Raw genomic sequence first — 72,089 nt, 5'->3', positions numbered from 1 at the left:
TTTTCCACTCTCTAAGCAACCCTATCCATATCCTGATAACTTGTCCAACTGTCAGAATTCTCTGTGCATCTTGTCATTTATCTCCATGCGTTAGCGCCACTTTCTTATTCCTTTTTGGCTTGCCTAGATCATAGATCTTTAGTCATATTTCGAGTAATCAAAGTAATCTCCGCATAAGGTTGAACACTGGGGTGACAGGGTTGACGTTGCAAATCAACCTTGGATCTTACTGTGTCCCCCTTTATCAATATAGTCTTGATAATCTAGTTTAATTCAAACCTGTACTTTTCTCCGCTGATTTTCTTTCCTCTTTCACAACTTCATTTTACCCAAATCAAACCTTTTTCTATCTTGCACATCTCATACAGTTTCGTAGCTAGAGACATCCTTTCACCTGTGTTTGATCTCTGTGATATACATCTGTCTCCCAGCCCAAAAACCGCATTGAAAATCCATGTATTTTACCCGTTTTTCATAAAATTTGTTTGTGTCATTTTAAAAGGGAATGGAAAACAAATGCAAATTTCTAACGTGTGAAGTCGGCTGCAGCATGTTCTAGCTTTCCACTTGTTTTAGAATTGTATGCCTTTTTTTGATCCATTGCCTTGTGATTGCTAGTGTTTATGCCGTACTGCCTTTGTGAGAAATCATATGTGCCTCATACATTTAACTGCACATTAATTATTTATTTGTCAATTTCCGAGTATCATTTTATGCCATTGCAAAGGGTTTAAAATCTGGGCGCATACGTGCGTCTTGGTCCGGACCAAGATGCACATATGCGCCCAGATTGAATATTACTAAGGGCATAATTGGAGCCCAGCCGTCATCCAATGGACTGACCGCTCATCACCACCCTACCCCACTTGGGGCATCTATTCCATACCACCTGCCTTGATAAAGACCCACGCGATCAAAACACGTGTCGGCTGACGACAATTGGGACTATTAGTCCACATGAAATACTGGATAAATAAATAAATAATTGCAGTAAAGACAGACTTTTCTACTTTTTAACAAAAAAGTGTGGTAAAACCACTGTTTTGAGAAAACAAATTAAATGTAAAGTATCCAGCATAAACCCCAAACGTCCAACAAAGGAGGTTCACCTCAACCCCATCCTGTGACCTAGTGAAAAAATCTAATTAGGACACCTCATTAATCGTCAGAGTTTAGCAAGGATGGTTCCATATCTATGGCCCAATAAAGAATACTTATACTGTTGCACCATGTCTTGTGTCTTTCTAACACCACCATGTCCCACCATGGGAGAGTTATGGCACCAAAACAGACTTTTTCCTCAATGACTCATTCGGGAGGAACAACTTTCCCTCATGGTAAGGCAGGTCGACTCTGGCCTTTCCCTTCTGTACCCACTCTGTTCACTCGTCCCTTTGGAAATTCTGTCGTACTTCCTCAAGCACCACCTGTGTTACCACCCCCACAATCTTCTCCACAGTAATTATACTTATTTCCATCTGAAACTGCCCTCCCTGGTTCTGCTGCCTGGACAGTGCATCTGCCTTACCATTGCTCCAACCCGGCCTGTATGTTACCACAAAATTAAACTCTTCAATGTATTGGGCCCATCTCAATTGCTGAGTACTCAAGGTCCTGGCTGATCTTAAATATTGTAAATTCTTATGATCAGTGATGACTAATACTGGATGTCGGACACCCATGAGGTAAAGACGCTGTTCCAGTAAAGCCTCCTTAATGGCCAGAAGTTCCTTATCCATTATGGTATAATTGATATGATATGATAGGTTATTTATAACGCACTTAATACCCAGAGGTTTCTAAACACGGACCCGGGGATCGAACCTGTGTGGCTCCGTTTCGGCTTGCTTCCAAGGCTAGCACATTGCCGATGAGCTATCCTCCCGAGACAAGTGTTCACATGTTGTCAATTTGCAAGAGAAATAGGACACTGGATATAGAATATCCTGCCTCTCTGCCTGTGACAAAATTGCCCCATGGCCAGATTAGAGGCCTCCGTCTCCACCTGAAACTATTTCTCCAGATTGGGGTGACAAAGAATCGGGGACTCCATGAATACAGCTTTTAATCTTTCACTGGCGTATTTTGCTAAAACTTGTTGATCCCACTGAAACTTGGTGGCCTTCCTTAGCAATCGAGTAATGGGTGTGATAATCACAGAAAAACGGTGGATACATCTTCGATAGAAATTGGCAAAACGTACAAACGATTGGATCTCATTCACACACAGGGTTGCTGGCCACTTGGTCACTGCTTTTACTTTCCCGTCATCCATAATTACTGCCCCATTTGGGGTGGGACTAAGCCTGATTTGCATATGGTCTTTCCCCTTCTGTAATGGCTTGGCAGGTGAAGAACGATGGTCTGGGGGGTTGTCCAGAGCAATGCCAGCGGTTAAGATTCATTCTAAACCTTCCAGCCATCACCTCTTTGTTTTTGCTTTGTCACCCCGAGTGGGACGGGTATGCCCAGATGTGGGTCCCGTGCCTGCTGGGCCTAGAGACCCAAGCTACTCCTCACTGATGAGGCCCAACAAAGCCGAAACATGTTTGGCGATGCTTGTGGTCTCGTGCAGAAGGTATGTGACCTAGCAGTTCGGACCGGACTGCCCCCTTTGGGGTGGGACCAAGCCTGATTTGCATATGGTCTTTCCCCTTCTGTAATGGCTTGGAAGGCGAAGAACGATGGTCTGGAGGGTTGCCCGGAGCAATGCCAGGGGTTAAGATTCATTCTAAGCCTTTCAGCCATCACCTCTTTGTTTTTGCTTTGTCACCCCAACTGGGACGAGTATGCCCAGACGTAGGTCCCGTGCCTGCTGGGCCTAGAGACCCAAGCTACTCCTCACTGATGAGGCCCAACAAGGCTGAAACATGTTTGGGGATGCTTGTGGCCTCGTGCAGAAGGGATGTGACCCCCTTTGGGGTGGGACCAAGCCTGATTTGCATGTGGTCTTTCCCCTTCTGTAATGGCTTGGCAGGCGAAGAACGATGGTCTGGAGGGTTGCCCAGAGCAATGCCAGTGGTTAAGATTAATTCTTCCAGCCATCACCTCTTTGTTTTTGCTGAAGGTGCTGTGTAACACACATTGAAGAATATGGTTCCATGGAGTAGGTGAGGCACCAGTGCCCAAGATCACATAAAATGTAGAAATTCACATATCAAAACACATGTAAGAGTGGGAAAAAAGGCTCACACTATTACCAGCTTAAAAAAACAGGAATCCAGCAAAGCTGCTGAGGGACTCAGTAGGTAAGAGAAATCAACCATTTATGAGAATTCTCCTTAACACTCACCCTCCCAGACTAAGGGACAGGAGGATTTAATCCACTCCCGGATGAATCTCGACCTCTATTTGGTTAAAAACATCCTAGAGATACCATAAGCATTTGGGTGGTGACATCCTGCTCTGTGGGCAGATTGACCTTCTTAGAAGTTTTCCCCTTTCATTTGCATTAACCATCTCAAGGGTTGGTGGTCAGTTTGAATCACAAAAGTAGATCCATACAAGTATGGTCTAAACTTCTTTAAATTCCACACAGTGGCAAAGCATTCACGCTCTATGGTTGCCCACCTTGTCTCTGGTTCCTTCAGTTTCCTACTGGTCAAGCAAATGGGGTGTTCCCTACCTTTCTCATCTAGTTGACTAAGGACTGCACCTATACCTATATCGGAGACATCTGTCTGCACTTGGTGGTAATCAGGATTTCTAAGGACTGGAGCTTGACAAAGGGCTTTCTTCAGGGTTTCAAAGGCTTGAGTGCACTCCTCATTCCATCTAGCCTTTTTAGGGAATTTCGGAGAGGAGACTACATTCAAGGGAGAAGCTATGGTCCCATAGTTCTCTATGAAATTCCTGTAGTAACCAGTGAGACCTAGAAAAGCGCTCACTTGGGTTTGAGTAGTAGGGGTTGCCCAGTTTTGCACTACTTGTACTTTGCTGGGAAATTGCCTTATCTCACTTCCTCCTACCTCATGACCAAGGTAAACCACTTAACTCTGACCAATTTGACATTTGCTTGCCTTTATGGTCAGATGGGCCTGCTCAAGAGCCTGCAAAACATATCCTAGGTGGTCAATATGTGCATTCCATGTAGGGCTAAACACTGCAATGTCATCCAAGTATGCCATGCATAAGTCCACCATCCCACTCAGAACTTGATTAAGCATCCTTTGAAGTGTAGAAAGTGCATTCTTTAGTCCAAAAGGCATAACCTCAAACTGGTAGAGGCCTGCTGGGGTAGAAAATGCAGTTTTCTCCTTGGCATGGTCTGTCAGTGCTATTTGCTAATAGCCTGAGGTTAGGTCAAATGAACTGAGGTACTGACTGAAACAAGTCTATCCACCAGTTCATCTGGCAAAGGATGGGCATCTGTCTTAGTGACTGCATTTAGAGCTCTATAGTCCACACTCAATCTCAACTCCTTGGATCTTTCCTTTGGTATTAGAACAACTGGACTAGACCAGGGACTTGTAGATGGCTCTATAACCCCAAGATCAAGCATCTTGTTGACCTCTCCTTTGATGTGGGATCTCACATGTCCTGACATTCTGTAACCCCTGCTTTTCACAGGTAAACAGTCACCAGTGGGAATATCATGCTGGCCCCAAGGGGTCAAGCCGGGTGATAGTGAAAACAGGGAGGCAAACTGATTCAACAGAACTTTGCACTCTTCCTGTTGTTCAGAAGTCAGCTGAGAAGAGAGATTAACTCCTTCTATCTGTTCATCTAACGGTTGGCCTCTGAGGAGGTCAGGTAGAGGTTCACTCTCCTCTTCCTCTTGAGCTGAAGCTAGAAGCAAAGCTCCTACTTCTGGTCTCGAGACATAAGCCTTTAAACAGTTGGTGTGAAAGACTCTGGGAGCCTCCTTAGGTCTGCCTAAGTCCACCAGAGAGTTCACCTCTTAAAGTTTGCCCACAACCTTGAAGGGTACTATCCATTTGTCCTGCAAGGCCCTCTGCCTTGTTGGCACCATAACTAATACAAGCTGGTCTTGAGAGAACTCAACCATGTTGGCCTTCTGGTCATGCCAATGTTTGACCAGAGCCTGACCTGTTTTTAAGTTATCACTTGCTTCTGCCATCATGTGTGGCATTTTCCTCCGGAGACCTATCACATAGTCAGTCACTCTGACTGGCTTGGGGAAAGGAGCACTCTCCAACCCTTCCTTGATCAGGGCCAATGGACCTCTGACTGGATGGCCATAGAGAAGTTCAAAGGGACTGTAACCCACTCCCTGAGGGACTTCTCTATATGCAAAGAGAAGGCATGGCAGTAGAAGGTCCCACTTTTTCTTAAGGGGTTCCTCTAAAGCACCTATCATGCTCTTCATAGTATGATTAAACCTCTCCAGCAGTCCATTTGTCTGTGGATGGTAAGCTGTAGAGAACTTGTAAGTGACACCACAGTTTTTCCACATGGCTTGCATGTAGTGGGACATAAAATTTGATCCCCTGTCAGATATCACTTCCTTAGGAAACCCTACTCTGGTAAAAATACCAACTAGAGCCTTAGCCACAGCCTGAGTCGTAACAGTTCTCATAGGTATGGCTTCTGGGTATCTTGTAGCATGGTCTACTACAACCAGGATAAACCTGTTCCCTGAAGATGTGGCAGGGTCAAGGGGACCAACAATGTCAATGCCCACCCTCTCAAAAGGAACTCCACCACGGGGAGAGGTACCAGGGGTGTCACATTCTAGGCTCCACTCTTTCCAGGCGTTTGTCAAGTGTGGCAGCTCCTACAGAATTTGTCAACTTTTGAACCCATTTTAGGCCAGTAGAAGTATAGAGAGAGCCTTTCCTTGGTCTTCTTGAAACTCAAGTGACCAGCCAAAGGTATCTCGTGGACTAACTGTAGGATCTGGAGTCTGTCGGCAAGGGGCACTACAAGTCGTTTACAGTCCCCAGGGGTAGACTCAGTTGGTTCATTGTAGAAGAGGCCATATTGCCAGCTTAACCTGTGCTTCCCAACTTCTTGCCCATCAAGTAGGTTAGCAGCCTGTTGTCGAAGACCTTCAAGAGTGGGACACTCTATCTGTCCTTTGCTAATATCTGCCCTGTTGGGTCCACCTTCTGCCAGTAAAGACTGCAGCTCAGGATGGTCAACAGGGTCAAGATCTTCAACTAAGACAGTGTCTTCTTCCAGATCTGACTCTTCAGATACTGGCTCAACCACACAAGGTTGCACCTCACACTCTGCCTATGCAGGTGGGGGGAAAACAGGTGTGATCTTGGAAAATCTCGGTGACGTCGCTGTTGGTTGCACAGGGGTGCTGAATGTCTTTTTCCTGGAGGTTTTGGGTTTCCCCTTTGCCTCATTCTTTCTGGAAATAGCAGTGAGCAACTCATGTGGAGTGGGAGTAATAGCTTCCTCTATCATCTCTTCTCGAGAGCCTCTCAAGTTTCACTCCCTTGCAGACCTAGTGAGCTCCTGTCTCCTCTTAGTGGGAGGCCTCTGGGTGCTTGACACAACTCCAAGAGTTTTCAGGTCATTACCAAACAGGACTCTCCCAGGTACTTCACTCTGCACACTAACAGGTATATTGACAATCATATCATTACACTGGATGAGAGCTGGTAACTGGGGAAGCATTTGCACAGGGCCTCCAGCTAACTTGGTGAGGTGTTTGGCTGCCTTAGCAACATCCTCCACCTTGAAAAACGATTCATCCACCAGAGTTATGCTGGATCCACTGTATCTGATGGCAGGAGTCTCCTGACCATATACAAGAACACTGTCTTTATAATACTCTTCAGTATTATCTGGGATGGAATTATAGACATCTAAATTCTGTTGTTACCACAAGCCCAGGGACACTAAAGAAACACTAGCTGAGACTCTCATGGGTTCTTCAGCCAGTAGGTGAAAGTTTCCACTTGCCATAGGGACTTCTTCCTCTGGGGAGAAGGCTAAGGAGACAGTGTGGACCCCTGAAGGTTTACCCTTGCATATGGTCAGTTGACCCACAAACATAACATTTCCCAAATGTCTTAATGAATGGGGATTTGTTCTGACCTCCATCTGAATTGGGTCCAGATGGTGCACTAGTCTGATTTGGTTTGCCTTGTGTTTTACCCTTATGTTGTTGTTTGTGTTGTTGTTTGTGGCCCTCATTTGGATTGGAGGTATTAGACTTCTCTTTGTTGTCTTTCTTTGGTTGTTACCCCTCATCCTTTTTCTGAGTAGCCCCAGAATCCTTGTGAGTAGCCAAGTTGGCAACCCACAAGTCAGCAGCCTTAGCTGGTTTCTTTGGATCTATCGCCTTAGAATCAGACAGTGCTGTCTGAGCTCAGGAGAGCAGACATCAAAAATAGATTCCAACATTACAGGATTTCTCATTCCTTCATAAGTGTTTACTCTGTAACCCTTCATCCAACAATCTACGTTTATCAAACATTCACATACCCAGGCAGCCCAAGGGGGTACCACCATGCTTTTTGAGGGTCCTAAACCTCTTAAGGTACTGGGAAGGGGTCTTCCCAAATCTAGCAATTGAAGCAAGCTTCACACACTCACAATCCATCCTAGCCACCTCCCACAACTCCATCACAACATCAGATGCAACAGTGGGTAGCCTAGAGAAGAGCCAGGGAAGCAATTGATTCCCTGTGAGACGTTGTTATACTCAAACATTGCCAACCAATCAAAAATATCAAGCTAACCCTCATACACACCTACAATTTCTTTAGGCATACAGGGTCGCTTAGGACTGGAAGACCTAGAGGACTCTGGGAGAGAAGCATTTTCAAGAGACAATCCTTTCATTTCTAGTTCATGATTCAACTCCATTTCTCTGAGTTTCAGTTCATTTTGAGTATTTAAACATTTGAATTCCAGTTCAAGCCTCATTTTCTCTAGAGCAATGAATTCAGGACTTAGTGTAGGACCTGTGGGGGGTCCCAGTGGACAAGGGTTGAGGTTGCTGGGCAGGTAAGGGAGCAGAGAGACCTACATTAGGAGATACATCTACTTCTTCCAATTCACCAGTAACAGATATATTAGCATCCTCAATACTTTCCACATTTGCTAAGGAGCCAGGCATTTCAGACCCATTCTCTAGACCTGGACTCTTTAATAATTTTTCAATCAATTTAGACTTTTTGCCTTTGGCAGAGCGTTTCCTTTCTTTACACATGTTTCTTAAATAATCAGCAGTGTAACTCAGGAGAGTCTCCTGAATGTGGCTTTCCATATCAGACATGATTAATACTGCTTTTTAGTGATTTTAGCCTTGTGGTTAGTTGATCGAAGGAAAGAGCAGCACTCTAAGGGCCTCATCACGACTTTGGCCGTAACCCTTAAATCCGGCGGTAGCGCTATTACCGCCGGATTTAAGGGTTCGCCAAATCAGGACTTCGGTGGATTTCCCCCCAGCCCTTAGCTGGGGGGAAATCCGCCGAAGATTCGGCTATTACCGCCGGCGGGAAATCCGCTGGCGGTAAGAGCGCAAATTTTCCCCATTGAGCCCAATGGGGAATGGGGCATTCCCGAATGGGCTCAATGGGGAATGGGGACTCCCAAGTCCGCCAAAGTCGTGATCCCACGCTATTAGCGCCGGGGGCTATGGCGGTCGCGCTAATAGCCCCCGCGCTAATAGCGTTACCGTTACCGCCCAAGTCGTGATGAGGCCCTAAGTGTAATTAGTGTACTTTGATCCTCACCGCTGTACACCAGTGTTAGGCAGAATTATATGTAGTACCCTTTGTGAACACCACACACAATTAAGACTACAAGTGACAGTACAATGTCACCTTTGGTACAAGCCTGTATTACACAGTTAAAGTGGTAGCAGTACCAGAGCAGCCAGACTTATCTCAGGAGTCAGTGGGCCTCATTACGACCCAGGCGTTAAGGGTTAACGCCGTCGTTTACCCTTAACGCCTATTCTGATTTTAACGGCTGCTTTTAGCAGCCGTTAAAATCCATGGCGCTAAACTGCCATGATGCTAATTACGCCACCGTAATTTACAGTGGCGTAATTAGCGCCTTCCCCACTCCCATTATGCCCTATGGGGCAAAAATGGGAATGGGGAAGGGAAAATGGGAAATGGGGATTTACCGCCCCACTCACCTTGGAATGGGGCGGTAAATCCGCCATCCACCATGGTGTAAACATAGTTTACACCATGGTAGTAAAGTTGGCGCAATTAGCTCCTGGGTTGTAATGACCCCCAGTGAGCAGTATCAAATAGCTCCACAAAGGACAGCAATTACTTTGATTCAGGCAAACACTGACTCAATGTTTTCAAGTAAAAGAATATACATTTATTTCACTTTTCAGTTGTATAACATTGCACTATTATAAGCAGTCTAAAAATCACTCTCTTTATACACCACACCACTTCCCTTAAATTTCAGACAAGTTAAGCTCACACAATGAAGTGGGAAAAAAATGTCACTCCAGCAATTTAAAAGGGAGGGAAAGACAGAAGTTAACAAAAATTAATCCACACCAACAGGTAAGTACTCAGGGCAAGCGAACAAGAGAGACTACAATGATAAAATCAGATAGAAAAGGCTTAGGGCCAAAGTGAATGGTTCAAAAGTCTTTTGCTCAAGATAATACAGTACAGTGTAGTTCGCGGTAAAGTTCGTGGCACGGTTTCCGGACGAGGTTGGCTGATAGAAAATTTAGTTCAAAGAGAAGAGAAGGACAAGCCCTCGGATTGGAGAAAGATTTCAAACACTTTCACCGTGGCTGAACGAAAAGAACAACCGGATTTGCACAGTACCTTAAAACTGAAAGGGAGCTGTAGAGGAGGCAGACGTTCCTGGTAGTTCCTGCAGACTCACAGTTCCTGAAGCGACTGTCGGACCGATAAGAAGTATGAAGAATGGAGGGTCCTGCACTACCCAGGGAAGAAACCAGCAGCAGAGCAAACCAACAAATAAAAGGTGCGCTCCTTAAAACCCAAGCAGGGTCCAACCTTCCTGGCTATCCGGCCAACTGTAGCTCTGTACAGTGAATTCAACCAGAGGAGGAGTCCTGGCTTGTAGTTTGGGTGAACTGGTTGGTCCCACCAGCTCAAGGGAAGAAGTTTCCTGGAGGATCTTCTCTGTCGTCGGATTCTGGAGATTCGGACCTGCAGCAGGGCTTCACCGGGTGGTTCAGTCATTGTAGGGGTCCTCTTCTGCCAGTTCCTTGTTGGTTCTTTCTTCCAGTGAAACTCTGCTCTTCCAGTCCCAGAGACCTGCTTTTTATGCAGTTTTCCCCCATTCATACAGCCTGGCTACCAATCACCCAGCCAATGAAACAGGAGTGCAACTTGGGTTAACAAGGGAACCCATGGCAGGAGTCCTAAAACCCCTCCCTCACATCCTGCCTACCCAGACTCTCAGGCTCCTAAAGGAGGGCTTCTCTGTGGAGGGCCACGAAAAGGCGATGAACAAAGGGACCAAAACCTGGTTTGGCGCACAGAGTAAAACACGAGAAAGACTTTAACAAAAAGAAATGGCAAATAAACCCGTCCGGAAACAAAATAAAATGTATTTGGTCAAGCGGGTTTATGTTCGAGGCTAATATAATAGCCTAAAACATTACAACGTTTATATAAGATAATCGCGGTAGAAAAGTTAGGGTAGACACCAGTGCCACCAGCCAAGTCTTAATGTAAAGGGAACAAAACAATGCTCCAAGAGGCACAGACAAAAAGGGATACGAATTAACCCTTTACAATACTACATGGAAGATGGGGTGTACTGGGTCTGTGGTAAAGGGGACTAAATAAACTTAATAGCAACTTTATCTTTTCTGGGGGTCAGTAGTCAGTCCCAGAAAATGGAGTTGGTGGGTAGTCTAAAAGACAACCCTGTGTCACTGCACTGAAGGTGCTGTGTAACACACATGGAAGAATATGGTGCCATGGAGTAGGTGAGGCTCCAGTGCCCACACTCTTACCAGGTCAAGATATAAAATCCTAGGAATCCAGCAAAGCCGCTGAAGGTAAGGGAAATCAACCATTTATGAGAATTCTCCCTAACACCACTCATCACCCTCCTTCACCTTGATGAGATGCTATGCTCCCATCAATCCAACTTTGTATAAATCTTAGCCATCTTGACCTGTTCTGATAATACAAAAATGAAAGGTAATGGAAACCAGTTCTTAATAGTTACCCTATTTAGTGCTCTGTAGTCAATCCAAGTCCTTTATGTGCCCTCCTTCTTCAGCACAAATAACAAAGGAGATGAAACAGGCAATTTGGAAGCTCTTATAAACCCACAGGCCAACATCTCATCTAGGTATACCCACAAATGTTGTGTCTCTTTTTCAAATAAGGCATATACCCAACTGAAAGGTAACCTCGCCTGCGGCTCCAACTCAATCACACAGTCGAGTGGCCTATGAGGCGGTAACTGAGATGTCCCCCCTTTGTCAAACACACTAGAACATTCTTGATACATTACAGGCAGGGAGGTAGCTACTGCCCCAATCTGAGCCTGCTGATAAACTCATTCAACCAAAAAGGCAGTTGGACCCCTATTCCCATCAAATGAGAGGCACACTGCTCATTCTCAAAAGTCAAGTTTCTTCCTCGGCAGTCTATTCGAGGAATATGCACCACTAACCAGTGCATTCCCAAAATCAGCGTGAATTGGGGAGCTACAACCAAATCAAATGTGATTACCTCTTTGTGACCCTCACCACACCACATCAACGCCTCTTGAGTCTGAGCGGTAATGGGACCTGATGTCAAGTACGAACCATCCAATGCCTGCACCAGTTCACTCTTCTTCTTGATTCTCGTGGGAATTCCTAACTTGGTGGCCAAAGCAATATCCATGAAGTTTCCTGTGGTAACAGAATCCACCCTCGCTGATACCATTTCCTTACTATTTTCAAAAATCAAGGACACCAATAGCTATGTGTGAGGGGCCATAATATGCATAGCACTATCCACTGCTGAAGGGATCTCTGCCTCCTGCTGGCTCAGTATAGTTGTTCCCCCACTTACGGAGCCCCTTCTTTTTCTGCCTCCACCTTTCTTTTTCCCCCACTTCGAGTGGGAGTATTGGGGCAGTTCCGATTGTAATGCCCCGAATGTCCACAAAATGAGCACAAGTTGGTAGACTTCCTTTTCTTCTTTTCCTCCACTGTCAAAGGTCCCAGACACTCCCAAACTGCATGGGCTCTCCCTCCTCCCCACCTGAACGTCCTCCGCATTCCCTGCTCCTATCTAAGCGTACAAAAGGTGCTCCATCTTCCCTCCTTTTCTCAGCTCTACGCTGCCCCAATCTATGGTCCAATGTCAGGGCTAAATCAATTTAGGCACTACATGACACTGGCTGGGGCTCCACATGAGCTATTGCATCATTAACTTATCATTCAATCCTTGTTAAAATAACACTGCTTGCTTGGGTTCCGGCCACGCCATTTCCACTACCAAATGATTTATGTAAATTGTGTCACATAAATTATTAAATCCTTAGTACCCTGTCTCAATGCAAGTAACTCTTTATCCTGAGCAAGGCCACATTTCGCCGGTCAAACAATCGTGCAAATTCTACTGAAAACCCTGCCCAATCTTATAAGATTGGCTCATCCTTTGGTAGAAGCGGAATTGCCCATGCTGCAGCGTCCCCGATCAAATGAGAATTAACAAAGGCTGTCCCAGTCTGAGGGGACTCAAATGCAGTAGGTTTGCATAGAAAATGTAGCTTGCATTGTGTCAAAAAAGTAGAAAACATTCTTGGATCCCTGCAAACCTCTCAGGGGCTGCCAATGGAACACCCAAATGTTTTTGCACCACCATGGTAATGGACTGACTAGATGACCCTGCAGGTGACGCAGCCGCCGCCTCCCCATGCAGCGGCATTCCTTGAGCAATTAACCCACTAACTTGAATCTTCAACGTATTAGTCTCCTATCGAGACTGAATCAATTCTTCTTGAATATCCTGTAAGGCTTTTAGCACCTCAGTTAAATGGGGAGGGGACTCCATCTGGCTTAGGTGGCTTAATCATCCCATTTTGGTGGTTGGTGATTATGTCACACCCCTGCAGTATCACACAACTCCTTCCTAGCTACGGAAGCCAGATAAAGTTGACCCCTCCCACCTTGGTCGGCACAGGCTCCTGATTTAGATATATAGAGGCAACTCGAGACCGCCAATGGGGGTTAGGGAGGGGTTGTGGATAGGTAGGGTGTGTTTAGGGAAACTGGAAAGAGGTTTAGGAAACTTGAAATTGGATAGGACTGGGGAACACAGGAGAAAACAACGTAACCTGACATGCAGCATATACTTGTCTTAAACCTAGAGTCCCTGAGTAGTCAGTACCCTTCTTGATTAGAATACTGACTCCTTCTCATGCATTCACATACATCCACTGAGTAAGCAACAGGCATCAGCACAGGAAGCATAAATGGAAGCCATGGATAACTGTGACAAACGTACACATGTCGACCAGGATGCAAGCAACAATATAACTCTGCAACTTGTAATGCCCCAAAGCTGTGACTCAACCTCTCTTAATGTGTCATCAAATACTGATTGAATCAGACGTTCATAACATAAGGACTTGGCACAAACATGAAATGTACAAAGAGAGCAGCCACAAACAAACATAGCGTTACATCACGTCACGTCATGAAACTGGTTGATGCCCCAACACTCTGAGCGTTCGCGTTCTGCGAAAAGCGGTATGCCTAACATTAGTTTGTGAGGCTAGCTGAAACACACACATGCGTTTTGAATGGCATGTCGATAACGCTTGACTGCTGCAAGGGTAAGTTCCTTAATGATTCCCAGCGGTGTGTACCACACCCCCAACAAAAAAGGACAACAGAACTAAATCACATTTGTTTTCAAAGCACTTAACTGAGGCCGGGGGGGCTCGCCGACTCCTCCCCAGGCAAAGGTTCTCCTGCATTGAACGGACTCCTGCCATACTCCTGCTCTGTCCCAGCGTGGAACGGAATGCTGCTTTGGAACGCGTTTCACCATCCGGCCTGACTTCTGTAAGTTTCAACACCTGGCCTGTGTCCTGCTTCACACACGTCCACCATCTGCACACCTGCACTCTCCGGCCTGTGCCTGCCATGCCAACAATCACCAACAGGCAGCATAGGCAGGGGAATGTCTTAAATAGCCCCGGGGACACACCTGTCTCACTCCAGACCAACTGCCACCCCAGAGGATCATGGGGATTGTTGTCTTTTGCCTGATTTCACCTGAAACACCTTCTTACAACTGCCTTTCAGGCCCAACAGCCCCTTTTTCCTCACACTGCCACGCATTATGTCATATTCATTACCTCTTCCAATAAGTTATTTCCTTCATCTAGTGGGAACCCTGTCCTACTCTCCATTAAATTGGTGCCATTTCTCGTACTCCTGTACAGACTGTCAACATGAGTTTGTATAGTTCCTTCCTCTTCTTTTTCTGTAAGTGTATTATATTTAATAATGTCATCAACTTCCTTCCAGCACAACTCCCTGCTTCTTTCCTCATTTCACTGTCTCTCTCTCTCTCCCTCTCTTCCACCTTTTTCCTTTCTCTTTTCCTTTCTTCTCCTCATCTTTCTCCCTCTCTCTTGCTGCCTCTTGTTTCTTTTCCATATCCCTTTCTTCTTTGTTCCTTTTTTCTTCATCCTACTCTTTTCTTCGTCTGTCTCTTCCTCACTCCTCCTCCCCTCTTTTCTCTTCTTCTGTACAACACAACAAACTCCAGCGTGGTTCAGTGTGTTCAGTGACAGACGCTGTACATTAGAATGCATTCGCCTTTTATACATTTTGTGGGCACTATGTCCAGCCCCACTTCGGGTTAATGTTCCACTTTATACATCACCAATTCTAGGGTTCGTTGCCGAATCCCAAATAACCGCATCTAACTGGTTTGTTTTTATTACTTGTAACAATAAGCGTATGAATTAACTGTGTATTCTTTAGTTTTGCATTGCAGGTCTTCTTAAACATAAATATAATATAGTAAAACAGATGTTCTTTGTTCAATATGTAAATACATTATCATGATATATACTCTGGATTGGTTTCATTGCGTGAGTAATCCTTTTGCACATAGGTCAACGTAGGACGAGGTCTCAGTTCATGATCTCAACAAGTAGCCTGCAGGCATATTACACATTAGCGATGTACAGAGGTCAAGACGGCCATGTTGTATTTTGCAATGACATCGTCCACCATTTTAGCTCACAGGGTGACTTTTCCACTCAAATCCTAAAATGGCGGTTTGACCTAAATGGCGACCTACGTGGATTAAAGGTCAGGACCTTGCAACGCAAATTTCTCTCGCAAGCGACTTTCGAGCAGCTTGGCGTAGGCCAATATTAAATATATTTTCCACAATAGGAGGCACGATATACTTTCTATTCCGACAAACCCTCCTTTTGGCCTATGCCAAGTGCTAAAACTACTTTGGGTCTCTTTGCGAATAATTCCATGCATCGGAATCCATGTACCCTAAATCACTATCTGTAATATCTATTGCCATTAAGTCTTTTACTAATATATCTTTTAACACATATTCTTTGGAAGTCTTATTTGAGGCATACACCTTATGTCCTATCGAATCTATTGCTTGTGCGCAACATCCCCCTAGCATCAAACAGATTCCAGGCAGACACTGAATACAGCAACAAAGGAACAACAGAATTCCTAAAATAGTTAATAAGACCGAAAGTACCTTCCAACCCCAAGATCGCAAGAAGTCCCAGAACCTATCGCCGAGATCCCAATTTTCCTCGGGAACATGTACTTCGGAACTAAGGACGTGCAGATTCTGTATTGCCTTGAAGATAGTTGGGAAGGAATCCGGTACGAAAACACAGCAAGCGGACCCCACTAATTTGCATACTCCACCGCGCTCAGCTAAAATGACATCTAATGCCATACGATTTTGGAGTGCTACTAATCTTATTGCGTTCTGCTCTAATGTCATATTGTAGAGTATATCCGTAGTCCGGTTGATGGTTCTCTCCAGTACTCTCGCTAGTCTCCTGATATCCTCTGAATTCGCTATCTGCCCCCAAAATGGCACAATTAATTTCGCTATATCTCCCAAGACTTGTGCTGGGGTGTCACCATTCTCGTCCCGTCGTGGACGAGATTTTGAAATTTCTATAGTACTTGCTATGAACACCCCAGGTAACAGGATCCCTAAATAACAGGTTCCCTGCCAATCCCTGGGCAACCATGGAAATTCTACATTACCACAAACAAAATAGACAGGTTCGCCTACATACAAAGTCTGTCTTCCCCAGTCAAATTTGCAACGTTGGCACAACCTTTAAAAACTCCCATTGACCGAGTGCCATTCCTCTCTATGCAGAAAGAAACTGAATCGGGGCTATGGTTAACAGTGTAAGAAGGAGGCATGGCATCCTTATTGCCTATCAGAGCCATTTTAAAGGAAATCAAAGATTGAAAGGGACGAGACAGTCTATCAGAAGGCCTAATAGAAGCAACATTTGGCTTACTCCTATTTGCAAAAAGGGAGCATCCCAGGGGAGTCAAAACACGTTTCTCAAAACTATTCAAATTGGTGCCATCAAAGTTCCCTGAGATGCTATCATTCCATCGGCCAAAGAACAGTGCTCTAAGAGAAGCATAGCAAGCAGTTGTCAACGGTAAAGGATGAATATCCAACCTAGCCCCTTATCCCCGTGTTGCGGTAAATGTGGACAGACCCAGCAATTGGACCTATTAAAAATGGCATGTGTAGCGTTCATGATAAGTAACAGTGTATTATTATGATACCTTTGTCTGTGCTGGGAATCTCTAGGGGACAAAGTATGCAAATGCACAAAAGGTGTATGGACAGTGGGTACATTTTTAGTCAGTAGTAAAAACACTAAAGGATGATCTTCTTCTAAATACCAGAGGCCTACAACAGTGCCTATTATAAAACCAAATATTATTACAAAAATACAGCAATACGTTTTCGGGGCCCAGGCATTTTGCCCATTGTCCCGGTGGGTCACCCCCTTATTTACAAGTCCAATACGAGCGGCGGCGGCAGTAGCAGGCATTGCAGTCTTCAAACGGAAACCCCAATGTTCGTTGCTGGCGACCCCCCCGGTCGCGCGATTTCTGTGTCCTTCCAAAACCCTAGCCAACAGAATCCCCTTTCTCAAATTTGGGCAAAAGCAACCCCTCGATGACTCTTTTCCTTCCTTGAATGCACAGCCGAACCATGCCGTATGTCTATCAGATGCACAGCAGAACCGTGCCGTATGTTTATTTTCTCGGACGCAAGTGATATCTGGCTGTTCCTGGTACTGATTGATCCGGAAACAATGTGTTGTCACTTCCCATTGGAAGCAACGTATCAGGGACAGATGAAGAGGCTGAATTTGAAACAGCCGTTTCCGGGTGCAAAATTTGTGGAGAGTGTGGAAACAAAATGGCAGCTTCCCCAAGCCTCTCGGGCTTAGAGATATTCTCCGACACACTCTCAGTGCTGCTTACTGCTTTGGGATCATAAGTTGCAGTATCAGCGAGGGGGTCTGCTTCTTCTGTAACGTGTGGCACAAGGTGAGGAAGTTTATTGATGTGTGACGCGTGGATCCAATTCTTTCAGCCAGCTACCCGCAACCTCTGTTTGGGTGAACAACAGGACCTGGAATGGCCCACGCCAGCGAGGCGCGAGGCAGGAGGTGCGCTCAAATGATTTAATGAGCACCCAGCTCCCCGGTCGTATGCCGTGGCCTGGGCCTTCGTACCGCACAGGTAAGGCCTCTCGTACCTGGTGATAAATCAAATACAGTTTTTAAGCAATTGGCTACAATAATCTGAAAGTAGTACATTTTCAATATTCCTCAAATTTCGACATTTTGGCAAATTCCAGATATTGGCAGGTCTCCCCATTACCACCTCAAATGGAGAGAGCCCAGTCTTAGTTTGAGGGGTTGTACGCATAGCTAGTAACACGATTGGTAAGGCGTCCGGCCAATTTAGTTTGGTGCCGGCACTCATCTTAGCGAGCTTGTTCTTGATGATACCGTTGTGTCTTTCTACTAGTCCGGCGCTCTGAGGATGTCTGGCCGAATGGAACCGTTTGTCAATTCATAACACTGTACATATCTGGAGGATTACAGCGGCGACAAAGTGTGGACCATTGTCCGACCAGATAACTCTCGGCAAACCGAACCGTGGAAAGTACTCCTTTAACATGGTTTTCGCAGTGGTCATGGATGTAGCATCTTTAACAGGGAAAGCCTCAACCCACTTACTAAAGACACAAATGACTACCGATACATATTTTAAATTGTTGCATCGCTCTATTTCAATGAAATCAAAGTGAATTACTTCAAATTGGACAGATGGTGGCCCAAAACTTCCCCTCGGGGTTGCTGTCCCCTTTTTTTTTTATTTTTTTATAAAAAAAAAAAAAAAAAAAAAAAAAAGGGGACAGCAACCCCGAGGGGAAGTTTTGGGCCACCATCTGTCCAATTTGAAGTAATTCACTTTGATTTCATTGCTGTCCCCTTTCCCACATTATGTTGTAAGCAAATCATACAATTCTGGACGTAGTGCTGAGAAATGTATGAAATTTTGTCATTTACCCAAACTTTTTGTAACATTTTTGTCATCTGTTGGGCACACACATGAGTAGGACCGTGTGCCATTGCAACCATCATCATCACGTAAGCATTGGGAAGTAACCATTTTCCATCCACCCTGTCCACCCAACACCCATCATCATCAAGTTTTCCCAAGCCCTCAGCTCACCTCTTAGCTTCTTCTACTGTGTCATCGGTTTGGATATCCCGTACAGACCCCACACCCTCATCCATGACATTAGCATTTTCAGTCTCCCTGGAAACATATATCTCCGTAAAGAGATCAGTGGCAGTTTGTCTAGCTATTTGATCAGTGAAAGCATTCCCTTTTCCAATTTTATCTGCAATCTTGCGATGTGCTGCACATTTTACAACTGTTAACTGAGTAGTGAGCGCAAGTGCTGAGAGTAGTTGCACTATTAGGGTGCCATGTTGGATCTTGGTGCCATGCGAGGTTAGGAATCCTCTTTCTGACCAAAGTCTCCCAAAGTTGTGAACCACCCCAAAGGCATACTGACTATCAGTATATATATTTACTACAAGCCCTTCGGAAAGTTCACAAGCTCGGGTTAATGCTATAATCTCTGCGGCCTGCGCAGATTTATGCATAATTCTCTTAGTTTCTACAACCGTGCTCAAGGTAGTGATTGCATAAGCGGCTGTGGATGTACCATCCGGAAGTTTAAAGTAGGAGCCGTCACAAACCAGCTCTCCTTGCGGATTATCCAAAGGCGAATCTTTCAAATCAATCCTGCCCTTTGTTTCTTGTTCGGTCATATACAAACAATCATGTGAGTCTTGATCGCCGCAAGTAATACCTTGCGGGAAAGATAGGAGTTCAGCCGGATTAAGAACACAACACCTCTTAATTTGAATGTGAGGGGCAAACAAGATCAATTCATATCTTGTCAACCGTGCGGAAGTGAGGTGTTGCGTTTGAGTTCGGTTCAATAGAACATCTACAGAGTGAGGCACCATCAGGGTCAAATCATGGCCGAGGACCATTCCCTCACTCTGCTTTACAGACGCAGCAGCAGCAGCGACAGTGCGCAAACATCTTGGCAAAGCGCATGCTACAGGATCAAGGGCGGAGGAATAGTAACCGCACAGCCTATTCTTCCCTCCATGCTCCTGCGTTAATACAGCCAAAGCACATCCATCATATTCATGCACAAACAATACGAAGGCCTTTTCATAGTTTGGTGTGCCCAAAACTGTTGCAGAGCATAATGCATTCTTAAGCAAGTCAAACGATTGCTGGTGTTCCGAGGTCCATGGCAACGGTGAAGAAATGCCCTTCTTCGTCAAGGCCAACATCGGTTTTATCATTAGTGAAAAATTTGGGATCCACAATCTACAGTAAGAAGCCATACCTATCAAGGCCCTAACTTTCTTCTGCGTATTTGGGACAGACATGCCAGAAATGTGTTTTATTCTTTCAGGTGTCAATCTTCCCTCCTTTGACAGGAGATAGCCTAAATAGGCGACCTCCTGACAACAATATTGAAATTTCTTAAGCAAAGCTTTGTGACTCTGCTTAGCTAGATGAATAAGTAGTAACACAGTGCCCTCCTTACAGGCACTCTCAGAGTCAGCAGCCAGAAGCAAATCGTCAACGTACTGAAGCAAAGTACAGGTAGAGGGCAATTCAAGGGTATCAAGTTGTTCTTTCAAAGCCCTACTATAAATACTAGGACTCTCTGTGTACCCTTGAGGTGCACGAGTAAATGTAAACGAGCATCCCCCTAAGGTGAACGCGAACAAATATCTACTATCCTTGTGTGTAGGAATACTAAAGAGCGCATTCTTTAGGTCCACAACGCTAAAGTAAGTAGCTGTAGCTGGAATCATGGTTAGGATTGTCGTCACATCAGGCACAATTGGAAATTGTGGTGCCACAACTTTATTAATGGCACGTAAATCAATTATAAAACGGAATGGAATTACATTATCGCCTTTCTTGTACATGGGTAAAATCGGACTATTACACAAACTTCCTGAAATTTCTTCAATCACACCGCGGTGCACAAAATCAGAAACAATACATTTCACAGCTTGCTCGCCCACAACCGAAATCTTATGCTGGGGAATGCGTGGCAGCTCAATTCCATGTTTCAAAACTATCTTAACAGGCTCAATCTGCAAAACACTGACATCATTGTCGTCAACAGCCCACAAGTTCTCTGGTACATCAATGAATTCTGGAGGCAAAGGTCTAGTCAGAAATTGCGAGGCAGAGGATTGCTGTGGTGAAATCGTCAAGCGCACTCCATCGGAAGAACAATAAATCACTGCATTCATTTCTTTTAACAAATTCAACCCCAGCAAGTTTTCCCCGCAATCCGAGGTCAATAGAAAAGAACACTGGTCCGTACTGGGACCCAAAGAAATAGGTACCGGCATAGAGACAGGACAAACAACTGGTGTACCGGAAAACCCTACAGAAACATTGGTTTGCCCTGACAGTGGAATGTTTGGAACCCGCGAACGATCAATGGAACACTTCTGTGCTCCAGTGTCTATCAAGAACTGATGTTTTCTATTTCCCACCATCATTTCAACGTAGGGACCTTTCTGATTGACGGGAATAGGTGTAGGTTCTAAACCCTGCTTCGGGCAATCCTAACGAAACAGAATATTATCAAAAGGAAGCTCTTCAGATAAATATGCAGCGGAAGGATGATCGAATATGTTCCTAGTGTCTGCACTCGGAGTCTGATTGTCCTGTGAAAAAGGCTGTTGGGGGTCCTGTGTAAACTGACCTCTACCAGGGCCCCCTACGCCCGGGCGACCTCTGGATCGCCTACCCATATTACCAAATGTATTATTCGACCTCTGTTGAAGGACGGGGCATTGTGCTCACCAATGACCCTCTCGACGACAATAAGCACATTGATTAATACTCACAGGACCCAAGGGCACATTTCCCTGCGGGACATACTGACCTCTACCCTGAGAGTTACCCCCTCGGGGGCCTCTAACAATTTGCTGCAATAGCACCTTTGTTTTTAAATCACCTTTCCGTTTTTCAATCCTATCTTTTTCATTATTGACACGATTCCCATAGTACTGAGCCATGTGCAGAACTTCTGATTGCGATTTCGCCTGCCAAGCGCTCTCAGAGGACATAATCTGTGACTGGATGTCAAGCAGCAATCCACGTACAAATTTGTCCACAAATAATATTTTCCCAGACTAAGTTTTGTCCACTGAAATCTGAAAATACCTGTTCGAACCGATTACAAAACTCGGTAGCACCCTCAGACTTTCCTTGGACACAGGCCGTAAGCTTGTCCCAAATAATTCTTTTTTCGGGAATTATGTTTTTTAATTTAGCAATAATTCTATCAGGCAGAGTTAATATCACCTGTTGTGGTCTTTCGCCAGCTGGCTCTCCCCATTGAGCCTAGTTAAATTCGCCCATGTATCTCCCAACCCGGGTACATCATCAATAGTTCTAACTTGTTTCAATAAACATAGGGCAGGAGTACTGGAAACAATAAATCAATGTCACCTAAGGTGAACACTGAGGATTGCAAAACAGATTCCATCTCTTTATAGAACCCTGTCGGATTTTTCCTAGTATCAGGAATTGACTGTTTAATGGTGTTCACTTCCTGTCGTGAAAACGTGACGTGAACAAACTGTGATACATAATGTTTAGGAATGTCCACAGCGACTATACCCCATGCAGCATCGGCTGCAACCTCAACCTTCGGGACAAAAGTCGGAGGAACCGCTCTCATAGGCAACTGAGATGCAGGCAACTCCGAACGCTTACTAAGTAACAGAGCCAAGTCGAGCGCTAAAGCAGTTGAAGAAATGTCAAGTGAAAAAGCTCTTTTATAAATATTCAATAACTCTGTGGGACAACTAATCTTCCTCTTTACACATTCATCCTGCAGGTACTCTACCATTACCTGTATCACTTTCCTCTGCATTTCCAACGTATATTGACTATATGTGTCATATACCTCAACTGGAGTTATCGATATGTCTGAAATCCATCTAATCGCATCTTTCTTAGAAATTCGCATTTCCTCCGATATCGGTTTACGACACGGAAGGTACCGTTTCTGTACATACATACTTTCCTCTTCATCATCCTCATTCTGTATCCTTTCTAACTCCTTTCTATACTCAAATAACCTCTCGACATGCTCATTTACCTTCTCCACAGTGTCTCTGGAAAGTGCTAAAGTATTTAGATCCCTTAACCCTTGCGGAACATCCGCATTATTCAATCTTCCCCACATTATACATAACTGAATCCCCAAACCTTCAATAAAAACATTTTTCTCAGGAAAATTATCCGTATAAAAAAGTGTGGAAAAAACACTAGCTTGATCATCCTTCTCCATACAATGTTTAGCCCATGCAATTAACTCACGTTTCTTCTCGGTGGTACAGTACTGCGAGTGACAACCTTCGAACCTGCACCATGATCGATTACAAGCAGCCCAAGACCACTTGGAAGAGAGGGAGCAGGCAAATTTGATGGAGGAGCTATAACTGGTGCGATACAAAGAGGGGGAGGAGCAGGTGGAGGGACAAAAGCCGACGAGTAGGAACAACAGGTTGAGCAGGAAGAGCAGGAATAACAACAGGAAAGCAGCGGGAAGAGGAACATACAGAGGTGGCGCAGAGGCACCAGGCCTTCGTTCATTTAATATTTTCTCAAAAAACTCATCAGAATCATGAAGATCTTTGGAAGGGTAGATTTTCTGAATACCAAGTGAGAAAGCCCTTTCCATATTTTTAGCCGATTCAGACTGTTTATCCTGGTCATATAATAAAGCTTTTTCTGCATCGTTTTATGACGGCGCGCATGTTTCTCTCTACTCTTAAGCTGTTGTAACACTTCTTTTTTCCAATTCTGCAAAACATCAAATGCTGCAGGTCTAGCCTTTTTCTTTAACAATACTGACTCCAAATATTCAATGCGAGGGATCTCAAAACTACCATTGATTGGCCACTAAAGTTCGGAGGCATGTCTGGTTTGTATGTGCCAAATATCATTAAATACTATACTTCCAATGCCATGCTTACAGTACATAGTTAATGCCGGTGACTCCTCCTGTGGTGCGGGACGGCTACATTCCAAAGATTGTCTATCACTGCGGAATAATGCCCTAAAGCAGGTTAACAATTTCCCAGGCATATCTCAAATTCTTGGTGTTACCTGGTCAATAATTGTGTCTGCAGATACAATCCGCCAAAATTCAAACCAGTGAGAGACGCTGTACATTAGAATGCATTCGCCTTTTATACATTTCGTGGGCACTATGTCCAGGCCCACTTCGGGTTAATGTTCCACTTTATACATCACCAATTCTAGGGTTTGTTGCCGAATCCCAAATAACCGCATCTAACTGGTTTGTTTTTATTACATGTAACAATAAGCGTATGCATTAACTGTGTATTCTAAAGTTTCGCATTGCAGGTCTTCTTAAACATAAATACAACGTAGTAAAACAGATGTTCTTTGTTCAATATGTAAATACATTATCATAATATAAACTCGTGCATTGGTTTCATTGCGCAAGTAATCCTTTTGCACATAGGTCAACGTAGGACGAGGTCTCAGTTCATGACCTCAACAAGTAGCCTGCAGACAGATTACACATTAGCGATGTACAGAGGTCAAGACGGCCATGTTCTATTTTGCAATGACATCGTCCACCATTTTAGCTCACAGGGTGACTTTTCCACTCAAATCCTAAAATGGCGGTTTGACCTAAAATGGCGACCTACATGGATTAAAGGTCAGGACCTTGCAACGCAGATTTCTCTCGCAAGCGACTTTCGAGCAGCTTGGTGTAGGCCAGTATTAAATATATTTTCCACAATAGGAGGCACGATATACTTTCTATTCCGACACTTCTTTATCCTGTCTTTCTCTAACTTCCCTTGCTTTTTCTGTAGAATCATGCATGACCTTTCCATCCAGTTTAAACTTTGTATGCCATCCTATCCATTCAGTTAGTTCAATTCCTGTCTCTACCCTGTCATCTTGCCTGCCTCTCTCTCTCTCTCTGAACATCTTCCGCAGCTTCCGTTAACTTTGCTTGCAAGGCGGAGCACTCATCCTATTCTAGGTGTGTGGACACTGGTCATTGTTTACTTATTTTCTCTCCACTTATAATGTCTTCACTACTGGTTTTAATGCTTGTAATGGGTATAATCCCTGTGCAGTCGAGGATGGATCACTGCTCTGTGGAGGAGGAGGAAGAGGAAGAGCTGTGGGCATCATACACCCTTTGTCATGCTCGTAAACATCCATTCCCTCGTATTTTACATAACTTGATTATACCTAATCTATTCCATAACTGTTTTACTTTATAAGGGCCATGTAAATACGTGCACATGTGTTGCAATACCATCTTTGAGTGAGTGCTTTCTTGTGGCCAGGGCATTAACATCTTGCCCGCCGTATCATTAACCCATTGCATGTAGTACTGGACAATTTTGTCCTTTTACCGGGGCAATGACTTCGATAAGTGAATGATTGAAGTGCCCTCATGATAATAGTTGAAAACACAACTTACCAATAATCACCAAGCTCCACTTCAATTTTCTCTCAATGTTTTCCCCCTTTACGCAACCCTCCCCAACAATTTTTCCCCACAAGTGAAAACCCCATTGTCTCTCTCTGAGACCACAATTTCTGCATCACTCAATCCTTCTGAACGGCACCACAAATGCCACTTGACCTCCAAGAAGCCCCACCTTGCTGCTCCCAACCCAGACCACCCTTCTTGGACCACACCGCCACTTCATATCTTCCAAAAATATATGATAAAACACTTGTAAACACCTAAGCTATCTTGCAACGTAAGGCTGGCGCCAGCAATCATTACACTAATAAAATACAGCTATCTTCTCAATCTCTATGAGGGATCTGACTCTTTTATTACTGCTCCATAACTAGACTAAACACAGGTTCATTTTCAACCCTTGTCGAAAGATATCTGTTTTTCTTAATCACTTATTATTCACAAACCTATAATATACAAACAAAACCTCCTCCTAAGTTTTGTCATATCTATGTCATGCTTACATTCACGGATCGGCTTCAGGAGGCGAGGCTCCTCCATCAGACTGCTGTCCTCCACACCCTACGGGACGGCCTGCAGGGACCGAACAGGACTTCTCTTCAAAGGCTTCAAGTCCAGAAGAGGTTCCCTCCATCCTGAGTACGTACATATCAACACCGACGGCAGTCTAATTCCAGTACTCAAGCATGTTAAAACTCTCGGTGTCCATCTAGATGCCAATCTCACTATGTGTAAACACATATCTGCCCTGTCATCCTCCACGGCTTACACAGCCAAACTCATTGCTCTGAGCCGCCAATTCCTTACACCCGCCAATTGCATAACACTAGCCAGAGCCTTGATCTTAACCAAGCTCGATTACTGCAACATACTATTTTTAGGAACTTCCAATGCCAAAACAAGCAAACTACAACTACTACAGAACAAAGCACTCCGAGCAGCTTTAGGCATAAAGAAATCCGACCACATTTCCAACATTAGGCGAGATAACCACTGGCTACCCATCAAAGCCTGGATCATTTTTAAAGCCTTATGTGTGGTATACAAATGTCTCACCAACAATGCCACTTAAATAATGCCATAAACAAAAAAAATCAATCAAACACTCAGATCGAATAACAAGGCACTACTAGAAATCCCACACCACAAAACCACCAAGGTTTGAGGGAGCTGTTTCAGATTCCTGGCCCCCACCCTATGGAACTCACTACCACTCAGAATCAAAAATGAGGAAACTATCATTAGCTTAAAAAAATCCCTGAAAACATGGCTTTGCAACAACTATTGATTAGCTAGGCTCTCCGTCCAGCACAATCCTAGACAGATTCACCCATAGGCTATCAAATGTATATAACGGTTTGTTTTATTATGCATTACTGTAACATTGTACAAGACACTTTATAAGCTGTTTGTAACCTCGCTGTAATACCCTAGGGTCTGGGTGAGTAACAAATGAAATAAATAAATAAATAAATAAATAAATAAATAAATAAATAAGGTGCCTGTCAACCCCTCTCTGCTGCATGTGTTCCCTCTCTCCAGAGGACGCCTCTGCAGTCCTCAGCGGCATGGCGGGGACTCCTCGACAGTCCAATGACACTTAGGTAACCCTCTTCTTCTACCATATGTTAAGGTGGTCTCAAAATCCCAAATAGAGACAGAGGAATCTGAGTCAGTCAAAACCAGACTCAATGAAGTGCTAGACAAAGTGCATGACAAAATCCAGCTATATTACCATCAAATCAAACCCGGGAGAGCATACAAGAATTCAAACTGCGTTACTCTCAACATGTTAATCAAGACCAATTATTTAAGTACTACAAATGTGTCATCAATTATGTCATACCATAATATCAGCCTAAAAAAAACTTATGCGGAATGGGGATAGGTTAGTGGGTTTGGCTACATATAGATTCCATAAGGGTCAAACATTTCATTGAGTTACACGTATCAGATGGCTCCACCTGGACACACCCTTAAAATGATAAAGGTTCAAATATATCATCTTCATGACAAGTGATTGGCATACTACTTGATGGGCGGCATGTCACCAAGGATTTTGATAGATTGTTCCATGGACTGCTCTTCTACCAATTGAAAGTTACTATCCCTCATTCTCAGGCCATGACACTAATCAATCCCTTTGTACTTGGCCTTGTGTGGCACCCTGCCTCTCTGTGTTCATTTAGGGAGTACTGCAGGTGTCCTATTTATTTATTTATTTATTTATTTATTTATTTATTTATTTATTTATGTGTTCATTTGTAAAGCGCACCTAACCCAAGGGTATCTGGGCGCATATGTCCTCTTCTAATGAATAGTCAGTGTTCTCCAATTATGGGTCACGTGCAATGGAAACATTTATGAAATTGAATTGCCTTCGATCTATTACGATTTCAGCTAATAATAGCATGTGTGCTATGTTCTCTTCTGCCACTGGGGATACTCTTGAGTTATTCTTCATGGAGTCTTTTGGCTTCCTGTTTTGTTGTACCTGGCTAACAAAGGCTGGTTGTGTTCTTATACAACTCTAATTGCTCTGGGAGTATACTGCTTGCATCTTGGGAATTGCTATATTGTGCCTTTGTTCCTTACTTCCAATCCTCCCTTATTTCACTCTAACCTTTTATCATTATGGTATTTATTAAGCAAGGACCTTGCTTCGAGAAGCAATGGTGCACTTTACAGAGGTACACACTAATACAGATACATAACAGAGCGCTCTACAGTGGTGTACAACATTAGAAGTAACAGAACAGAGATACTGTGTAGGTAAGATACAGAATGGCACAGAGGAGGGCTACAGCTGTACCAGGTGGTGGGGATGAAGGGGGGTGGCATCATCTAGCGAGCAAGGTGGCGCGAGGGGCGACATGATGGCCTAGGTGTTGTGGAGGAAAGAGTTCTTGAAGAGGTGGGTCTTGAGTTTGTTTCTGAATTGTAGGAGAGTGGGGGTGAGCCTGATGCCGAAGGAAGGTGGTTCCATTGTATTGGCACATAGGCAGAAAAGGCTTGTTTTGTGATCCTTTTCTTTTTGCAGTGGCGGATTTCAAGCCTAAACATGTCCTGGCTTCTGGTGGAGCGCTGTCTGCCAGAGATGCTGAGTTTATCCGCGAGGTAGCTGGGTGACGGTGACTTGAGGGTGACTGCCTTATAGATGATGTAACAAGACTTGAAGGTGATTCATTTGTGCAGTGGGAGCCAGTGAAGGTCGATGAGGGCCGGGGCAATGTGGACGAATCTGCGTATACTCTTGATGAGGCATGTGTCCATGTGCAGGACAATTCACAGAGGCAGACGGGAGGATGACGGGAGGCCTTCGAGGAGTGCATTGCACCCATCCAGGTGGGATAGGACCAGTGCATGAACGGTGTATCTAAAGATGTCCGGAGGGAGGAAGGTCTTGATTTTTCCCAGGAGGAAGAGCTGATACCAAGCTGTCTGATTTTTCTTAGCTATGTGTGTCTTGAAGGAGATGTGTTTGCCTATGTGGAACCTGAGGGACTTGGCGCAGAAGGTGAGCTCAGGTGTGAAGCCCTCAGAGTTCATGGTTGATTGCCAGGTCTGTTTGTCTAGGTATTCAGTGTTGTTGGTGAGGAGTAGGAATTAGGTCTTAGAGGGGTTGCGCTTCAAGTATAAACTGGACGTCCAAGACTGGATCAACAACGGGCAGGTTTTGAGACTGTGGATGCCCATGATGGAGTCGATCTTGAGGTATAGCTGTATGTCATTAATGTATTAGTGGATGTGGATGTTGTGTGTGGCTAGGAGGGCTCCTAGCGGTACATGTATAGACTGAAGATTGCTGGTGAGAGGAAGGAATCTTGCAGTACTCCACAGGTGAAGGGTAACATTGGTGATCTAGAGGAGTCCATCTGTACAAACTGCTTGCAGTTGGCGAGGTAGGACTTGAACCAGCGTAGGACAAGGTTGATGATCCCAATGTGCTGATTTAGAGTGTCCATAAGTGCTTGGTGGTTTACTGTGTCAAAAGCGGCGAGAAGTTTAGTAGAACCATGAGGCGGGGTGGCCATTGTCAAGGATGTTGAGGGCATCGTCAACCAACTGTATGGTTACTGTCTCCATGCTGCATCTGGGTTGAAATCCAGATTGATATGTTTGGAGGAGATTGTTGATGTCAATCTGTTGCTGCGGTTGTACGGCTACGGCTTTCTCGATGATATTACCTAGGAAGAGTGATGGGGCCATAGTCACCAAGGCTGTTGGGATCCAGAGTGAGTTTCTTTAGTAGAAGTGTCCTGTTTTTAGGGTTGATGTGAAGGTGCCTTGTGTTCCAGAGTGGTTGATGATCTCCAGGTAGGGAAGGAGAGCTTCCGTGGGGAGGGTCTTGAGTATGGATGCTGAGAGGGTGTCATTTGTATACAATGTGGCTATGAGAAAGGCCAGTGTTTCTACCAGGTCCTCTGTAGAGAGTGTCTTGAATGTTGTCCTTGGTGTGGAGATTTCATGGGGAGGGATGTCAGATGGGTCTGTAAATGCAGACCTGGCATCTATGTGCTGGCAAATCTTGCTGATTTTGTCGATTAAGAAGGTGTTGATGACAGTGGATTTTTCATTGGAGTGTGGTATAGCAGGGCTGGGTAGCAGGTTGATGCAGTGCTTGACTGCTTTGAAGAGGACTCTGATTTTGTTGGTGGCTTCTGCTCTGGTATTCTGCTAGTAGGAGGCCTTAGCTGTGTTTATCAGTTGTCGGCGGGTTGCTCAGAGTTCCTTGAGGAGTGTCATGTTGGATGTGGTCCTGGAAAGGAGCCAGGTCCTCACTAGTTGCCAGCCATTGTCTGAGTTCTGCAAGGATATGTATTTTTGTGGCTTCAGTTTTCCCAAGGTCTTAAGGCCTGTGCTCATTCAGAGGCATGCTGCGGCTTCCATTTTTAAGAAGATGGCTGCCCAATTACACTCTTGTTTCTGTATTAGTGAGCTATATTTGAGTGTTCTTTATGTTGCATTCTCCTTATACATTGGTCATGTTAGTGTTCTTCATATCTGTGGATGCTATGCTAGTATTCTTCATGTTTAAATGCATATGTAACCTATTGTACGTGTTCTTCATATGGAGAGCATGCTTTCTTTGTGTATAATGCTTGTGCTTCTACTGTTACAAAGCTAATTTGAATGCTTATGTCAACTCCAGCTCTCATTGTCCCCAAGCCTTGCTGTACATGCAGGGCTAAGGGTGGAACGGTTGTCTCAGTGGGTAACGTCTCTCACCTTTGGGGTATTGGTGTGGGGGAGGGGCGGAAGCCATGGTCTCCCAACATGGGATTGCCTAGTGCACTGGCATTACTCTAGTCCCTGTGTGTGTGCTGATTTGGGGTGGGGGGTCGGGTCTGTATGGGTGCATGTTTGTGTGTGCTGAGTTGGGGGGTGGGGGTTTGGGTTTGCATGTTTGAGAGTGTGCTGATTTGGGGGGTGGGGTTTGGAGTTGGGGGGGTACGGGGTTCGGGTCTGTATGGGTGCATGTTTGAGAGTGTGCTGAGTTGGGGGGTGGGGGTTCGGGTCTGGTTGGGTGCGTTTGTGTGTGTGCTGATTTGGGGGGTGGGGGTTTGGAGTTGGGGGGGGTGGGGGGTTCGGGTCTGTATGGGTGCATGTTTGTGTGTGTGCTGAATTGGGGGGTGGGGGTTTGGAGTTGTGGGGGTTCGGGTCTGTATGGGTGCATGTTTGTGTGTGTGCTGAGTTGGGGGTGGGGAGGTTCCGGTCAGTGTGTGTGCTGATTTGGGGTGGGGGGTCGGGTCTGTATGGGTGCATTTTTGTGTGTGTGCTGAGTTGGGGGGTGGGGGTTTGGGTTTGCATGTTTGAGAGTGTGCTGATTTGGGGGGTGGGGGTTTGGAGTTGGGGGGTGGGGGGTTCGGGTCTGTATGGGTGCATGTTTGAGAGTGTGCTGAGTTGGGGGGTGGGGGTTCGGGTCTGGTTGGGTGCGTGTGTGTGTGTGCTGATTTGGGGGGTGGGGGTTTGGACATGGGGGGGTGGGGGGTTCGGGTCTGTATGGGTGCATGTTTGAGAGTGTGCTGAGTTGGGGGGTGGGGGTTCGGGTCTGGTTGGGTGCTTGTGTGTGTGTGTGCTGATTTGGGGGGTGGGGGTTTGGAGTTGGGGGGGGTGGGGGGTTCGGGTCTGTATGGGTGCATGTTTGAGAGTGTGCTGAGTTGGGGGGTGGGGGTTCGGGTCTGGTTGGGTGCGTGTGTGTGTGTGCTGATTTGGGGGGTGGGGGTTTGGAGTTGGGGGGGTGGGGGGTTCGGGTCTGTATGGGTGCATGTTTGTGTGTGTGCTGAGTTGGGGGGTGGGGGTTTGGAGTTGTGGGGGTTCGGGTCTGTATGGGTGCATGTTTGTGTGTGTGCTGAGTTGGGGGTGGGGGGTTCGGGTCTGTGTGTGTGCTGATTTGGGGTGGGGGGTCGGGTCTGTATGGGTGCATGTTTGTGTGTGTGCTGAGTTGGGGGGTGGGGGTTTGGGTTTGCATGTTTGAGAGTGTGCTGATTTGGGGGTGGGGGTTTGGAGTTGGGGGGTGTGGGGGGTTCGGGTCTGTATGGGTGCATGTTTGAGAGTGTGCTGAGCTGGGGGGTGGGGGTTCGGGTCTGGTTGGGTGCGTGTGTGTGTGTGCTGATTTGGGGGGTGGGGGTTTGGAGTTGGGGGGGTGGGGGGTTCGGGTCTGTATGGGTGCATGTTTGAGAGTGTGCTGAGTTGGGGGGTGGGGGTTCGGGTCTGGTTGGGTGCTTGTGTATGTGTGTGCTGATTAGGGGGTGGGGGTTTGGATTTGGGGGGCGTGGGGGGTTCGGGTCTGTATGGGTGCATGTTTGTGTGTGTGTGCTGAGTTGGGGGGTGAGGTGGGCCAGGGTGAATAACATCAGAGACAACTGGCAGCCTTGCCTGGTGCCCTGTAGGATCACACAGGCAAGTGAAATGTGTTTGCCAGTGCGAACCCTGGCCACTGGCCTGATGTATAGCAACTGCACCCAGTGTGTAAATCCCGGGCCAAACCCAAATCGGCATCACCATGTAGCTCTGTTCCCATTTAGTGATGCTCTTTGGCATTCGCTGCAGTCCCCTAAAGATCATACTCCTAGGTCCAGAATTGTCCCTGGACATGGTATGATAGTAACAAATGTTTGCCCCCAACCCCCACTTACTATCCCCTCTCCCTCTCCAGCACTATCTGAAATGTCGTCAGGCCTAGTACGATAAAAGCTTGTTTTGTTCCTCTCCATCCTTTCTCCTCCCCTCTCCCTCACCTTGTGTAATTCTCCGGCTCTACCAGAAATAAACTATCATAGCATATCATTAGAGATGTTGGGCCAGAGTGTCAAGGGTCAGCAGTGGGTGTGGTTATTTGTACATTCCTAAAGCTTTCAAAATCGGCTGCAGCCTTTTCTAGTAAGGTCCTGGATGATGTCTGCTCCTGTAATTTTGCAACTAAACCTCGATCAAGCGTTTGAGACCCATTGAGTGTGGGTAATTGTTACCTTTCTACAACCCCATCAAGCATTGTTCAGGGGGATAGGAGCACAAGCAGAAACTATTTCTCTGGCGCTCCTGCCAGTTTTACCCTGCCCAGGAAGAAACTGAGATCAGTTTCTTTGTATGTTCACTAAAGTAATTGGTCATCCTGTGATAATTCCTTTCAAAAGCTCATAATTTGGCAACAGCTTGTGCTTTGAAATGTTATTTTTTAAAAAAAAGTATGTCCTCAATTTCCACCTTAATCTCAAACATAGCAGGTCGATATGCTATGCAGCCCGCTATTCCTCAAAGTATCCATGAATAAGTGCATGAAAAGGTATGCTGGTAAGGCTATGTTCTTTATCTGATCTTGTTCTTTTGTCGCTTCTAGGATTCTCCAAAAAGTATATAATTTGTATATACTCTAGACTTGGACCGTCGTAGTGGGAGCATAACAGTGGATTTCGTATCTTTATCCAAAGATGTCCCTGCCAATGTTTAGTGCAGTAAAAAAAAGAAAGATTGACCAGGAGCACCGTCAATTTAAGGATGAGTGGACTGAGAAGTTTTTTTTCATCGACTCCAAACCTGATGTGTACTCGTGTCTCATTTGTCTCGAACGCATAGCAGTCCCCAAGGAATATAATATCCACCGCCATTGTGAATCAAAATATTCACAATATAAGGATTTGCAGGGGGAAGCGAGAATTAAGAAAGCTGGGGAGCTAAAAACACAGCTGGCTAAGCAACAGGGTGTTTTTGCCCAGAAAAAAAAGAATCTGAATGTGCCACCTTTGCGAGTTATAAGGTTGCTCGGCTTATTGCAAGGTCAGCACGTCCTTTCACAGATGGGGATTTCGTTAAAGACTGCCTGATGGAGATTTGCGAGGCAGTGTGTAAAGAAAAAAAAGATGTTTTTACAAATGTTCCCCTTTCACGTATGAGTATCCAGCGGCGTATTGTAGATGTGGCTGACAATTGTCACAGACAACTGAAAATGCAGTGTAAGGATGTCAAGTTCTTTTCAGCTGCCCTTGATGAGAGCACAGATGCAAGTGACACAGCCCAACTCTTAATTTTCATTCGGGGGGTCGATAATCAATGCAAAGTATTTCAGGAACTGGCTTCCCTGGTATCTTTGCATGGCAGGACTACTGGTGCTGACATTTTTAATGCCTTTCAAAAAGTCATTGATGATTTAAATTTGCCATGGGATGCGTTGGTAGGCGTGACGACTGATGGGGCGCCAGCCATGCTTGGGGAGCAAAATGGGTTTATTGGCTGCTTGAAAAGGCACTTAGGCGAGAAGGCTGTCCATTTAAAAAATTATCACTGCATAATCCACCAGGAGGCATTATGTGCAAAACATTTGAAATTCACTCAAGTGATGGACTTTGTTGTGAAAACGGTTAATTTTGTCCGTGCACGCTCTTTAAATCACCGATTGTTTCAGGCGTTTCTAGAAGAGGTAAAGGCGGATTATGGTGATGTCCTATATCACACCGATGTTCGATGGCATAGTCGTGGCAATGTGCTGAAGCGATTCTTGCTTTACGGCACGAAATAAAAGCATTCCTTGATGAAAAGGGAATGGACACTTCTGTCATGCTAGATATTGACTGGGTAGCCGACTTTGCTTTTCTGACTGACCTGACAGGCCATTTCAATGATTTAAATTTACAGTTGCAAGGAAGCCAAAATCTCATATCGGATCTGTTTGAGGCAGTTTGTGCCTTTGAAATAAAGTTAAGGCTTCTGACAGCCCAACTGGAGAAACGGATGCTGGCACACTACCCCGCATGTGCAGAGGTTTTCCCCCAAGACAAGTATAGAGGGTGGTATCGGCATGTGAAGGTCCTGAAGGAACTGCAAAATGTTTTTGAGAATCGTTTCTTACAATTCAAATCCCAGCGAGCCTCTTTTAAACTTTTTGCAGACCCTTTCTCAGCTGATGTTGACAGTGTGCAACCTGAACTGCAACTGGAACTGATTGAACTTCAGTGCTGTAGTGCCCTCAAAAATAAGCAAAGAGAGATGCCTTTATTAGTCTTCTATCAGTCTCTGGACACTGCGCAATTCCCCAATCTTTCACGGGAAGCATTAAAGATGGTTTCTATGTTTGGCAGTACTTACATTTGTGAGCAAGTTTTTTCACAAATGAAACTACATAAATCCAGCCTAAGGACAAGACTAACTGACCAACATCTCCATGCTATCCTGAGAGTAGGAACAACCTCACTGGAGCCCGAGATCCACAAACTGACAGCTGAGAAACGCTGCAATGTTTCTCACTGATCAACTATGTCTGGTTCACTGTTTCATCCTGTATGATTTGGGGAAATGTATAGTACAACATGTACGTTTTAAATACAAATAAAATGGTACACCTCCAAAAAGATGTTTTTTCCAACTGCCATAGTGTTTGGTTGCGGGTAAGGGGGCCATGGGGCATAATGTTTGGTTGGATGTGAGGGGGCCATGGGGCATAGTGTTTGGTTGCGGGTGAGGGACATGGGGCATAGTGTTTGGTTGGGGGTGAGGGACATGGGGCGTAGTGTTTGGTTGGGGGTGAGGGTGCCATGGGGCATAATGTTTGGTTGGGGGTGAGGGGGCCATTGGGCATAGTGTTTGGTTGGGGGTGAGGGGGCCATGGGGCATAATGTTTGGTTGGATGTGAGGGGGCCATGGGGCATAGTGTTTGGTTGGGGGTGAGGGACATGGGGCATAGTGTTTGGTTGGGGGTGAGGGACATGGGGTGTAGTGTGTGGTTGGGGGTGAGGGTGCCATGGGGCATAATGTTTGGTTGGGGGTGAGGGGGCCATGGGGCATAAAGTTTGGTTGGGGGTGAGGGGGGCAAGGGGCATAATGTTTGGTTGGGGATGAGGGGGGCAAGGGCCATAGTGTTTGGTTGGGGGTGAGTGGGGCAAGGGGCATAGTGTTTGGTTGGGGGTGAGGGGGCCATGGAGCATAGTGTTTGGTTGGGGGTGAGGGACATGGGGCATAATGTTTGGTTGGGGGTGAGGGGGCCATGGGGCATAGTGTTTGGTTGGGGGTGAGGGACATGGGGCATAGTGTTTGGTTGGGGGTGAGGGTGCCATGGGGCATAGTGTTTGGTTGGGGGTGAGGGGGCCATGGAGCATAGTGTTTGGTTGGGGGTGAGGGACATGGGGCATAATGTTTGGTTGGGGGTGATGGGGCCATGGGGCATAGTGTTTGGTTGGGGGTGAGGTTGCCATGGGGCATAATGTTTGGTTGGGGGTGAGGGAGCCATGGGGCATAATGTTTGGTTGGGGGTGAGGGGGCCAAAGGGCATAGTGTTTAGTTGGGGGTGAGGGACATGGGGCATAGTGTTGCACTCCAAGAGGGAACCCAATAATAAAGCTAAAACAGGCACAGTTGGGAGATGTTCATCTTTGGCTTTTTGAGGAAACCTGACTCAATGAAGGCCATACTCCTCTTGGGCAACCCAAATAGCAAACTGTAGCACTCCAAAATAACGGCATGTCCAATCTAGGGTCAATAAAATATATATAAGTTAACTAAACATGCGAGATACAATAACTAAATAGAAATAAATTATAACAATGGAAAATGTGTAGTACAAAATGTAAGTTTGAAATGCAAATAAAAATCGTTACCCCTCAAAAACATTCTTTTTCCATGTGTTTAGTAGAAATTGGGGGTTTAAAAAGCCTCCTGCCACGCCCCGCCTACAGCCCCGCCCACATTTACTTTTCGGCCCACTATAGCCCTCATGTAAGGTACTTTCGGCCCTCTGTCAAAATCAGTTGTGCACCCCTGCTCTAGGGCCTTACATCTGCCAGATAACAAATAGCCATTCCCATGATATCTACACAAGAGCAGCAATGACAAGAGCATTATATGGCATTGCTGGTTTATCTGGGGTATGTGGTACCATTGATTGCTGACATGTGGCAGTCTCCCCATTAGCACACACAGAATACCTGTACAACAACATGCGACACTGGCATTCTGTGAATGCACAAATGGTGTATGATGCTTCCAACATCATCCTGAATGTCAATGTCATCTTCCCAGGATCAACACCTGAAAGGTACATGTACTGAAGCATTGCACAACAATTCGAAGCTGGATACTACAAGGATGCCTGGCTGCTTGGTAAATTGTAAACACACAACCTCACATGCGCCTTCCCATGAAACATGGTGGACATATAGTGCGTGGGTCCTGTGTCACAGATGTGAAAGATGAAAGACAGTCATGGCAATGGCCAGGGACTGTATATTATATGCACACAACCTCGTGGACAATGTATGATTGTATCATGGCTACCAACAATCTCTTCCCTCGCTAACAATCTGACGCATTGGAATGGACATTTGAAAAGGACAGCACCATCGAGCACGGAACAGTAAGGTGCCTCCAACATGAACACAACACCCATAAAACATATTTGAACTGATTAATCAATAACCCCATTACGCTCTCCGGCACTGAAATATCTCCACTGGCTCATTGTGGGTGCAAGGATCTAGTCCAAGACTCTATGCATTGTCCGCAAGGCTTTCTGGGGCCTGGGACCTACCTATCTGGAACGATGCCTACCTAAATACCGTCCTTCCCAAGCCCTTTGCTCATCTACCTCCAACCTTCTGTGAGTGAGCCTGTTCTTTAAGCAGAGATTTGGAGGGAGATCTTTATCCTCAGCCGGGGCCTCCCTCTGGAATAGCCTCCCTGCCACCCTCCGTCTTGAGCCTGATCTCCTTATGATATGATATGGCATTTATAACGCACCTATACCCAATGTGTTTCAGGCACGAGTTCCGGAAACTCCTTAAGACATTCTTCTTTTCCTCTTCCTTCTCTCTTCCCGGCTAACCTCTCTCTACCCTGCTAACCTCTCTCTCCTTCCTTTTCCACACAGCTTGCTGACTGGCCACTGGGTGAACCTCAGAGTCTGACAGGTCCCTGGTAGCCTTGCCAGTCCTCTTGCACGTGCCTCCGGTCGTGCACTTGCCACATCATTACTGCACTTGGTCAATGACCCATGAGAGTGGCCTCTCTGAGCACTTACCCCAGTTTCTTACTGACTGGTCACACTTGGACTCCACCCCTGCACTTTTTCCTCCCCCTACCCCCTCTCCTGTACCGTCTGGACACTTGCACAATCTGACCATACCTTGCCTTGAACAGCATCTATCTTCCCTGTCTCCCATCCTTGCATGGTGGTGCATCAATGCACTTGGAAAAACTGCAGAATTGTCTTCAGACCCATTTGCTGTTATCTACACTGTTAATTGTTTTATATGCACTTACTCTGCCTTTGCAGACTCTGAATGACTGTTGTTTTTTTTCTCCTTGTTCAATCCCTCCTTGAGCACTTTGAAACACTTGCCTTGTGTATAGACGCTTTACAAATAGCTTTGGCAAGTAGCTGTAAGTAGCTGCTGTTCGCTGTGGAAGACTCTGCTGGCGTCACTTGGAAACTGCCAAATCCAGGAAAACAATTTAAACTGCTGTGACACGAAATTTCAAGTGGCTCCTCCCCCTCCTCTGCCTGCCCTACATTACCCAGAGTGCTCGCGCCAATGGTGCGCGCTTTGGCAAGCAGTTGTAAGTAACTGCTGTTCACGGTGGAAGACTCTGCTGGTGTCACTTCGAAACTGCAAAATCCAGGAAAACAATTTAAACTGCTGTGGTACGAACGTCCTCTTTTACATCCAGAGACTCTTAAGACTATATTGGAGAAACATTAATGCTAATGCACATTTTCATGTGTTTATTTCTGATTTAGACACGAAATTTCAAGTGGCTCCGCCCCCTCCTGTGCCTGCACTACATTACCCAGAGTGCTCGCGCCATTAGCGCGCGCGCTTTGGCAAGTAGCTGTAAGTAGCTGCTGTTCGCTGTTCGGGGGCTCGGGGCATGGGGCTGGAGGGATCCGCTTGCTGTGTAAATGGAATTGCACCCTGCAAGTGACTGTAATTACAATCAATTGGTTTATTGAGCAAGCTGCGTGACACATTGTTTTTGCTTGTGTATCTTTCGCAAATATTGTGGCCAGACTCAAATTTACTCGGGTACTTCATAACACTGTACACCTTGACTTTTGAGTTGCTCTTTTCTGTGGCAGGACACCCACACTCATGCCAAAGGCACGAGGAGAAGCAAGCGCGAGTTGTACACAAACAAGAGGACTGGGACTGACAAGGAGAGAAACCAAGGCAGTGGTCGAGCCTTTTGATGTTATTTTGTCTGCGCCTTTGGTTTTCACGCCTGTTGAAAGCACTATGAGCATGGCTTGTAAGTTACCCTTACCCCAATCGCCTATTTCCCCTATGGAAAAGGCTGTTCTGAATTTGGATGAAGGTGGGTGCGTAGCGGATGAATCTATCTTGCTAATTGATTCAGGGGAAGTTATTAAGATTTCTGAGGATATAATTCAACCGGAAGAAACCCTTTTTCCGGTTCAGAATGAGAATGAGCATAGTCCAGAAATGATAAATAGCTCTCTTCTGGAACTGTCTCAGTATCCATTGGGGAAGGAGGCGGAATGGGAGCTTTCATCTGCACACCCCTTGGGTAGGGAGGTGCAGGAGAGGATAGCCCAATTAATGGTCTAATATTGAATGAACTCTTACTACATACCATCTTACTAAAGCAGCTTATCGCTGCTGTGGAAAGACAGAATTGCTCCATTGGTAGTGGTGGAATGGCCAACTCGAATCTGTTGGACCCAGTGGTGGCCCCACTGGAATCTCTGGGACCCCTGGGGGGCGTAGGGGTAGTTAATCTTACTCCCTCACCTAAGGCGAAGATGCCCACATCTGCGGGATCCCTGGGAAAATTAGATGTGGTACTGATTGAGGACCCTGAGAATGGTGGTTCTAGTAAAAAGATGGAAGGTATACTCCCAAAGCAGAAAATAATGAACCAAAATAAAAACAAAAATAAAAATAATAGGAAAAGAATAATCACGCAGGCTAGAAAGAATGCTTCGGGATATAAACGGAAGCATGACAAAGGCGCTAGGAACAACTGGCGCTGGCTCTTAAGAGGTAATGCAGAAGCCCTGGAGACCGATACTATTGAATCAGATGAGGGAGTGGATGTGTTATTGTGTAGAGGGTCGGGGGTACTGCTGCCCTGGACTCGCTATCTGAGAACTTAAAAAATAAGGGCACTAAGCGCTTAACGAGAGATCTTTCCAGTAATATTGGGGGCTTCGTGTTGCCTGAACCAAATATGCAGGGGAGCCTTCTAAACTTTTTCCCCAAAAAGACAAAGAGGATGGTTCCTATTATGGCTGCCTCTGATTCCAATATGTTGCATCCTCCAGATAAAGATGCTAGTACCCAAATGTCAATTGGGGAATTCCATGATCACTCAAGGAATTCCTCTGCAGGGAATGGGGCTACAGGGAGGGTGGGCCTGTTCTGGCTTCAGTAAACGCACCGGTCATAGGCCACCCTGTAGTAAGTAGTGGAAACTGAAAACCCATGCATTCCGCAAGCGATCCGAAGGCTTCGGGTCTGTCACTTCAGTCCAATGGACCAGGGCGCAATAGATGTCTGCAACCACAGCCTAAAGAGGGAGCTTTGGAAACCTCAGTAAGTGATATCCCCCCTTAGGGGTGTGGAATCTAGGGAAGAAGAACCATATGCAAACCTCTTGAAAAGTGGCACGATGATGGAACGGTTCAATCGAAGGGTTATAAAACTAATGCTTGATGGCCACGCGAATGATGCAGAAGCTCTAAGTGATACTGCCCCTAAAGTAACCCCATCTCCAAGACAGGTAAATAGTCTTGCTGTAAATGAAGTATGTCAAAATCAGAATTCGAACACACTAAATACAACTGGGGGTCTATCAATTAATGGTGAGCAATTTGAAGTGGATGGGAATGGAGGCACAAATGAGACATCTATCGGTGGCAGATTGGGCCCTGACTTTCAGGACATTGGACCTTGGCCAACCTTGCCTCTATTGGGCCATTTAGATACACGGCCAGTGGCGATTAATTATCGTCCCTTTAAATGTGCTGAATCCCCGAGCATACTCTTACATTATCTATTTAATAATGGATGTCCTCTGTCTTTGAAAAGACCAACAGTTTTGGCATTGTTTGGGGAAATTCCAGGCCTGTCCCTCATCACTATGGGGGACATCAAGCTGGTGGATTTTGTGCACCCAGTAAGATATGACTAAGTGAGGGTTGTGTTTTACTCTCATATTACCACTGAGTCAGTCTTGAAAGAGATTGAAAGAGAGTAGCACATTTCACAAGCTGGGATATGACCTGGAGAGGGTGGTTATGGACAGGGGAAATCCCGCTCAGGAGGGCAGGGGGCAGAATGTGGATGAGAATAAATTTATGAATGTCAATAAAACTTGTCAGCAGTTTTGGAGACCCCAATCTCAGATGGCTGGCTTTAAAATTAAGAAATTCCATTTCACAACTCCAGGGAAAGAAACCCAATATTTAGTAGCCATATAACTGTGTCCCTCATAAACTGGAACTCTAGGGGAAATTGGTCACTTAGGAACTCTGTTGAAATGTGTGCCTTACTTAAGCAGTGTACCTTTATATGTTTACAGAAACTTGGTTTACTTCTGATTTTATACTTGATGGTTTTATTGTCCAATCAGAGTCCAGCGGGCAGGCCAGCTGGAGGCCTACTTACTGCAGTTGCAACATCTGTGGGACCTAACATCATAAAAACATATAAGATCCTTGATTGGTGCCTTCTATTGTTACTATGTTTTGATTCCAGCATGTTTATTGGGGAATGCAACCTCTTGATTGTCAACATTTACTGGAACCTGAAACTGGATATTGAAAATGAGCTCATAAAACTGGGGGACTTGATGATGAAATGCCAAGAACTATCTACTAATTTGGTGGTAATAATTGCAGGAGATTTCAATGTTAAAATTCCCAGTGATTCCATCTCTTCTAAGGTTGAGGATGTAGGCACTTCAATCTGGACCCTGGGCAAGAAAGCCTCGCAGGGGCATCATTGGAGGGCCTTCCTGGATTCAACAGGGCTGACCAATGCAATGGGCCTATGGAGTAGTAAATAACCTTATACACTTGGTTTAGAGGGTCCCAAACCAGCGCAATTGACTACATATTCCTCACAGACCCTCCTATAGGCCTGGGGAAGGAACCTATGTTGTTGAAGATGAACTGTAGTGACCATAAGATGTTGCATCAGAATTTTGAGTGCAGTGGGGACTTTGGTAGTGGTCACTTGTGCCCAGCAAACCTACAAATGAACTTGGCAAAAAACAGGATTGTGTGGCATAGGGGCAATGTGGAGAAAACAAACCCGGTCTTCCTTACCGATTTTAACTCCTCTACCCTGGGGAAAAAGCATTTAATGTATACTAAAGACTCCTTCTCATATTATGTGGGAAATGGGATTACTCAAACGACCGTTGCTCCTAAGCCAGGTCGGGCTAGGATCAATCATTCACATGGCTATGATCTCGTTATTAGGACATATACAAATAAGAGAAATAGGAACTTGAGGCTGTTGGCTAAAGCTACACTTCCTTTGGCAGTGAAACTCGCATCAAAGAAACAGATTGCCAATCTTTGGAAAAGGAAGATCAAGGAACGTAGAGCTATGCTGTACCAGATAGATGGGGAAAATATTCTCTGCATGCTGAAGGATAATACATCCAGATCTTTCTGGGCTCTGGTCAACAACAAAGCTGCCATGAATAGTATTGCCCTATTTACTGCTATTTCAGAGCATCAGTGGGGCGGGCACTTTGGCAACCTATATCAAATGAGACAGTGTATTCAGCAAACTCCATTGAATTTGCATGACGTCGAATGGAATATAGAGGTTAGCCAGGAGCACATTGGTATTCTGATAAACAGGGCCTCCATGTCCAGGGCAGCGGGTCCAAATGGATTGGCTAATGTTATCTTCAAGCAAAATAAACAGCTGTGGACTATAATATTGTATGTGCTGTTTAAAGGTATCCTTCTGTCATGCATTATTTCTACATCCTGGCATATCTCATATGTGATACCCATATACAAAAAGGGTGATCGATCGAATCCACTTAATTATAGGCCAATAGCCTTATTGGATGCGGATTCGAAAACCCTTTCAGGGCTCATCCTAAATCACATCCATTACTCGATTAATAAAAATAGCATCCTGTCTAGGTTTCATTTTGGGTTCAGGAAAAACGTGGGTATGGATGTGGGGGGACTCATGTCAACTGTTATGCAGGAGAAGACATGGGGGTCATTACGAGTTGGGCGGTAAGGGTTTACCGGCACTGGCACTGACCAGCCGTTTTTTGTGGGACCCGTTAAGGGACCTTGGAGCTAATTATGGGCCCGCAATTTATGGGCCTGTTATTAGCGCTTTCCCCATTCCCATTGAGCCCTATGGGGGCTCAATGGGAATGGGGAATGGTTTACTGAATGGGGACTTACCGGGTCCGCATAGGACGGAATGTCCCGGTAAGTCCCCATTCAGTAAGACCGGACCCGGACCTGGGTTTGGAGGCAGCCATGGCAATAATAGCGCCTTGGCTACCTCCAAACTCGTAATGACCCCCATGGAGAAAGGAGGCTGCACCAATTTATATTGCTTCTATTGAATTGTCAAATGCGTTCGATAAAGTGGATCGAACATTGCTTTGGGGAAAGTTGAAAAATCTGGGTATGCCATCTGCCCTACTATCTATCTTAATACAGCTACATGAGGGATCCCAACTGCAGGTTTGACTTAACAACAAGGGTAGTCTATCTACTCTAATTGACGCCCCGAATGATCTGCGCCAGGGGTGCGTGTTTGAGCCTACCATATTAAATTTGTATGTGACAGGCGCAAAGGAGGGGCTGGAAGAGGCTGCATTTGTATCTCCGGTGGTCGAGGGAACTAAAATCTGTTGGTCTGCATATGCAGATGACTTCATGCTTTTTGACCACACGCCCATATGACTACAGCGCCTGCTGTGCAGATTTCGATATTACACTGAAGTAAATCATTTAATGATTAATGAAAACAAAGCAGTTGTTATTCGCCTACATGTGCGCCCTCATGTAAAACAATATTCATGGTTTTTGAACAACATAAAATTGGTGCTAAGGCCAAATTTACAATATCTGGGCTATCCCATCTTTGGAAATAAACAGAAATCCCATTATAGACAACATATGGATGTCAAAATTAAACCTTTAATGCTCCAATTAAACAAAATCGATAGCAAATATGGCAAGTTTTCAATCATACCTGCCTCATGCTTTTACAAGCAGAAACTTCTACCCCAACTTTGCTACGGACTGGAGTTTTTTCCTAGATGGTTTATGGATGAATTGTGTAAATATGAGGGATTTCTATTAAGGACAATCTTTCTGTGTTTACCGAAGTGCATCCCGCTGGCAGTGCTACGCTATGAACTAGGTATAAACTCTCTGATGTGTATGGTAATATGGAAGAAACTTTCACTCCTCAGGAAACTGGTTACAACCGCTAGAGGAACTCTATATGATCTCTTAGGTTCGGGTATACGAAGTAATACCATCGCCTCTGCTTATATATTCGAACTTAAGGAAAAATGTATGAAATATCTTGAACTTCTGGGTCTCTCACTGGAATTTCTAATGTTTAACCCGACCATGGTAAAAAAAACTCCTGGAATGGGGGGATTGGGATAATACAACGTGTGTCGTAGCGGCTACACGATTCCAAAAACAAATGGTAACACACTATAAAAAACTGGGGCGCGTGGAACCATATCTATTCTCATTCCCTGACAAATCGGCCAGGCACTTGTTTTCGAGATTCAGGTGCAATGTCCTTCCTACAAGAGAAATTCTATATAATAATAATTTTACATTTATATAGCACTACGAACCCTCAGGCATTTGAGTGCCGCTTATTATTACCCACAGTTTGTGGTGCTCATTTATTGACCTCAGAAGGATGAAAAGCTGAGTTTGGCCCTGCCGGGATTTGAACCTGCGTCAGCAGGCTCTGCACAGATGTCAAAGGGAGCGCTCTACTCGCTGTGCTATTGAACCAGCTATATGTTCGAAGTACCGAGTGAGAGCGGGACCAAAGATATAGATTGTGTGAGGAATCAGGAGTAGTAAAGACTTTAGAGCACTTGATGATAGACTGCTTAGTATTGAGATTACATTGGATACAGAACTTCAGCAGATTTGTTGTGCCCACGGGTCTAATCAACTTGGACTCACTCTGGTGGAAAATGTTGCATGGAAAAGATACATCTCTAAAAATAGCTATTGTGGGTTATTTGAGAAATGTATGTACATTGGGAACACAAAGGGAACTAGTGACTGGAAATGTCGAGCAAATAAGTGTATAAGTAAAAGGTTCTATCTGTTCTTTCTTTTTAACTGTGGTTTAGTTAATGTGATTAAGATATGTTTTTTACTCCCTTTGCACTGTATTGAATGATTAATATGATTTTAAGCTGTGAATAGGTTCATCTTTTTAGTTAATGATGGTTACATTGTATATATGTTGTTATTGTTCTATTTGATATGTATTGATTTGTTATTTTCTTAAGTTTTGTAAAGGTTATTAATAACCATATACAAATAAATAAAAGAAATTAAAAAAAAAAATATTACCATACCATAATGTTCCGACACAACATGAATCCTGATTCAAGCGACCCATCAGAGGAATGAGAAACAGAACACAGCTGCAGCAACCTTTACCTTAACTTCAGAAACCAAAATGTGACCAACAACTGTTCACAATAAACTAAGCCTGAGCCATGGGCAACACAATGGGGAACCCTGACAAAAAGGTGCTCCAAAACAAATGTCAGCCACTTGTGGGAATGGTGCTTGTTACGTCTGAGGCTTCGGCCCATAATGAGTGACTGCTCTCCACCAACTTGCCTCAGCTGATGACATTCTGAGAGGTATAGAAGGGACTGGGGGATTAAAGTCAATTGAAGACACGGATAAGCCTCTGGCCCGACTTGAACCGGTCACTGTTGCTGAAATGTGCCAACAATGGTCTGCTGCCAAGCGGTTAGCTTCACATATGGACTATGGGCTGTATACTGCATGCAGTTGTGCATTTGTGCAAGCACTTCCCTATCTACCCTATATCCACTCTAAGAGCCCTGTACTCCACTATGGTCGCTCTGGCTATTAGGACCCCTCCCATCGTGCTGTGTACACAAAGTCTGCTGATGCATTTGTATCTCTTCCTCCCATGATATGTATAGGCTTTGGTCTTGGAAGTAGAGTCTGGGTATCAGAGACATATGTGGCATGCACTGCAGAGCAGTGTCTTCATTGTCAGTGCTTATGTCACCCTAGGGCAGGCGTTGTATTGCTGGCTCACCTGTGGTAGCGTGTCCTACTACACCATGTGATGTATTGATATCCAACTCCACATCTTCGTCATCAACCCAAGTGACAGGTCTACCTAATTATGCCTGGTCTCCTGAGGCATCTGCATCTGTGGGGTGTAGTAGAGATGGAATGCCATGAGGACTGCCTATGTAGCTCATGTATGCATCAGGTAGGAATCCACATAGGTTTGCTTGAGCATGCAAATGCTTCAGGGATGGCGTCATCATGGATGTAGTTGAGCAGTGGTGGGACCATGTTGGTTGCATGTTATGTGGGTTGGCATTTGTAAATCACACTTCTTCCGTAGTGAGTACATCTGTCAAGCAAAATAAGGCGGTGGGAGTTGCAGCTTTAACCCCATATATGTTTAGAGCATGGGGAGCAGTTGTGGGTGGTGGCAACAGAGGGCAGGGAGACCCGCAGATCACAAACAGATTGCAAGAGTGGGTGCTCAACCCGCTAAGCTATCATGTCAGCTGTTGTGACTGCTGCATGAACCTGGTTTTGGGTGACAGGATCTTTAGCTGCATTTGATATGTGACTGAATGAAATACAGAAATGGTCATTCTCGTGAACAAGAATGAAGGCATTCCGGATTGGAAGGGAATTGAACCTGGAATGTTGGCTTGGGAAGGAAATGCCTCGGTTATTAGTGATTGGATGACAGTCTCTCATATATTTTCATTTTGTGGAGAAAGACTCTATAGCTGAGGCATGTAAGTGGACATCGAAGCACATAACACACATGCACAGGCTAATGTGTGATTTAATGGAAAGAATTTGAAATAATGTTCAGGCAGCGTCAAGCCTGCTTCGAATCAGGTATTCCAGGAGCTTTGTTTAACACTGCAGGGAAATGAAATGTAGCTGCAATGTCACATTATGACTCTTCTAAAAAAAGAAGCCTGTTATTGCTAATGCATATATAAGCGGAGCCTTGCTCTCAAAAGCAGGGAGTTATTGCTTGTGCCAATGTGGTGCGATTTAAATAATTGCATTTACCTGCAGGTCTGTCTACACTGCAGAAGCAATTCAGCCCCAGAAGCTGTGAATGGCAGACGATGCTAGTGCAATACGCAGCGGTCACCTTCGCTTTCTATGTGATAGCCAATATTCATGTCGCTTAGCCACAACTTTCCCGCTCCCTTTATGTGGGAGCGAGTCGCTGAGCTCAAGGTCATGGTGAAGATAAGAGAAAATAATACTTGCTCATGTATTATAGATTATGCTTGATAATGATATAGCCATCATTTCTATAATCGTATACATGATTCCATGCCTCTTGTATTAAATACATATCCTGATGTATAGAGCTATAGGCGAACAGATATAAGAGGATGACGTCCCTGAAGGCTTCTGACTGAAATTAGTTTAGTGATGTTCTATGATCCCTGGGTTGGATGGTATCCCTTTTTATTCATTTATTTATTTATTACATTTGTTACACGCCCAGACCCACAGGTGTCACGGCGAGGTTACAGACAGCTTATAACATTTCTTATGCAGTGTTGCGTATCAATGAAAAACAGTGAAAGCGATTCAATTTATGACTCTTGATACAGACATGGTAGGCCGCTGAGACATACATGTAGGCGATAGGAACATCATTTAAAGTTACAGTTAAATAAGTCGAAGATACTCTGGTGCCCAGGTTGATTGGGTTTCGCTGGAATCAGTATTTGTTGCACAACCAGGTTTTCAGGGCTTTTTTTTTAAACCTAATAGGGTATCCTCATGTTTGATGCTAAGTGGTAATGCATTCCAATGAGTTGGGGCTAGGACTCTGAAGCTGCTTCCTCCTGCTCTACTGTATTTGTATTTTGGTATTTCCAAAAGAGCCAAGTTATTTATTTTATTTATTTATTTTAATTTTTGTAACGCGCCAACATGCCCATGGGCCTCAGGGCGCCCACCAAGACAAAGACAAACAGGCACATGAGGCAGGAAGGAGAAAAGACTCAAAGAATTATTCCGAGTTGAAGAAATTAGTTTTTATGGCACGTAGCTCTGGATCTGTTGTATCCGGGCTGGGAGTGTGTTCCAAAGAAGGGGACCCTGAGCATCAAGAGTGGTACCTCCAAATTTGGCTGTCCTAAATTTGGGGTGTTTAAGAGTGATCGCAGAAGATGACACGAAGATTCCTCACATTAGGCTTAGTGCTAATACGAGCTGACAGATATGTAGGACTACTTAGACTGAGGCATTTGTGGGTCGTGGTGAGCATCTTGTGTGTTATACGATGTTTGACTGGAAGCCAATGAAGTTTTTTCCTGAAGGTGGAAATGTGTGTTCGACGAGATTGATTGAAGATATTACACACAGCATTATACTGAGCCACTTGTAGTGATTGGATGTTGGAGGCTGTGGTGCCCGCTAAGAGGCTGTTACAGTAGTATAGTCTTGAATTAATCAGTGCTGTGGACAAGGGAGCACAGTTCTCTTCCGATATTGGATCTGAGTGTCCTGCAAGAGGTTTTTTTTCTTGATGATGTTGTTGAGGTAGCTGAGAACTTTGTTAGTAATGCATATATGTACACCACATATTGTTTTGAAAATGATTCTGGCTTCAATGAGCAGCCACTGATTTTCTCGCCTAATGTTGGATATGTGATCGGATTTCTTTATGCCTAGCACCGCTCTAAGGGCTTTGTTCTGCATAAGTTGCACCTTTCTGGAGAGTAACACTACCCTGGGCCATCTTAAGTACTTTTGGGGCTCAGGGCATAGACAACCTTATGACCCCCATCCACTGAATGGAAGGAATGAAAGGATACAGAATATCTGGTTGTGCCCTCCTCATCGTGATCACAACCCATAGCCTGACATGCGGCCTAGCAGTGATCAAAATAAACATGGGTGCACCCCATTACTCTCTTCATTCTAGCTATAATCAGGATGATAAGCAGGTAGCATTTCAAGGGCAATATTAGCAGTCCAGGGCGAGGGTGATTGTGTCCTAGCATAGGTACATGACACTTTAAATCAATAGCAACAAAGGTATACAGGATTCAGTTTGAATGGAGGGCACAAGATCTTATGAAAAAGATGCACATAACCCAGAATAGACAGATGACTCCGATTAGCTGCCTTGCAGAATGCAAACGTGCTCAATCATGGATACAGGAGACCAATTGGAAACAAGGAAAAAGCCACACGTACCATAGAATAGATAGTGGATGTAGATCAGAAGCTAGCAAGAAGGTGTCCATATCTAGAAAGAGATTTAGAAGACAGACGTGGTTTTCAAGTGCTGTTGCCATTAGAGAGAAAATAATCAAGTGGATGTGGTGTGCAATATTCCAATGGCCACTATTATGATCGAGAAAGTAACCCTATAGCCAGTGAAACCATGAGTGAAGCTTTTCTGAAGATCATATCCTGAGAACGAAATCACTCTGAAGGGAGACCATTTTGAAAGGCTTAGATTCAATCTGATGCCCATGATCACACATTGGTAACAAAGAGAAGCTGGGAGTTCTGCCCACTCTGCAATTTCTGCATGTTACCACTTTCTTTTCTTGTTCTTAACATGAACTAAAATAATCCAATTTTATAGAGATGACTTGGAAAGTACACAGATCACATAACACAACATGGACATTTTTAAAAACAACACGTTATGAAAGTGTGTTATGCAAAATATGAATAATTCCACCTTCATTGTCCCCATCATCAAGGGAAGTATATAAGTACCACCATACTAAATGATGTGATCTTAAAAGATACCAGCTGGGTTTCTCTTTGGTATTGTAAAGCTTTAAAAATGCCCAAAATACAGTCTTGTGAAATTATTATTTAAAAACGTGCAGAAATATGATAGGAAATGATGTGGCATTGATAACAAACGCAACTGTACACAAGTGTTCCTAGGGGAGAATTGGAATTTTACAAAAATCAAATCATTTTTTATATCAAATTAGTAGACCTTAAAACATGGTTGCCAGGGGCCTGCATTATCTGGTCCGCTGTCTTCTGTCTAGAGCCCCTTCCACTCAAATGGCCTAGATAAAAAGGAAGATCAGCATATGAGAAGGCAAACCTTTTCAGAGATGACAGCACAGGCATTTCAATGATACAAGATGATTGATTAGTCAATGATCAATGTATCCTCTGCTGGCAAAGCAAGTATACAAGCATGAATGCACATTCACATCTACCAAGCTCTTCCTCCCTCCGGACAGCTTTAGATCCGCTGTTCAAGAACTGGTCCTATCCCACCTGGATGGGAACCACAACATCCTTGAAGGCTTTCCATCGTCCTCTCTTGTGACTCTGAGAAGTGTCCTACACGCGGCCGCACGCCTCATCAAGGGTCTACGCAGATACGACCACATCATCCGAATCCTCATTGACCTTCACTGGCTCCCACTGCACGAACAAATCACCTTCAAGTCTTTCTGCATCATTTATAAGCAATCCTCAACTCACCCAGCTACCTCGTGGAGAAACTCAACATCTCTGGCGGACAGCGCACCATTAGAAGGCAGGACCCATGCAAACATGAAATCTGCTGCTGCATAAAGGAAAGTACCATAAAACCGGCCTTCTCTGCCTACACCCAAGACTATGGATCTTCCTCCCCGTCAGCATCAGACTCGTCCCCACGTTCCTACAATTCAGAAAAGAACTCAAGACCCACATCCTCAAGGAGTCTCTCCTCCTTAAAACCTAGGCCGTGCAACCCCATACATGGACTACTCCCACACAGTATCACCAGCTGCTACACGGCCACTGCGTTGGCCGACCCCACGCCCTCCTGGCCCAAGCGAACCTGGCCTTGATGTGATGGCGCTGTCTGTGGCTGCAGGACTGCATCCCTCCCTTGATCATCTGTCCCAGGAACAGGAACCAATACTGTGAAGTGCGGCCCTGCAGCCATAACCACCACAGACAGATGGACCAACACTGGCTGGCCCTGTGAGGGGTCCCCCCATCCCTGCAGGCATTTGGGAAACAATATCACCCACAGTTGATGCACTCACCTGCGACAGCACCAAGGAATCCATATCCGGTTCACCGCCAGAGCCAAAGGTATCATCAGAGGCCGACTCAGACTCAGTTTGGGCCAGGATGGCCTGTAGCACCAGTGAATCTTCATGGGCTACCACACCACGTCCTTCACTGGTGGTTGGTGGCGGCTCAGTAACCTGTTCCTCCTCCACCTCCTCCTCCTCTGCATCCAGTGCCTCATCACCTGCAGATGTACAGAAAAATAAATTAAGACCCATGTAAATAGCATAGGCCACACACATAGGTATCACAATGTTGGCATGCAACACATTCACCTGCCATGTCACTCATGGTACAAACTCCTGCACGTACACTGTGCCAATATAAGGGCAGCATCAAAGCAGCAATGGACGTGTTTTGAAGGGCTCAATACCACATATACTGCATGGTGTTTAGCACCTGCTTCACACACGTGCACCTGACAGGCATAGTTGAGTCACCAACATCCCTGATGCAAATACACAGATGCCACATAGCATAGCCATGCCTGAACTGTAAAACAGCAAGAGACGGAACTTGATGACTACTGTCCCACAGCCATGTACAATGGATGTGACATGACATGCCATTCACAAGCTCCAAACACACAAGTGTCACAAAGTGCAACTATGCAAGGCTGGTGGAATAGAGTGAATCCAGACACACATATCCCATGACCTGGGGAGACCTGGGTTTGGAAGTGGGAGTGGGCAGTGCAGTACATGGGAACGGCATCCAATTAAAAATCAAAAGGACAATTCCCACAGTCCAGTTCTGGATGAGTTGCAGAGGAAAGAGAAGAGAGTAGAAGCATAGAAATCTTGTTAGAGGCCCTTGCAGTAGCCCAGCATAGGACTGACCAGTCTTCTGTAGACAGTGAGTTGCTGGGGGAAGGAGAGGAAAGGAAGAATACCTCTGAGGAGGTGCAGCTGGTAGGGTGAACTCTCAAAGATGTCCGAAATGTGAGGAGAGAAGGTTAATGTGGAGTGGAAGATTATCACAGGCCATCCGCCATCACAGGTTGGAGCAGGAAGAGGACCAAAAGAGGCTGGGCAGAGAGTGACAGGAAAAGAGCGAGCAGGCGTGGTAATGAGTATTGTCATGGTGTGTAGCACATCATTTACATGCAGTGTGTTGGACAACTAGCCCATGTCAGTCCACCATGACATGGTTCACCATTGGCAGTCATGTAAATGCAGGCACAACTGCCTGACAATCGTAACACATCATTCAATCAACATAAACATTTCCTGGATGAACATGCTTCAACACTGACCGGACATTTCCTGATAATTTGGCAGGTCTCCAGTGTCTTGGATCTGCTCCACTTCAATCATATCACTGATGCGTTATTCCTGTGGAGTGAGTTCATCATCCTCTTGTTAAGTGACTTCAATTCAGCAATCCCACTAAGTCAGTGCCTCGTCTGGGACGCCCAAGGGAAGCCCTTATTTATATATTTTTATGACAAGTTATACTCTGGATGATAAACCCTTATATAACGCCCCTCTCTTTGAATCCACCTGACCTCACTGAGCCAAGAAGTAGGTTTGTTTTGCAATTTAAAAGATTTATTGGAAAAATGAAACAATATATATATATCACACTTTTATAATAAATTAATATTTGATATCACACTTAAAAATATGACGGTGATCAACAATGGATAATATTACAATTGTACGCTTATTTAATGACTTAGGAATTGATATAGGAAGGAAAAGGTAACTGAGAATGCTTTTATCCTATCAAGGAAAAACAATGATGGAAAGAATGCCGTACAGAAATAAACTGATAGGGTTTCACAAGAAATAATATGTTCCCTTTTCCCCTGGTGGCAATTCACTCCCCCCCCTATGCAATAGAAGGAGATGGAAGAGGAGCACACAATTTTCAGGAACACAAACAAAATGCAATGCAAAGTTCCAGTTCCCGCCAGCGAGCTTAGAGGAAAACAGGTATGATTTTAAAGCAGGCAGATCCTTTTAAATGTGGTGGCAATGAAGTAAAATATGCTAAAAATGCTTTTAATTCCCTATAGGAGGTTCAGGGTAGGTGATAGCTATTTAAGATTAATTCAAGTCACACTTGCAATGCTGAATGAGGAATTAGCAGGTTGAAAACGAATTTTAGCAGTTCAAGCAAACTATCATAAAAAAACAGCGGGCTGGTTGCAGTGGAAGGGCAAGTGCATACATCGGGTGTCAATTGCCAGTTGTGGGTTGGAGGGATACAGTAAACAGCCACCAAGTTCGTGGGATGCCAGTGAGGCAGTGCATGGGTTCAACTGTGGCTCAGAGGCCCGTGTCGGAGATCAGAGTGTGGGCAGGTGATCATTGAATTTTCTCAGTCATCCCCGACTCCAGAAGGGGAGGGGAGGACAGAAAGTACAACACATGAGGAAGCATCAGAAGTGGCTCCACACCAGGAGATGGTTCACCTCCAGTACCATTGAGCCTGGGAGGCTGCACCCTGAAGGAGTAGGAGAGGGATGATTAAAGACCATGAGAAGAAGTGAATCAGGAAGACTGAGTCAAAGGAATTGCGGCCCCAGGACCCATAAGTCCTTGTGGACAATTCACAAGGTTTTTAAGTAAACAGTCATAGCCATTGGGAGGCAGTGTCAGGCTCACCAGGTGAATACTCTCCTTTCCCAACCTCTTCCTCACCTGAACCTTCTGAGGGGTTGTCCTTGGTTTCTGTGGTGGGTCTTCTCTTAGCTTTCTTGTCTCGACAGGCGACTGCCTTTGGGATGTCTTCTTTTTCTTATCGCGTAAAAAGGCCTGGCTCCCTCAGAGGTCACCTTGACAGGGAAGGAACACCTGTCCAAGGGGAACCCCGAGGAGCCAGACCTCCAGTGGCAGGGAAAAAGCCGAAAAGGCACAAAAAACCCTGGTAGGATGTATTTCTTCTTTGAGATGGATAGTCCAGACTGTAGATAAATTGGAGTCTTTACTGAGCAACTTCCGGTTATGTAGCGGAGAACGGTATAAGTAAGCTTAGACTTCGATGGGAGTCTGAAGAGGAGAACACTAGGATCTTGGAAGAAAGAAAGGAGATATATACAGAAACAGTTCCCACTTACCGAGAGCTCTGGCAGAACCCAGGGAGTGAAGGCACCCAAGTCGTGATAGCGGATGCCTAAAATAAACAGCTCCGCAACCACGAAACAAGACGGGAGTGCCGCGGCGCTGTGAAATGAAAGGATAAATAGTGCCGCGGTCAGGGAAAGAAACTAGAAACAATACCGCTGAAACAACACCAAGTAAGTGCGAAATACAGAACGAGCGGACAGGACAGAAAGAATGTAACGAAGGAAGGCAGAAACTAGAACAAAGGCGAGAAGGGTGAGAAAAGAAGAAATGAAGGGCAGACTGAACGGAGGCAGGGGAACACACTCGGGCAGAAAAATGAAGCAAGGATAGCCAAAGGCTAAGCGGGAAACTCTGGGAAGAACTGTGGAAGGACGGACCGTAGCTCGCAGCGTTGAAGAGTCTGAAGGAATACACAGATACAACGCGCCGGGAAAGGGGCGTGGTTGTGTATTATAGTCCAGATACGCCATGTTGGGTGAGAACTAGACCAACAGTATATTAGTATCAGAGACGCCATGAGCTCCACAGCTTCCATGGGCGAATCCTGACAGGCAGTGCCATCATCACAGTCCTGGGGAGATAAAATATCTGGCCCCAGGACAAAAGGACAATTCCCACAGTCCAGTTCTGGATGAGTTGCAGAGGAAAGAGAAGAGAGTAGAAGCATAGAAATCTTGTTAGAGGCCCTTGCAGTAGCCCAGCATAGGACTGACCAGTCTTCTGTAGACAGTGAGTTGCTGGGGGAAGGAGAGGAAAGGAAGAATACCTCTGAGGAGGTGCAGCTGGTAGGGTGAACTCTCAAAGATGTCCGAAATGTGAGGAGAGAAGGTTAATGTGGAGTGGAAGATTATCACAGGCCATCCGCCATCACAGGTTGGAGCAGGAAGAGGACCAAAAGAGGCTGGGCAGAGAGTGACAGGAAAAGAGCGAGCAGGTGTGGTAATGAGTATTGTCATGGTGTGTAGCACATCATTTACATGCAGTGTGTTGGACAACTAGCCCGTGTCAATCCACCATGACATGGTTCACCATTGGCAGTCATGTAAATGCAGGCACAACTGCCTGACAATCGTAACACATCATTCAATCAACATAAACATTTCCTGGATGAACATGCTTCAACACTGACCAGACATTTCCTGATAATTTGGCAGGTCTCCAGTGTCTTGGATCTGCTCCACTTCAATCATATCACTGATGCGTTATTCCTGTGGAGTGAGTTCATCATCCTCTTGTTAAGTGACTTCAATTCAGCAATCCCACTAAGTCAGTGCCTCGTCTGGGACGCCCAAGGGAAGCCCTTATTTATATATTTTTATGACAAGTTATACTCTGGATGATAAACCCTTATATAACGCCCCTCTCTTTGAATCCCCCTGACCTCACTGAGCCAAGAAGTAGGTTTGTTTTGCAATTTAAAAGATTTATTGGAAAAATGAAACAATATATATATATCACACTTTTATAATAAATTAATATTTGATATCACACTTAAAAATATGACGGTGATCAACAATGGATAATATTACAATTGTACGCTTATTTAATGACTTAGGAGTTGACATAGGAAGGAAAAGGTAACTGAGAATGCTTTTATCCTATCAAGGAAAAACAATGATGGAAAGAATGCCGTACAGAAATAAACTGATAGGGTTTCACAAGAAATAATATGTTCCCTTTTCCCCTGGTGGCAATTCACTCCCCCCCCTATGCAATAGAAGGAGATGGAAGAGGAGCACACAATTTTCAGGAACACAAACAAAATGCAATGCAAAGTTCCAGTTCCCGCCAGCGAGCTTAGAGGAAAACAGGTATGATTTTAAAGCAGGCAGATCCTTTTAAATGTGGTGGCAATGAAGTAAAATATGCTAAAAATGCTTTTAATTCCCTATAGGAGGTTCAGGGTAGGTGATAGCTATTTAAGATTAATTCAAGTCACACTTGCAATGCTCAATGAGGAATTAGCAGGTTGAAAACGAATTTTAGCAGTTCAAGCAAATTTTGACAGGAGCTAATTATTCAATTCACAGCAATTTTTCCGAATGCGTAGAGCGCAATTACGGAAAAACTATAAGGAGTAGAAAGTTAGTTTAGGGCTTGTTGGAAAGCTTAGATTCTTAGCTTTATAATGAAAGTTAAATCTTGTTCCTAGCAGTGGTTCCAAAGATACGGACAATTTTGTGAAGGTCGTTTTTCAGAAATGAAATAATGATTTGAAATGGCAAAATGACACTTTTACAGGTTTGAAATGATAGAATGAACACACGATTCCTATGATGCAGTTCTGGACAGGTTCAAATGTTTTGAATCAGATTAATTTAAACTAAGAGATTGGTTCTGGCACAGTTCTAGCTAAGTACTCACACTATAAATTTGAAATAGGCTGTCAAGGTCTGATCAAGTTTGGACTGGACTCCTGGTGGGTGGTTCTGAAGTCACAGCTCTCTGGGTCAGCTCTGCTCTGCACTTCACAGCGGTCTGGTCTCTGGTTCTGGCAAAAGTTCTTGGCACTGCAGAGAGGTCTGGTCTCTGGTTCTGCTGGTCTGGATCAAGTGGATTCTGGATACAGCACTGCTTTCTGGGTACTGGCACAGGGTTCTAGCCAGAATCAAACAGCTCAGCCCGGCTGCTTGAATAATTTGCAAAAGATTTTGAGGCCTGCTGAAAAAGTTCGGAAGTCTGGATTCTAAGTTCTGGAGATGGTCCTTCTGGATATTGGCTGGTCCGGCAAAATGCTTCGCAAGAAAGTGGAAAGTGAGTATCTTGCCTGTCTAAAGCAGTCTCATTTTATGTGTTTTGAAAGTGGGTGTGTGCGTGGGCATAACTAAGCCTGCCCCTCACAACTTATCATTGGCCAAGCTCTCCTCTCTCCCTTTATTGGGGGAAGCAATGGAGCGTAATCAGGCATCAATTTTATGGCATACAGAAAGAACACTCCCCTTTGCATTTACTTAGAAAAATCAATTTTACCCAAAACACATATTTCCCAGATACACAGTTTGTTGAAATTACATGTACACATTGCAGATGAATTAAGGTACATTCGTGCTGGTGGTACTCTTGCTCAGGTTGGAATTGCCATTGCATTGCGGTGCTGGACTGCCCCTGGGCAGGACAAAGACTGATATGCAAATGGATATTTCCCATCTGTGAAAGGCACAGTGTGTAAAAGCAGTGGCTGCGAACTCTCAAGTGGTTAATAACCACTGAACAGGTTATCAGGCCTTGTTCTGTCGAGAGAGGGGCGCCCGCTACCTTCGCAAACTAAATTTCAAGGAACCTGGGATTGGTAACCCTAGGTCTCCTGGGGGCAACCAGAAGTGGTCTCCCTCTCACCGTGCTTAGAGAGGCATCAGCTTCACCTCACTGATGATCCCCAACAAGGGTGAAACACGTGTATGGGGTGGTTGGTGGTACTCTTGTTCAGGTTGGAATTGCCATTGCATTTCGGTGCTGGACTGCATCTGGGCAGGACAAAGACTGATATGCAAATGGATATTTCCCATCTGTGAAAGGCACAGTGAGTAAAAGCAGTGGCTGCGAGCTCTCAAGTGGTTAATAACCACTGAACAGGTTATCAGGCCTTGTTCTGTCGAGAGAGGGGCGCCCGCTACCTTTGCAAACTAAATTTCAAGGAACCTGGGATTGGTAACCCTAGGTCTCCTGGGGGCAACCAGACGTGGTCTCCCTCTCACCGTGCTTAGAGAGGCATCAGCTTCACCTCACTGATGATCCCCAACAAGGGTGAAACACGTGTATGGGGTTGCTGGTGGTACTTTTGTTCAGGTTGTAATTGCCATTGCATTTCGGTGCTGGACTGCCCCTGGGCAGGACAAAGACTGATATGCAAATGGATATTTCCCATCTGTGAAAGGCACAGTGAGTAAAAGCAGTGGCTGCGAACTCTCAAGTGGTTAATAACCACTGAACAGGTTATCAGGCCTTGTTCTGTTGAGAGAGGGGCGCCCGCTACCTTTGCAAACTAAATTTCAAGGAACCTGGGATTGGTAACCCTAGGTCTCCTGGGGGCAACCAGACGTGGTCTCCCTCTCACCGTGCTTAGAGAGGCATCAGCTTCACCTCACTGATGATCCCCAACAAGGGTGAAGCATGTGTATGGGGTTGCTGGTGGTACTCTTGTTCAGGTTGGAATTGCCATTGCATTTCGGTGCTGGACTGCCCCTGGGCAGGACAAAGACTGGTATGCAAATGGATGTTTCCCATCTGTGAAAGGCACAGTGAGTAAAAGCAGTGGCTGCGAACTCTCAAGTGGTTAATAACCACTGAACAGGTTATCAGGCCTTGTTCTGTCGAGAGAGGGGCGCCCGCTACCTTTGCAAACTAAATTTCAAGGAACCTGGGGTTGGTAACCCTAGGTCTCCTGGGGGCCACCAGACGTGGTCTCCCTCTCACCGTGCTTAGAGAGGCATCAGCTTCACCTCACTGATGATCCCCAACAAGGGTGAAACACGTGTATGGGGTTGCTGGTGGTACTCTTGTTCAGGTTGGAATTGCCATTGCATTTCGGTGCTGGACTGCCCCTGGGCAATACAAAGAGTGATATGCAAATGGATATTTCCCATCTGTGAAAGGCACAGTGAGTAAAAGCAGTGGCTGCGAACTCTCAAGTGGTTAATAACCACTGAACAGGTTATCAGGCCTTGTTCTGTCAAGAGAGGGGCGCCCGCTACCTTTGCAAACTAAATTTCAAGGAACCTGGGATTGGTAACCCTAGGACTCCTGGGGGCAACCAGACGTGGTCTCCCTCTCACCGTGCTTAGAGAGGCATCAGCTTCACCTCACTGATGATCCCCAAAAAGGGTGAAACACGTGTATGGGGTTGCTGGTGGTACTCTTGTTCTGGTTGGAATTGCAATTGCATTTCGGTGCTGGACTGCCCCTGGGCAGGACAAAGACTGATATGCAAATGGATATTTCCCATCTGTGAAAGGCACAGTGAGTAAAAGCAGTGGCTGCGAACTCTCAAGTGGTTAATAACCACTGAACAGGTTATCAGGCCTTGTTCTGTCGAGAGAGGGGCGCCCGCTACCTTTGCAAACTAAATTTCAAGGAACCTGGGATTGGTAACCCTAGGTCTCCTGGGGCAACCAGACGTGGTCTCCCTCTCACCGTGCTTAGAGAGGCATCAGCTTCACCTCACTGATGATCCCCAACAAGGGTGAAACACGTGTATGGGGTTGCTGGTGGTACTCTTGTTCAGGTTGGAATTGCCATTGCATTTCGGTGCTGGACTGCCCCTGGGCAGGACAAAGACTGATATGCAAATGGATATTTCCCATCTGTGAAAGGCACAGTGAGTAAAAGCAGTGGCTGCGAACTCTCAAGTGGTTAATAACCACTGAACAGGTTATCAGGCCTTGTTCTGTCGAGAGAGGGGCGCCCGCTACCTTTGCAAACTAAATTTCAAGGAACCTGGGATTGGTAACCCTAGGTCTCCTGGGGGCAACCAGACGTGGTCTCCCTCTCACCGTGCTTAGAGAGGCATCAGCTTCACCTCACAAATGATCCCCAACACGGGTGAAACACGTGTGTGGGGTTGCTGGTGGTACTCTTGTTCAGGTTGGAATTGCCATTGCATTTCGGTGCTGGACTGCCCCTGGGCAGGACAAAGACTGATATGCAAATGGATATTTCCCATCTGTGAAAGGCACAGTGAGTAAAAGCAGTGCCTGCGAACTCTCAAGTGGTTAATAACCACTGAACAGGTTATCAGGCCTTGTTCTGTCGAGAGAGGGGCGCCCGCTACCTTTGCAAACTAAATTTCAAGGAACCTGGGATTGGTAACCCTAGGTCTACTGGGGGCAACCAGACGTGGTCTCCCTCTCACCGTGCTTAGAGAGGCATCAGCTTCATCTCACTGATGATCCCCAACAAGGGTGAAACACGTGTATGGGGTTGCTGGTGGTACTCTTGTTCAGGTTGGAATTGCCATTGCATTTCGGTGCTGGACTGCCCCTGGGCAGGACAAAGACTGATATGCAAATGGATATTTCCCATCTGTGAAAGGCACAGTGAGTAAAAGCAGTGGCTGCGAACTCTCAAGTGGTTAATAACCACTGAACAGGTTATCAGGCCTTGTTCTGTCGAGAGAGGGGCGCCCGCTACCTTTGCAAACTAAATTTCAAGGAACCTGGGATTGGTAACCCTAGGTCTCCTGGGGGCAACCAGACGTGGTCTCCCTCTCACCGTGCTTAGAGAGGCATCAGCTTCACCTCACTGATGATCCCCAGCAAGGGTGAAACACGTGTATGGGGTTGCTGGTGGTACTCTTGTGCAGGTTGGAATTGCCATTGCATTTCGGTGCTGGACTGCCCCTGGGCAGGACAAAGACTGATATGCAAATGGATATTTCCCATCTGTGAAAGGCACAGTGAGTAAAAGCAGTGGCTGCGAACTCTCAAGTGGTTAATAACCACTGAACAGGTTATCAGGCCTTGTTCTGTCGAGAGCGGGGCGCCCGCTACCTTTGCAAACTAAATTTCAAGGAACCTGGTATTGGTAACCCTAGGTCTCCTGGGGGCAACCAGACGTGGTCTCCCTCTCACAGTGCTTAGAGAGGCATCAGCTTCACCTCACTGATGATCCCCAACAAGGGTGAAACACGTGTATGGGGTTGCTGGTGGTACTCTTGTTCAGGTTGGAATTGCCATTGCATTTCGGTGCTGGACTGCCCCTGGGCAGGACAAAGACTGATATGCAAATGGATATTTCCCGTCTGTGAAAGGCACAGTGAGTAAAAGCAGTGGCTGCAAACTCTCAAGTGGTTAATAACCACTGAACAGGTTATCAGGCCTTGTTCTGTCGAGAGAGGGGCGCCCGCTACCTTTGCAAACTAAATTTCAAGGAACCTGGGATTGGTAACCCTAGGTCTCCTGGGGGCAACCAGACGTGGTCTCCCTCTCACCGTGCTTAGAGAGGCATCAGCTTCACCTCACTGATGATCCCCAACAAGGGTGAAACACGTGTATGGGGTTGCTGGTGGTACTCTTGTTCAGGTTGGAATTGCCATTGCATTTCGGTGCTGGACTGCCCCTGGGCAGGACAAAGACTGATATGCAAATGGGTATTTCCCATCTGTGAAAGGCACAGTGAGTAAAAGCAGTGGCTGCGAACTCTCAAGTGGTTAATAACCACTGAACAGGTTATCAGGCCTTGTTCTGTCGAGAGAAGGGCGCCCGCTACCTTTGCAAACTAAATTTCAAGGAACCTGGGATTGGTAACCCTAGGTCTCCTGGGGGCAACCAGACGTGGTCTCCCTCTCACCGTGCTTAGAGAGGCATCAGCTTCACCTCACTGATGATCCCCAACAAGGGTGAAACACGTGTATGGGGTTGCTGGTGGTACTCTTGTTCAGGTTGGAATTGCCATTGCGTTTCGGTGCTGGACTGCCCCTGGGCAGGACAAAGACTGATATGCAAATGGATATTTCCCATCTGTGAAAGGCACAGTGAGTAAAAGCAGTGGCTGCGAACTCTCAAGTGGTTAATAACCACTGAACAGGTTATCAGGCCTTGTTCTTTCGAGAGAGGGGCGCCCGCTACCTTTGCAAACTAAATTTCAAGGAACCTGGGATTGGTAACCCTAGGTCTCCTGGGGGCAACCAGACGTGGTCTCCCTCTCACCGTGCTTTGAGAGGCATCAGCTTCACCTCACTGATGATCCCCAACAAGGGTGAAACACGTGTATGGGGTTGCTGGTGGTACTCTTGTTCAGGTTGGAATTGCCATTGCATTTCGGTGCTGGACTGCCCCTGGGCAGGACAAAGACTGATATGCAAATGGATATTTCCCATCTGTGAAAGGCACAGTGAGTAAAAGCAGTGGCTGCGAACTCTCAAGTGGTTAATAACCACTGAACAGGTTATCAGGCCTTGTTCTGTCGAGAGAGGGGCGCCCGCTACCTTTGCAAACTAAATTTCAAGGAACCTGGGATTGGTAACCCTAGGTCTCCTGGGGCAACCAGACGTGGTCTCCCTCTCACCGTGCTTAGAGAGGCATCAGCTTCACCTCACTGATGATCCCCAACAAGGGTGAAACACGTGTATGGGGTTGCTGGTGGTACTCTTGTTCAGGTTGGAATTGCCATTGCATTTCGGTGCTGGACTGCCCCTGGGCAGGACAAAGACTGATATGCAAATGGATATTTCCCGTCTGTGAAAGGCACAGTGAGTAAAAGCAGTGGCTGCGAACTCTCAAGTGGTTAATAACCACTGAACAGGTTATCAGGCCTTGTTCTGTCGAGAGAGGGGCGCCCGCTACCTTTGCAAACTAAATTTCAAGGAACCTGGGATTGGTAACCCTAGGTCTCCTGGGGGCAACCAGACGTGGTCTCCCTCTCACCGTGCTTAGAGAGGCATCAGCTTCACCTCACTGATGATCCCCAACAAGGGTGAAACACGTGTATGGGGTTGCTGGTGGTACTCTTGTTCAGGTTGGAATTGCCATTGCATTTCGGTGCTGGACTGCCCCTGGGCAGGACAAAGACTGATATGCAAATGGGTATTTCCCATCTGTGAAAGGCACAGTGAGTAAAAGCAGTGGCTGCGAACTCTCAAGTGGTTAATAACCACTGAACAGGTTATCAGGCCTTGTTCTGTCGAGAGAGGGGCGCCCGCTACCTTTGCAAACTAAATTTCAAGGAACCTGGGATTGGTAACCCTAGGTCTCCTGGGGGCAACCAGACGTGGTCTCCCTCTCACCGTGCTTAGAGAGGCATCAGCTTCACCTCACTGATGATCCCCAACAAGGGTGAAACACGTGTATGGGGTTGCTGGTGGTACTCTTGTTCAGGTTGGAATTGCCATTGCATTTCGGTGCTGGACTGCCCCTGGGCAGGACAAAGACTGATATGCAAATGGATATTTCCCATCTGTGAAAGGCACAGTGAGTAAAAGCAGTGGCTGCGAACTCTCAAGTGGTTAATAACCACTGAACAGGTTATCAGGCCTTGTTCTTTCGAGAGAGGGGCGCCCGCTACCTTTGCAAACTAAATTTCAAGGAACCTGGGATTGGTAACCCTAGGTCTCCTGGGGGCAACCAGACGTGGTCTCCCTCTCACCGTGCTTTGAGAGGCATCAGCTTCACCTCACTGATGATCCCCAACAAGGGTGAAACACGTGTATGGGGTTGCTGGTGGTACTCTTGTTCAGGTTGGAATTGCCATTGCATTTCGGTGCTGGACTGCCCCTGGGCAGGACAAAGACTGATATGCAAATGGATATTTCCCATCTGTGAAAGGCACAGTGAGTAAAAGCAGTGGCTGCGAACTCTCAAGTGGTTAATAACCACTGAACAGGTTATCAGGCCTTGTTCTGTCGAGAGAGGGGCGCCCGCTACCTTTGCAAACATTCATGCCCAACTCTGATCTTTCTAAGAGCTTGGGTTAAGAAATGACAACATTTTGTGCTTTTTAGTGAATTTCACCATATTAGTTTTTCCTCAAAATTTACACAGACCTGCACCCCTTCCCTGAGCATATTACTAGAAATTACTATGTCTCTATCCTAAACACAGTATCTGCAATATTAATAACTAGCAGGGTTCGGTCCCATAACACAGCACAAAGTGGAGTTTGGTCTCAATTCGTGAGGGCATTTTTCCATATTAAGGACCCCCAAATTGTACATTTCTGTGAGCTTAATACAAGATTTTATAAGCAATTTAACTTAAACATATATTTGCTGCAATATGAATCCACAATCCAGTCTGGCCCGCCCTCAGAAGCTTGGTGAGTCAGAGATCACAGTCCTCTCCTTCTTCCAGAAGACTGTTTACAGTCCACACCCAAAATCAGCATACCCCATTCAATGGAAAGGGTCTATTGTGTTGTGTCCTGCAGGCTGCAGGGGAAACCCCTTCCTCTCAATCAACAGGGCCATGTGATATCCTGGGCTGGTGTGTGTGTCTCTGAGGTGTTAATAGTTCTCAGGAAAAGCAAGTCTTTTGAACTTTTAATTACATAAGACCCCCTTCTCTTTACTGCACAGTTCTGCAAGACAGCTCTCCTGTCAGGATTCATAGAGCGCCAGCGCCGGTCAGTGTCCAATGCCGGTACTGCACCTATTTTTGACAGCTGTCTTGAATTAATACATTTCAAAAAGAAAGGATTTTACTTGATAGTATATGATCCTTGCTTGACATGGCATTGATGTGGATCTGCAGTAGAGTAAAGTAAAACACTCAACCAGAGTTGGACTTTTGTTTGGTGGTTCCGGGCCCATGATCTTGGCAGTTTTTGACATTAATAAAACGGATTTTGAACAGAGCCATCTTTCTTTGCACTGGTGGGTGGCAGGTCAGGGAACCATTTTTGTGTGCGCAAAACGGCGCGGTTTTCCCGGATTCTGGTGCAAATGTGGGCTTTTCCGGCATCTTGGATTTTCTAAGCCCACAGCACCAAATGTTGCAGCATAATAGTTCAAATGTGGGTCAAGACACCTAACACTCTCGTGGTGACCCACCTCCAGTCGCCAGAGTAAAGGCAAAGGCGTCAGCCAGCTTCTTTTTGGCTTGGCGCTGGAGATCATTCCAATGCTTCATTGCCTCAGCAGCGATGCGCCTCTCATTACCCAAGGCGTTGATCATATCCGTGACACGCTGCCAATGTACCATATGCTGAGCAGGTGCATGGGTGCTCCCGGCCTGCACAAGCATGTCACGTTTGTGAACACGCACATATTCCACGAGGATCTGGAGTTCTCATCACTGAAGCTCCTCTTCCTCGACAGTTGGGTTCCCTGTGCCGTGCCTTGGGCTAGAGCCTGTTCAGCTACTGCACGCTTTGCCTTCTAGCACTTTGCCTTCTAGCAAGGTTGTGCAGACCCTGTGTGGGTGGGACCACTTGGATCAGTAGGGGCCAGAGAAATGGTGGCCTGGGCTATGGCATCACACACTGATGGTGTGACAGTAGGTGCCCTTGCAGGTGGCTGTACCTGGGTGCCGGTGCCAGGAGGCTTCACAGCACGTCACTTCCCCTTTGATGCACAGACAGCATCTGCCCCTGCATCTCTGTGTACCGGGGTGGGTACCACTACAGGCCTGTCTGTGGGACCCTGAGCCTGGGTGGTGGGTGCTGCAGCTGCCCCTGCAGTTTACTGACCCTGGCTGGTCTGGCCAGCAGATATCAATGCTGCTCCTGGACCCCGGGTGCTGGGTACGTCAGCATCAGCTGCATCTCCCTGACCCTGTTGGATGGAGGGCATGTCACTTCCTGCATGGCCCCATGCACCTCGTGCCCCTCAGCCACCTCCGCCACTTTGCCCACATCCGCCACCTCAGCCACCTCTGCCACCTCAAACACCTCGGCCACCTTTGCCTTCCTTTCCACTTGTTGCCCTCCCAGTCATGGCACTGATGGATTACTGCAATGGGAGGTGCAGCTATCAATTGTCCTGGGCAATTTGAGTGAGGGGGCAGGGTACGTGATGTAAAACATACCAGTGTGCTCCAGCAAGGCTCATTGTAACCCCTGGGGAAAAATAAATGGGCCACTTAACGCACAGACACCCCAAAAAAAAAAACATGTACATGACCCCTCAGTAGCCCACGTGTAAAGGAAAAATGTTACACGGTACGCTGTTGCACCCAGCAACCAGAGAATACATACGCGGACAACACATAAGGTACAGTGATGTTAAGAATGGAGGTACGCGATATACAGGGGCACCCACAGTATGCAAAATGCATACGTGACTCACTGCTAGCCTCGTAGGAAAAAATAAATACATGCGCGTGTGGGCGGAGCCAACTCCCCACCAAAACAAGAAGTTTGCACTGAGACAGTAGTGTACAGTTCGCGTGGCACCTCAAAATACTCCAAAGTCCACGCGACCATCCGCTATGATTTGCACATACATTGCAATGTTGTCCTACGCACACCAATACTGAACGCCAACACCGAATGCTAAGGGCGTGTCAGGTAACCGACGCGCTTAGAACCTTTCCTCGCATTTCATGCTAACGCACTGTTTCCGCACATGCGGAATCACTCTGTTTCCGGCTGCCCACGCAGGTAACACGGAAGACCAACGCTCCTGACTACCAGCTAATTTACCTGCCTCCAAGTGCCCGGAGCTGCCTCCTTCAAGCCATCTGCTGCTGCCTGCCCACTGTGTGTGCCTGCTGCCCACGTGCCCTGCAATTTTGGTGCCTGCTGTATAGCCATTGCCAGTGTTCCTGTCGTCGGACCTGTGACCACCTCTGCTGATACAGAAGACTCCCAATGTGCCAGACCACTGCTCCACAGCCCAGCCCCAGGACCACCTTGCCCACTCACATCTGCCTCGGGGGTTGCCATGTCTGAACCAACATCATCGGAGGCAAGTGGCAACCCCCCTGGTAGCGAGGCAGAGGGCTGTCAGCTTCTCAGCCAGAGAAGTTGACATCCTGGTGGAGCAAGTCCTGGGTCATTATGATGCCCTCTTCCATGGACCAACGCAAGTCAGCAATGAAGGACGAATGAAGATCTGGGTGGACATTGTGGTTTCCATCAACGCGGCACCCCGTGACTACCAACATGTCAACAAGCGCTGGGAGGACTTCAAAGCCAGGACCCACAACAAGGCCCGGCACTTCCTCAAGGCTGGTGTGAACCAAGGGGGGCACCAGTGCCAGTTGAGCACTGACAACATGCAGGTCCTGGAGTGGTTCTACCCAGCGCTGCACATCCAGGTCATGGATCTGCAGCTCCGTCTGGAGTCGACTGGTATGTGTCCATGTGTCGTTGTCCTCCACAGTGCATGTGCACGTTGATGTGTGTTAGGAGTTGTTAGGTAAGATTTGCACAGAACTGGTAAATCCTCCTTTCCTGGCTCAACCCCAGGACTTTTTGCTTTACTAGTGGGATATTTTTCATTAATACCTCAGTGAGTGGGAACCTTTTCCCATGCTCACATAATCTTTAACTCTTTTTATGGGTGTTATTTTTAAGACTCTCCATAGTGTCTTTTTAAAGTTATCATCTTTTACAACTTACTGTCAAAGTGCCTGTTGTTGATGGGTTGCCCTAGGGGCTCCCCTTTTAACTTTCTTGTTCTAACCTTGAGTGAACTAGAGTTCCCAAGGGTAGAAAGGATCTTTGGATCCCTTTTACATTTTATTTAGTAAAACCAGCACACCCCACCTTATGTGGAGTGCTGGGGAAATGCAATATATCCCCTTTTCACACTAAAACTGTAACAATTATGTTACAGTGACAAGTTTACCTTCAATGGCTGGTGGCAGTGATACATTGTATTAATATGGTGCACCTTTACCACGGGCTGTGTTCACAGCTGCAGTAAAGGGACCTAAGGGTGTACATTTTTATCAAACTAGCCCCTGTCTTCTTTTTTTGCCATCTTTGTATTTCCTGTTGTTTCTTGTTCCTTCCCCTGACATCCAGGGTGGGAAATTCCTTTGTGGGATTGCTGTATAGCCATTGCCAGTGTTCCTGTCGTCGGACCTGTGACCACCTCTGCTGATACAGAAGACTCCCAATGTGCCAGACCACTGCTCCACAGCCCAGCCCCAGGACCACCTTGCCCACTCACATCTGCCTCGGGGGTTGCCATGTCTGAACCAACATCATCGGAGGCAAGTGGCAACCCCCCTGGTAGCGAGGCAGAGGGCTGTCAGCTTCTCAGCCAGAGAAGTTGACATCCTGGTGGAGCAAGTCCTGGGGCATTATGATGCCCTCTTCCATGGACCAAAGCAAGTCAGCAATGAAGGACGAATGAAGATCTGGGTGGACATTGTGGTTTCCATCAACGCGGCACCCCGTGACTACCAACATGTCAACAAGCGCTGGGAGGACTTCAAAGCCAGGACCCACAACAAGGCCCGGCACTTCCTCAAGGCTGGTGTGAACCAAGGGGGGCGCCAGTGCCAGTTGAGCACTGACAACATGCAGGTCCTGGAGTGGTTCTACCCAGCGCTGCACATCCAGGTCATGGATCTGCAGCTCCGTCTGGAGTCGACTGGTAGGTGTCCATGTGTCGTTGTCCTCCACAGTGCATGTGCACGTTGATGTGTGTTAGGAGTTGTTAGGTAAGATTTGCACAGAACTGTTAAATCCTCCTTTCCTGGTTCAACCCCAGGACGTTTTGCTTTACTAGTGGGATATTTTTCATTAATACCTCAGTGAGTGGGAACCTTTTCCCATACTCACATAATCTTTAACTCTTTTTATGGGTGTTATTTTTAAGACTCTCCATAGTGTCTTTTTAAAGTTATAATCTTTTACAACTTACTGTCAAAGTGCCTGTTGTTGATGGGTTGCCCTAGGGGCTCCCCTTTTAACTTTCTTGTTCTAACCTTGAGTGAACTAGAGTTCCCAAGGGTAGAAAGGATCTTTGGATCCCTTTTACATTTTATTTAGTGAAACCAGCACACCCCACCTTATGTGGAGTGCTGGGGAAATGCAATATACCCCTTTTTCACACTAAAACTGTAACAATTATGTTACAGTGACAAGTTTACCTTCAATGGCTGGTGGCAGTGATACATTGTATTAATATGGTGCACCTTTACCACGGGCTGTGTTCACAGCTGCAGTAAAGGGACCTAAGGGTGTAAATTTTTACCAAACTAGCCCCTGTCTTCTTTTTTTGCCATTTTTGTATTTCCTTTTGTTTCTTGTTCCTTCCCCTGACATCCAGGGTGGGAAATTCCTTTGTGGGATTTTTTTCTTCGGTGGGAGCCCCCTGGACTCCCCGCCCAGGCTCCAGTCTGTCTGTAAGAGCTGGAAGTGAGGGAGGAGTCCAAAACTCCCCAGACCTTTGTCTTATGCCTTGCTAGAATGGTGACAAATCCCAGTGGGGGGGCGGTCTGGCTGTCCTGATTGCACAACCAGACTGCCCCTTCTTGTAAAATGCAGGGAGAGAATGCAGAGGTTGTGCTGTAATTCCTGATAAATACTGCGAACCTGGAAGCTGAAGACATGTCGACCACTGGAACTTAAACTGAAGAGGATGACAAAGGAAAAGCGGCGGGAATGTTTTCCAGCGACCCAGAACCTGTTGAAACCCACTACACTCAAGAAGACCTGCATTTTGAGCCATCCCACGTGTTGCTGTGACCTTGCATTGTTGCAATACCCCAATACCCTGGGACCTCAAGCCATTGTGCGGTACTCGGTCTTCTGAAACTGACTGATACTTCGTGGGAATCCTGGTGGATCTCCAGAGACATGAATCGAGTCCAAATAGTCCCTTCACAAGAGTGTTGGACCTTTAAAACGACAAGAATTAAACCGTGATTTTCTGTCTTCTTCTGTGCTCCTTGAAAAGGCACCAAATCCGCAGAACCGCATTAATGCCACAAGGGAAACCTTGCCTAGAGCCTTCTTCATCGATCCCTGCTGCAAAGTCCCATCTGAGTTCTTGTTTTCAGTCTCCACGACAAGGAATCCATTGACCAGATATTTGACTGCAGACCCTGATGTTCTCCTGCTGCAAAAGCTTCTTCAATGCTGAGGTACTGTGTTGGCTTGAGTATGTACTTACCTTAAGCCTGTTAGGATTTTTTGTAGCTGTGGGTTATTTTCTGTGATGGGGAAGCCTCTCATCCAGTGCACCCAGTCCCACTGCTAGAATCCTGCTGGGGTGGCGTCTTCTGCGAAGCCCCTGGACCCTCTTCTAACTCTAAAGTGAAGTACTCACCTGTTTGCCCAGTTTTCCAAAGGAAACTCTGACTTTTGCTACTAAAGAACCTATTCCGACAATGCCTGTTGGTCACTAGTCCTAGTGACCCCCCTTCTGCCCCCCTTCTGCCACTGAGAACACTCATGCCCCAAGAATAAGGGATTGGGACTTCTGCCTAGAAAAGAAATTAAGTGTTTAAAAGTAATTTACTTGTAAAGACAGTTGCAAACGTTCTTACTGATCTTGAATGTGTGATGCAGTATTCTTAAAAGTATGGCTAACTTTTTTTCTTCCTTAGTAACTGTTTTGCCAGTCTAATCGAAAGTAGATGTTAAGGTATTTTACTCTCCTGTTATTAGGTTGTTCCTCTTACCAAAAGTAAAGTGTTGGTATCACCAGAAAAATTCCTGCAGGGTAATTGTATGAGTGTCCTCCAACTGTTGGTATCACCAGATTAGTCATTTGAGGAACATTTTATGAGTGTCCCTCAACTGGGCCTTGCTTCCCCTGACTTGCTGCTAGCCTGTCCTTAATAAGTCTGTATTAGGTTGTTGGCTACCTAGAATAACGATGAGTCATTCAGTAAATTGTGACCTTGGTTTTTACTTTCCCCTTCCTTGTGAGGTTAACAAAGTATGTGGGTTGTACTTACCTTGTGTTAGCTGTGTTCCATCCAAAATAAGTTACAAGAGTTACTGCTTACCTCTATCTGTGTGTCATTTATTTCAAAAGCACTTGTAGTTGTATATTAAATCCTTAGGTTTTACTCACCTAGTAGTTAAAGGTTTCTACTGCTCCTAGAATAAGTTTTTCACTATTCACCAAAAGTATATTGCCCAGTAGACTGCTTATGTGATTTGTTACTGAGAGTCCTTGTACAACTGGTAGGGTCTACTGCCCTTGCATTACTGAATGTAATTGTAAAAAGTAACCATTGGTTTTTAGTCCCAAGAATAGGCTTGACCTACACTATAATGTGTATGAAAAGATTTTGACTTCCCTAGAACTGCTGTTAGGTGTTTCAAATAAGGTCTATACTTGGGTATGTGTACTTTCAAGTATAGTGTTGTGTTTTTATACTGTGATTTCATATAATGTTTTAGTGCTTACTTACCCCAAGATTTATGTGGGCCTACCTGTATTTAATTACATCTTTTATTTTTATATGCATAGTGTTTCAGTGTTTCTTTGGATCATTTGTATGACGATTTCACTTGTACTGATTCTACAGCCCACTCTCCCTGCTAAGATAAGCCTGCCTGCTCTGTCTACGCTACCATATACTCAGGTGCTGTGGAGCAAGGCAGCAGGGATGCCTCCACCAGGCACAGACGCAAGGTACAGCCTTATATAAGAGTGGAGTCTTGTACTGCCCCGGTTGAATGGTTTTACTAAGCCCTTAGTTGGACTTCAGAAAAATTGTCCTAACAGGACTGTGCACCTTGATCTTATGTCAGGTATGCCTCCTGTGCAGATGTCTGTGTGCATGTCCCAGACAGTGCTGCATTTGTGTCTATTCATGCATGTGTGACATCAACAGTGTTTCTGGTGCAATCTGTGATGCGCTGCTGCATGTAACGGCATGTACATGGTTGCATACATGTGTCTGGATGTGGCCGTGTGTGAGGTGTGACACATGAGTGCTGTCTGCAACATTATGGACATGTATGGTGTACATGTGCTTGACACTTGCTTCCAAATTGACCTTCAGTTGACTGTGACGTCATAGCTCCATGGCCTTCTTCATGACTGCCAGATGATGTGAGTGAATGAAATGTGTATGCCCCATGATGCATGTGAGGGGCATGCACAATTTGGCAGTGATGACAGTGCCTTGTGCAAGCATGTCATTGTCTGTTGTGACAGACACACATGATTGTGCATGTGTGTAAATTTGCACATACCTGTGTGTTGTGGAGGGTGATGATGGTTGTGACCTTTGCCAGCACAACTCATGTGCATTTGTTTTGTGTCAATCAGATATATGTTCAGTACCCTGTTGTTTGTGTTCTAGGTCTCCCTATCCACAGCAGCATTGGAAGAAGAGGGCGTAGAATGTGCTGTGGAGCAAGGCATCTTCGGGGAGTGAGGAGACTGGTGCTGTGTCTAAGCCAACGCTCGCAGCTTCTGAGTGGAGGTCCAAGAGGGTGAAGGTGGTTGTGAACTCCTCTGCAGTTGGAGGGACAGGTGATCTCGCACAGTGGGCAATCCAATGCAGAAGACAGTGGGGAGTCATCCAGGTTGGCGGGGGAGGAGGAGGCTGCCTAAGCCCAGTCTATGGGGCCCGACGGTGGTGATGAGGTGGGTGTGACTGGTGCTGTCCAGATTCAGGACACATTGCAGGTCACAGTGGAGGTACCTATGCTTAATCCTGCCCCTGGGACTGCGACTGCACCTTTATGCACCTAGGGGCATGCCCCAGGCCAGGCCCATCCACAGGTGGCGGATGTGTCCACACAAACAGAAACACCATGCCATCCGGGACA

This window comes from Ambystoma mexicanum, chromosome 5q, assembly GCF_040938575.1.
Source record: "Ambystoma mexicanum isolate Mex_15411 chromosome 5q, UKY_AmexF1_1, whole genome shotgun sequence".
Lineage (NCBI taxonomy): Eukaryota > Metazoa > Chordata > Amphibia > Caudata > Ambystomatidae > Ambystoma > Ambystoma mexicanum.
The sequence above is the reverse complement of the archived record's forward strand: the minus strand, read 5'-3'. Positions refer to the sequence as shown.